General features: G+C 44.7%; 1 protein-coding gene, 1 non-coding gene and 1 pseudogene across 6 annotated transcripts; 2 read left to right on the top strand and 1 right to left on the bottom strand.

The window, feature by feature from the left end:
- Positions 1-19162: 19162 nt before the first annotated feature.
- On the top strand, positions 19163-19326 carry LOC115900231. Its single transcript, XR_004059896.1, has one exon. It is a non-coding gene; the product is annotated as a U1 spliceosomal RNA (small nuclear RNA).
- A 21383-nt stretch (positions 19327-40709) lies between these two features.
- LOC104673727 lies at positions 40710-41036 on the top strand (annotated as a pseudogene).
- Positions 41037-41804: 768 nt separating this feature from the next.
- On the bottom strand, positions 41805-70966 carry PYM1 (PYM homolog 1, exon junction complex associated factor). 5 transcript variants are annotated; one of them, XR_004059560.1, is made up of 5 exons: positions 68562-68658; positions 68302-68440; positions 54814-54904; positions 43518-43611; positions 41805-42765 (listed from the first exon to the last, which is right to left on the bottom strand). XR_004059560.1 is itself a non-coding variant. In XM_010377834.2 (3 exons), exons 1-3 carry the CDS (start codon positions 70685-70687, stop codon positions 42282-42284), a joined length of 615 nt encoding a protein of 204 aa, XP_010376136.1. In that variant the 5' UTR covers positions 70688-70939; the 3' UTR covers positions 41805-42281. The 5 variants fall into 5 exon arrangements, 2 of the variants coding, with proteins under 2 accessions (XP_010376136.1, XP_010376137.1); XR_004059561.1 differs by lacking the exons at positions 68302-68440; positions 68562-68658 and adding an exon at positions 70651-70966; XR_004059559.1 differs by lacking the exons at positions 68302-68440; positions 68562-68658 and adding an exon at positions 69991-70408.
- Positions 70967-71458: the final 492 nt, after the last annotated feature.

Genomic DNA, 71458 nt, shown 5'->3' with positions numbered 1-71458 from the left:
CTGGAAGAAAATATTTGCATATCTTAACCAGATATCTGATTTGTTTACCAGATATGTTTACTGATTAAATATTGCTGACTAACATGCAAAGATCATTTAAAACGCAATAAATATATAACCCAATTAAAATGTGGGCAAAAGATCTGCAGAGTCATCTCATCAAATAAGACATAAAGATCGCAGGTAAGCATATGAAAAGATGTTTGACATCATATGTCATTAGAGAACTGCAAATTAAAACAACAGTGAGATATCACTTACACCTATTAGAATAGCCAAAATCCAAAACACTGACAATACCAAATGCTGGCAAGGATGTGGAGCAACAAGAACTCTCATTCATTGCTGGTGGAAGTGCAAAATGGTACAGTTACGTTGAAAGACAGTTTGGCAGTTGCGTATGAAATTAAACATACTCTTACCATATGATCCAGCAGTTGTGCTCCTTCATATTTACCCACATGAACTGAAAAGTTATGTCCATAAAAAAACTTCCACATGGATGTTTACAGCAGCTTTATCCATAATTGCTGAAATGGAGAAGCAACCAAAATGTCCTTCAGTAAGTGAATGTATTAATAAACTGTAGTATATCCAGACAACAGAATATTATTTATTACTAAAAAGAAATGAATTATCAAGCTGTGAAAAGACACAGAGGAAACTTAAATGCGTATTACTAAGTAAAAGAAGCCAATCTGGGCCTGGCACAGTGGCTCATACCTATAATCCCAGCATTTTGGGAGGCCAAGGCAGGTGGATCACCTGGGGTCAGGAGTTTGACACCAGCCTGGCCAGCATGGTGAAACCCTGTCTCTACTAAATATACAAAAAAAAAAAAAATTATCCGGGTGTGGTGGCGGGTGTCTGTAATCCCAGCTACTCGGGAGGCTGAGGCAGGAGAGTCGCTTGAACCTGGGAGGTGGAGGTTACAGTGAGCCAAGATCACACCACTGCACTCCAGCCTGGGCGACAGAGTGAGACTCCATCTCAAAAAACAAAAAACAAAAAAATTAGCCTGATGTCGTGGCACACACTTGTGGTCCCAGATACTCAGAGGCTGAGGTGGGAGGATCGCTACACTCCAGGAGGAGGAGGTTGGAGTGAATTGAGATGGTGCCACTTCACTCCAGGCTAAGTGACAGAGTGAGACCCATTCTCAAAAATAAATGAATAAATAAATTAAATAAAATAAGCCAATCTGAAAAGGCTACATGCTATGATGTAGCTTGTATGTATGATTCTAACTATATGACATTCTGGGAAAGGCAAAATCATGGAAACAGTAAAAAGATCAGTGTCAGGTTGGGCGCGATGGACCATGCCTGTAATCCTACCATTTTAGGAGGCTAAGGCAGGAGGATCCCTTGAACCCAGGAGTGCAAGACCAGCCTGGGCAACATGGCAAAATCCCATGTCCACATAAAAACAAAAATGGCCGGGCCCGATGGCTCACGCCTGTAATCCCAGCACTTTGGGAGGCCAAGGCAGCAGATCACAATGTCAGGAGATCGAGACCAGCCCGGCCAACATGGCGAAACCCCGTCTCTACTAAAAATACAAAAATTAGCTGGACATGGTGGCAGGCGCCTGTAATCCCAGCTACTCGGGAGGTTGAGGCAGGAGAATCGCTTGAACCTGGGAAGTGGAGGTTGCAGTGAACCGAGATTGTGCCACTGCACTCCAGCCTGGGCAGGAGAGTGAGACTCTGTCTCAAAACAAAAACAAAAACAAAAATTAGCCGAGTATGGTGGTGTGCACCTGTGGTCCCAGCTACTCGGGAGGCTGAGGCAGGAGGATTGCTTGAGCCCAGGAGGTCAAGGCTATGAGGAGCTGTGGTCATACCCCTGCACTCCAGCCTGGGCGACAGAGTGAAATCCTGTTTCAAAAATAAATGAATTAGTTAATTAATTAAATAAATACATGAATTTATGTTCACTCTGTCCTCTAAAATGATAATAAAGGAATAAATCCACAAGGACCAGGAGAATAGAAGACTCAATGCATGGGAGACAACAACATATTTTTGGAAGAGGGAAATCAAATAGAGGAATGATAACATTTAGTTTGGAGAGAGTTGAAGCCTAAATGCCCATGGAAGGTGAAACAAACAGGAAGCAAGCCAATTTATGCCCCAACCCTGTCTCTTTTTTTTGAGACAGAGTTTCATTGTTGTCACCCAGGCTGGAGTGCAATGACATGATGTCAGCTCACTGCAACCTCTGCCTCCCGGGTTCAAGTGATTCTCCTGCTCAGCCTCCTGAGTAGCTGGGATTACAGGCACCTGCCACCACACCTGGCTAATTCTTTGTATTTTTAGTAGAGACGGGGTTTCACCATGTTGGCCAGGCTGGTCTCGAACTCCTGACCTCCAGTGATCCACCTGCCTTGGCCTCTCAAAGTATTGGGATTACAGGCGTGAACCACCATGCCTGGTTGACCCTGTCTCTTTTATTCCAGAAGTATCAGCAATTGAAGGCATCAGTCTCTCAGATGGCAGGGGTAAGGGATAATTTAAATAAGACATATAGTTTATATAAGATCTGCAGTAAAAAAAAGTTTGTGGGCCAGGCACAGTGGCTCGCGCTTGTAATCCCAGCATTTTGGGAGGCCGAGATGGATGGATCACGAGGTCAGGAGATCGAGACCATCCTGGCTAATATGGTGAAACCCCGTCTCTACTAAAAATACAAAAAAAAATTAGCCGGGCGCGGTGGCGGGCGCCTGTAGTCCCAGCTACACGGGAGGCTGAGGCAGGAAAATGGCGTGAACCCAGGAAGTGGAGCTTGCAGTGAGTGGAGATCGCGCCACTGCACTCCAGCCTGGGCGACAGAACAAGACTCCGTCTCAAAAAAAATAATAATAAAATGTATTGAGGCCCCATACTTGTGTTTCTCTCACCAGGCCCAGGCAAATTCCCAGCAGATGTGAGATTTGTTCTCCAGAGAAATTGAGCCTGGAGAGGCAGAGCGGGGCATGAGACCAGACTGAAAGCAGGGGTTTAAGTGAAAGTCACTGTATTCGTTTCCTATGGCTGCTAAATCAAAATACCATAAATTGGCTGGCTTTCAAACAACAGCTATGTATTCTGTCACAGTCCTGGAAGCCAGAAGTCTGAAATCAAGGCATCAGCAGGGTCACACACCCTGGAAAGGCCATGGAGAAAATCTATTCCTTGCCATTTCCAGCCCCTGGTGGCTCCAGGTGTTTTTTGGCTTATGTCCACGTTATTCCAATCTCTGCTTTCGTCTTCACATTATCTTCTCCTTTGTGAGTGTCTCCATCTAACCATCTAATTTCCCTCTGCCTCTCTCTTATAAAGGTGTGTGTAACAGTGTTTAGGGCCCATCTGGATAATCCAGAATAAAAATCTTTTTCTTAAAAATCCTTAATTTAATTACATCTTTTGCTATACAATTTTTTTTTTTTTTTTTTTTTTTAGACAGCATCTTGCTCTGTTACCAGGCTGGAGTGCAGTGGTGTGATCTTGGCTCACTGAAACCTCCACCTCCCAGGTTCAAGGGATTCTCCTGCCTCAGCCTCCCAAGTAGCTGGGACTACAGGCATCCGCCCCCACACCCAGCTAATTTTTTGTATTCTTAGTAGAGACGGGGTTTCACCACGTTGACCAGGATGGTCTCGATCTCCTGACGTCATGATCCGCTCACCTCAGCCTCCCAAAGTCCTGGGATTATGGGCCTGAACCACTGCACCTGGCCATATGTAAGGTACTTTTAACTCTTTCATCAAATCATGTAATAGTCACAGGTCCTGGGGAATGGGAAGAAAATATATCTCTGGAGGTGGGGGCATTCTTTCTGCCTATCAGAGTTACCACACCGAAGAATGAGACTCCTTTTCCTTCCCCACTGCCAGTGTACTAGCAGCCAAAATTTCACCCACCATACAGAAAGCTGGAGTATTCTTCTCTGGCAGGACTGAACAGCTCCAGAGGAAAACACAAACACTGATACTTGGGTGCCCCTTGACAAAAAGCCAACACACTGCCTGCCTCCCCACAGTGAATCTCATCAGCAGGTCACTGTGAAGCACACAGGGCTTGTAGCCAGGTTTTAGTTACACTCTCACATATAAATGAACAGGCACAGTTCACAAGACATCTGAGGAAAACTCCCACCATGGAAAACTGAGACCAGAACAAACAAGAAAAAACAAATAAATAAATAAAGACTTGGAAGAAGCAAAGGGAATAAACAACAGAAAAAGATTGCTTTTTAAATATATAATTTATATTTTTGGATAAGAGAAAACATCAATGCCATGAAATGAAAGACGCTATTTTTTTTCTGTTCTTTTTTTTTTTTTTTCGAGATGGAGTCTCACTCTGTCACCCAGGCTGGAGTGCAGTGGCGTGATCTTGGCTCATTGCAACCTCTGCCTCCTGGGTTCAAGCGATTCTCCTGCCTCGGCCTCCCAAGTAGTTGGGACTACAGGCGAGCACCACCACGCCTGGCTACTTTTTGTATTTTTAGTAGAGATGGGGTTTCACCATGTTGGCCAGGCTGGTCTCAAACTCCTGACCTCAGGTGATCCACCTGCCTTGGCCTATCAAAGTGAAAAGGTGTTATTTTTCATAATTCAAGGAAGAAGAAAAAAGTCATGGAAATTTGAAGTATGATAACCAACATAAAAACATTCCATTGGAAAAGCTGGAAGCTAAAGTCAAGGAAATCTCTAAGTAGAACCAAAAGACTGAACGAGTGACAATAGAAGTGAAAAGGGTAGAAAACTCAAATGTCAGTTGAGAAGATATAATATCAGAAAGGAACAACAGAGAGAGAAATAAGGAGGAAATTACCAAGGAAATAATGTGAAAATGCTTTCCAGGCCAGGTACAGAGGCTCAAGCCTGTGGTCCCAGCACTTTGGGAGGTCAAGGAAGGAAGAACTTGAACCCAGGAGTTTGAGACCAGCCTGGGCAACACAGGAAGACCCCATCTCTACAAAAAAATAAAAATAAACTAGCCAGGCATGGTGGCGAGCACCTGTAGTCCCAGCTATTCCAGAGGCTGAGGTGGGAAAATCTCTTGAGCCTGGGAGGTCAAGGGTACAGTGAGCTGTGTTTGTGCCACTGCACTCCAGTCTATGTGACAGAACAAGACCCTGTCTCAAAAAAAAAAATGCTTTCCAAACTGAAGATTAGTCTCAAAATTTAAAAAAGTGTCCTAAACATTCAGAAAGATAAAAATAAAGATAGAAATACACCAATCATATCATCAAGTTAAAGAGCAGATCCCAAAAACGTTCTTTTCTTTTTTTTTTTTTTTCTTTTTTGAGACAGAGTCTCACTCTGTTGCCCAGGCTGAAGTATGCAGTAGCACAATCTTCGCTCACTACAGCCTCTGCCTCCTGAATTCAAGCAATTCTCCTGCCTCAGGCTCCCGAGTAGCTGGGATTACAGGCGCCCACCACCACACCCAGCTAATTTAAAAAAAAAAAAAAAAAGGAATCTCGCTCTGTCGCCCAGGCTGGAGTGCAGTGCTGCAAGCGATCTCAGCTCACTGCAACCTCCACCTCCCGGATTCAAGCAATTCTCCTGCGTCGGCCTCCCGAGTAGCTGGGATTACAGGTGCACACCGCCAGGCCCAACTAATTTTTTTGTATTTTTAGTAGAGACGGGTTTCACCATGTTGCCCAGGATGGTCTTGATCTCCTGACATTGTGCGCCCGCCTCAGCCTCCCAAAGTGCTGGGATTACAGGCGTGAGCCACCTCTCCTGGCTTTTTTTTTTTTTTTTTTTTTTTTTTTTGAGACAGAGTCTCACTGTGTCGCCCAGGCTGGAGTGCGTTGGTGAGATCTCAGCTCACTGCAAGCTCCGCCTCCTGGGTTCACGCCATTCTCCTGCCTCAGCCTCCCTAGTAGTTGGGACTACAGGTGTCCACCACCATGCCCAGCTAGTTTTTCTTTCTTTTTTTTTTTTTTTTTTTTTTTGTATTTTTAGTAGAGATAGGGTTTCACCATGTTAGCCAGGATGGTCTCGATCTCCTCACCTCGTGATCCGCCCACCTCGGCCTCCCAAAGTGCTGGGATTACAGGCATGAGCCACCACGCGCAGCCCTTTATTTGTTTTTTTGTTTTTTTTTTAGTAGAGATGGGGTTTTACCATGTTGACCAGGCTGGCCTCAACCTCCTGACCTCAGGTGATCTGTTCACCTCGGCCTCCCAAAGTGCTGGGATTATAGGCATGAGCTACCGCACCCGGCTCCTAAAACTTTCAGAGAGAAAACACAAGTCGTATATTAGTTATCATGAATCAGATGACACCTGTTTTGTCAATGTAATATTGAAGGCTAACATTAAAAGAGCAATGCCTTTAAAATTCTGAAAGAAATTATTTTAACCTAGAATTAAATACCCAGCCAAACTATAAGTCAAACGTGAAAGGTGAATAAAGGCATCTTCAGAAATTCAAGCTCACAATTGATCTTTCTTGTACCTTTTCTCAGTAAGGTGTTGCAGGGGCCAAAGGAAGACTTCCCCTCTAACCTCTAAAGGTTCACCGAAAACTCAACTCACAAAAGGCAGATTGATTGGAGAAAAGGTGTACAAACTTATTAATGTGTCCAGGGGAGAGAGCTGTAGAATGATTATCCTATCCCCAGTGTGGTACAGAAGCTTATATACCATCTTGAGGTTACAGATAGAATGGGGCTCAGAGCGTGGCCAAAAACAGGTTACAGTGGTAAATCATGTTATAATGGCAAAACAGATAATGGGAAGGAGAGAAAAGGCCTGGCTAGCAAAGGTGGTCTTGTTTTGCAAATGAAACCTCTCAAGCAGCAGCCCTCAAAGAGGATTGATGGTACATGTTTCAGAGGTTTAAAGGTGTCAGACTCTCAGTGAATCTTCTCTGGATTTGGGCAAGGGAAGGCCAGGCTGTATCAATGCAGATTCTTACAGATGCAAATCTTCCCCACAAAATACAGATTTACAGAGCTACTATTTTCTGGCTCTCTGACAGCCATCTCAGAATATGTCAAATAAATATATTTTGGGGTAAAACATTTTTATTTCCTTCACTCCCCACTTTGAAACTTAAAAATGATTCAAATATTAAAAGTCAGGTTGATAGCTTTGGAGAGATTTGAGTTGAAGATTGTTAGACAGAGACAGAGAAAGGAGCTGACAAATTTGGATAAGCAGAAAAGAGCAAATTTAAATATATCATCCCATATCTTCATTAATCAGTCTTAGTTCTGAGAATAGATCGGTTTGGTTAAACAGCTGTGTCCCATTCCAGGAGGTGCCACTGCAGATGAGCTAGGCCTCTATATATGATGCAGACAAACAGATCTTTAGTAAGAGTCATTTCTATGGAAACGGAAGAAAAACAAAAGTTAATGTCTGGAGTAGTCTGTAAATTCATTTTTACAGAGTCTCTAAGGTATCTTCAGATTGCCAATGCAATCTGACAGATTTTTCTGAATTGTAATTCAAACAAGGTGTTCAGGTGAATGTTCTGAGTATTCTATACGTTAACAAGCACAAATGCTGTTTCTACATAAGTTGCTGTGGTGATTTCTCCTGGATTTTACATCAGACTATCTAGTTTCAGTATGCAGGGCTTCAATAAAGGCACAATTTTAATTTTTAGTGAGTCCAAGTCAGAAAAATTGTAGGAAAATTTGTTGAAAACGTTAGTTTGGAGACTTGTGTCTGGGAAAGAATTCAGATTCTGTCCAAATTGTAGGCAAATAATAAAGATTCAAAAACAATGGCCAGGGTTATAATCTAATATCATGTGTACTATATTTTTTCTGAAACATAATTTTTCTCTTTCCAGTTCCCCATTTCTACCAAAGACAAATAATAATAGGATAAATTTATTCGCAAAATACATTTTAGTTTTATCATACGTGGCCTGATTATCTGCATAAAGTGCAGCAAGAATAGTGATTGGTCATATAGGCTCTTTTAAAGTTGTCTTTGCTGAATTTTTTTTTTTTTTTTTTTTTTGAAATGAGGTTTCACTCTGTCTCCCAAGCTGTAGTGTGGTGGCACGATCTTGGCTCACTGCAATCTCTGCCTCCCAGATTCAAGCAATTCTCCTGCCTCAGCCTCCTGAGTAGTTGGGATTACAGGTGTGCACCACCATGCCCAGCTAATTTTTTCTATTTTTAGTAGATACGGGGTTTCACCATGATGGCCAAGCTGGTTTTGAATTCCTGACCTCAAGTGATCCTCCCGCCTCAGCCTCCCAAAGTGCTAGGATTACAGGCATGAGCCACCGTGCCTGGCCAGAATTTTTTAATAAGGAATTTTGTATTAGACTTTTAAAAGCCTGAAGGCTAGAAACTTACATCAAAGATTTATCATGAGATTGTGTTTGTAACACCTATATGAATCTGCTGAATTCTTTTCTTCTCAAGGTCTTCAAAATACCTTGAAATTCCTAGACCTGGGCTAAGTGCGGTTGCCCATGCCTGTAATCCCAGCAGTTTGGGAGGCTGAGACGTGTGAATCACTTGAGGCCAGGAGTTTGAGACCAGCCTGGTCAACACAGCAAAACCCCGTCTCTACTAAAAATACAAAAATTAGCCAGGCATGACGGTGGGCGCCTATAATCCCAGCTCTGGAGGCTGAGGCTTAAAAATCACTTGAGCCTAGGAGGCAGAGGTTGCAGTGAGCCGAGATGACGCCACTATACTCCAGCCTGGGTGATGAAGTGAATCACTGTCTTAAAATTAAAAATAAAAATAAAATAAAATAAATTCCTAGACCTATCAGAAAGTGACATTCTTTACTTATCACAAGTCAGAAACCTTGTAAGGGAACTATGTAGACAAGGTAGCAGGTCAGGCTTTATATCAGCTCTACAAAGTCTACTTCAATTCCTGAAAGCAATCTGGTCATATTTGAAAATATGCCAATCCAGTCACAGCCTTAGTAAAATAAGACTCCAATTGTGTCTCATTACAAAAGAAAACAGATTATTATTGAACTTATTCAAATAACCATATTGCCATAAACTAAGAATACTCACAAATAGTTTCTGAATTCTGGAGAAATCAGGCACAGAGAAAAGTAAATATTTTGATTTTACTCATAGAAGTATAATTTACCCAATTGTTATAAACTATAAATAGCTCAAGGCCAAGTGCAGTGGTTCGTGCCTATAATCCCAGCACTTTGGGAAGCCAAGGCTGGTAAATCACTTGAGTCTAGGAGTTCCAGACCAGGATGGGCAACATGGCAAAACCCCATCTCTACAAAAAATACAAAAATTATCCAGTGTCGGCCGGGCGCGGTGGCTCAAGCCTGTAATCCCAGCACTTTGGGAGGCCGAGACGGGCGGATCACGAGGTCAGGAGATCGAGACCATCCTGGCTAACACAGTGAAACCCCATCTCTACTAAAAAAAAAAAAATGCAAAAAACTGGCCGGGCGAGGTGGCGGGCGCCTGTAGTCCCAGCTACTTTGGAGGCTGAGGCGGGAGAATGGCATGAACCCGGGAGGCGGAGCTTGCAGTGAGCTGAGATCGGGCCACTGCACTCCAGCCTGGGCGACAGAGCGAGACTCCGTCTCAACAAAAAAAAAAAAAAAAAAAATTATCCAGTGGCATGCATCTGTAGTCCCAGCTACTCAGGAGACTGAGGAGGATTGATTGAGCCCATGAGCTCAACACTGCAGTGAGCCATGATTGTGCCACTACGCTACAGCCTGGGTGACAGAGAGAGACTTTGTCTCAAAAACAAGCATTAGGCCACACACAGTGGCTCATGCTGTAATCCCAGCACTTTGGGAGGCTGAGGCAGGTGTATCACTTGAGATCAGGAGTTCAAGACCAGCCTGGCCAACATGGTGAAATGCTGTCTCTACAAAAACTAGGAAAATTAGCTGGGTGTGGTGGCATGTGACTGTAATCCCAGCTACTCAGGAGGCTGAGGCACAGGAATCACTTGAACCTGGGAGACAGGGGTTGCAGTGAGCCAAGATTATGCCACTACATTCCAGGCTGGGTAACAGAGACTCTGTCTCAAAAATAATAATAATAAAAAATAATAATAATAAAAAGTTGGGTGCAGTGGCTCATGCCTGTAATCCCAACACTTTGGGAGGCCAAGGTGGGTGGATCACAAGATCAAGAGTTCAAGACCAGTCTGAGCAACATAGCAAGACCCTATCTCTGCAAAATCTTTTAAAAATAGGTAGGTGCCAGGCATGGTGGCATGGCCCAGTAGTCCTAGCTACTTGGGAAACTGAGGTGGGAGGATCACTTGAGCCCAGAAGTAGTTCCAGGCCTCAATGAGCAATGATCATGCCACTGTACCCTAGTCTGGGTGACAGATTGGGATCTTGTCTCTAAAAAACAAAACAAGGAGCCAGGTGCATTGGCTCACACCTGTAATCCTAGCATTTTGGGAGGCCGAGGTCAGAGGACTGTTTGAGCCCAGGAGTTCAAGACCAGTCTGGGCAACATAGTGAGACCACATCTCTACAAATATTGTTTAAATTAGCCAGGCTTTGTGACATTAGTCAGCTAGTCAGGAGGCCAAGTAGCTTTGGCAGTTTAATTAAAAAGTAAGCAAAAATTGACCAGGCATGGTGGCTCACGCTTGTAATCCCAGTAATTTGGGAGGCTGAGGCAGGTGGATCACGAGGTCAGGAGATCAAGACCATCCTGGCTAACACAGTGAAACCCTGTCTCTACTAAAAATGCAAACAATTGGCTGGTCATGGTGGCTCACGTCTGTAATCCCAGCACTTTGGGAGGCGGAGGCAGGCGGATCACGAGGTCAGGAGATCGAGACCATCCTGGCTAACACGGTGAAACCCTGTCTCTACTGAAAATACAAAAAAATTAGACGGGCATGGTGGCAGGCGCCTGTAGTCTCAGCTACTGAGGCAGGAGAATGGCATGAACCTGGGAGGCAGAGCTTGCAGTGAGCTGAGATCACACCACTGCATTGCAGCCTGGGTGACAAAGTGAGACTCTGTCTCAAAAATAAATAAATATATAAAAATACAAACAATTAGCCAGGCGTGGTGGCAGGCACCTGTAGTCCCAGCTACTTGGGAGGCTGAGGCAGGAGAATGGTGTAAACCTGGGAGGCGGAGCTTGCAGTGAGCTGAGATGGCACCACTGCACTGCAGTATGGGCGACAGAGCAAGACTCCGTCTCAAAAAAAAAAGTAAGCAAAAATCTTTTAATATCTCTTAGTAATACTGCACAAAAACCTTGTTTAAAAGAGAAAGCCAAATTATCTCTTTGCATGTTTATTATTAATGCCAAAGCTAATTTTAATAAAATCTCATAAAGAAATCCATCTAATTTCAACCAGTTTTGACCACACAAGGTAACATTTTCATAAACCTTTTATAACCTCTTAATAATGTTTCCATTCCCTTTTTTTCCAACTTTTTATACCCATTTCATTTTATCTATTATCATTCTTCAATTTAAAATAACTTTCTTTTTTTTTTTTTTTTTTGAGACGGAGTCTCGCTCTGTCACCCAGGCTGGAGTGCAGTGGCGCAATCTCTGCTCACTACAAGCTCCACCGCCTCCCAGGTTCACGCCATTCTCCTGCCTCAGCCTCCCGAGAAGCTGGGACTACAGGCACCCGCCACCAGGCCTGGCTAATTTTTTTTTTTTTTTTTTTTTTTTTTGTATTTTTAGTAGAGACGTGGTTTCACCGTGTTTGCCAGGATGGTCTCGATCTCCTGACCTTGTGATCCGCCCGCCTCGGCCTCCCAAAGTGCTGGGATTACAGGCGTGAGCCACCACGCCCGGCCTTTTCTTTTTTTTTTTTGACACGGAGTCTCACTCTGTCGCCCAGGCTGGAGTGCAGTGGCTCCATCTTGGCACACTGCAAGCTCCGACCCCTGGGTTCACACCATTCTCCTGCCTCAGCCTCCTGAGTAGCTGGGACTACAGGTGCCTGCCACCATGCCCAGCTAATTTTTTTTTTTTTTTTTTTTAGTAGAGATGGGGTTTCACCACATTGGCCAGGATGGCCTCGATCTCCTGACCTTGTGATCCACCCGCCTTGGCCTCCCAATGTGCTTGGATTACAGGCATGAGCCACCATGCCCGGACTTTTTTTTTTTTTTTTTTTGAGACAGAGTTTCGCTCTGTTGCCCTGGCTGCTGGAGTGAAGTGGAATGATCTTGGCTCACTGCAACCTCTGCCTCCTGGATTCAAGCAATTCTACTGCCTCAGCCTCCAGAGTAGCTGGGACTACAGGTGCCTGCCACCATGCCTGGCTAATTTTTTGTATTTTTAGTAGAGACAGGGTTTCACCATGTTAGCCAAGATGGTCTGGATCTCCTGACCTGGTGATCTGCTTGCCTCGGCCTCCCAAAGTGCTGGATTACAGGTGTGAGCCACAGCGCCCAGCACTAAAACAACTTTTTAAAAACTTCTAAAGTAGACAAAAAATCAGTTTTCCTTTAACAAAAACCACATTCTCATGTCTTCTTATAACATTTTTTTACTTTTATCAAAACCACATCCTACTTTTCTTATATACTTTGCATACAGAACTGTTTCTCTTGTATGTAGTAGTTTTTTGTTGTCTTTTTCCTTTTGTATCTAGTAGTTTTAATTACACATATTCATTACAGTATTAGCTCTTAGTAACCCTAATTTTTAGTGTAAAACCTACGAAGTAGGCAATTTTAATTATGTACCAGGTGCAGATCCCAGGGCAAAGGACAGATCTGTGAAGATGCCGCCTGGAGGATCCAGCCACTCCAGCATGGCCAGAAGGCACAGCTGGAATAGTGAGGATGGGGCTGGGTGCTGTCCCCGGGCCTCACCATGGCCACCTGTCTAGACCTGGAAATCTAAAGGCTCAAATTCAAAGACATAAGCTCACAGACAAAACAAGGAAGTATCAAAAATTATCATAGAAGCAATAATTTTATGACTTTAAAATATCTAGCAGAGATAACATAAACCTGGTAGACTGATAGACCCAGGCAAAACAATGTTTAAATTAAATTTTGAAGATGTTTCTGTTTGATTTTTACCAATTTTTGAACTGGTTTTATTTACCAAAGATTATTAAAGTCACTTGAACTTGAAAAGTATTTGGGTTTATTTACTTAATTTATGAGTATTCACTTATTTATAATCTAGTTTGATACCATATGGACAATATATAAACATAGACATGTACACATATAACACATATAAACCAACACAAATAAAGACTTTATATCTTTATTTTTTAAAATTTTAGCCGTGAGACTGGTAAAACTCACTAGTTTAAAAGGACAGTTGGATTAAAACTCTGCCTTTGTAAATGGAAAAGTTTAAAGTGTATTTTTTTCATTCCTGCTCCTTCTGTAAGGTTTGTTTCACATGGCTGAAGCCCTGAGTTTTAGAGAAAACAAAGTGGCAAATTTATATCTCAAAGCACAAAAAGAAAATTTAAGCTTTTTGAAAAAGGAGTTTGGGTGTGTTAGATAAAGATTAAAAATGAATGCCATTCATAGCTTGCCAGGAGTTTTTTTTTTTTTTTTTTTTTTAAAGCGCCAGACTCTGTGGCTCATGCCTGTAATCCCAGTACTTTGGGAGGCTGAAGTGGGTGGATTATGTGAGGTTGTGAGTTCAAGGCCAGCCTGGCCAACATGGTGAAACCCCATCTCTACTAAAAATACAAAAATTAACTGGGTGTGGTGGCAGGCACCTGTAATTCCAGTTACTTGAGAGGCTGAGGCAGGAGAATCACTTGAACCCAGGAGGCACACGTTGCAATGAGCCAAGATTGTGCCACTGCACTCCAGCCTGGGCAACAGAGCAAGACTCTGTCTCAAAAAAAAAAAAAAAAGGAAACACAAAATCACAAGAATTTACCATAGGATTTTACAAGGAAACATATAGATGAGCTAGAGGGAATTTAGAAATCTTATTAAAATAACCAGCTAAATCCCAGAAAGTTGTATTTTGGAGACTAACCTAGCTAGACAGTTTTTAATTTAGTCTGTTTTCTCACTGCATTGCTGAACTCAGGGAGGGCCCATTAATGAACATGGCCAACAAAGCATTTGCAGTTTGGGGGCGCCTAATAATTTAAATATGTGAAAGCAGGCACAGCTGGAAAACAAAGCACCCAGCTCTTTAAATATATATATATATATATTTTACACAGGGTCTTGCTCTGTTGCCCAGGCTGGAGTGCAGTGGCGTGATCTCAGCTCACTGCAACCTCCACCTCCCAGGTTCAAGTGATTCTTGTGCCTCAGCCTCCTGGATGAGTAGCTAGGATTACAGGCACGCACCACAATGCCCGGCTAATTTTTTGTATTTTTAGTAGAGATGGGGTTACACCATGTTAGCCACACTGGTCTCGAACTCCTGACCTCAGTTGATCCACCTGCCTCAGCCTCCCCAAGTGCTGGGATTACAGGTGTAAGCCACTGCTCCCAGCCTAAAAATCAAGAATTCTAATTTTACATTGAATCCTGGGTCCCCCCAAAAGAGGGAAATACCATGAGACAGCACCATGTTTCCACAGTGCACCTTGCTGCAAGGTCATTCCCCCAAAGCTGGTGGGTAACTCAACACCAACCAGCCCACTCTGTGATCAGCCCATCCCCCATAGAAGTTGTTTTTTTTTTTTTTTTTTTTGAGACGAAGTCTCACTCTGTCACCCAAGCTGGAGTGCAGTGGCACGATCTCAGCTCATGGCAACCTCCACCTCCCAGGTTCTAGTGATTCTCCCGCCTCAGCCTCCTGAGTAGCTGGGACTACAGGTATGCGCCACTATGTCTGGCTAATTTTCGTATTTTTAGTAGAGACGTAGTTTAAATTTCCCTCTAAGCCAAATGCAGTGGCCCACGCCTGTAATCCTAACACTTTGGGAGGCCAAGGCAGGCAGATCACTAGAGCCCAGGAGTTTGAGACCGGCCTGGGCAACATGGCAAAACTCCATCTCTACAAAAATACAAACGTTTGCTGAGGGTAGTGGCACATCACGTACCTGTAGTTCCATCTACTTGGGAGGCTCAGGTGGGAGGATCACTTGAGCCCAGAGGTCAAGACTGCAGTGAGACATTATTACGCCACTGTACTCCAGCCTGGGTGACAGAGGGAGACTCTGTCTCAAATACTAAATAAAATAAAATAAATGGCCGGGCGCGGTGGCTCAAGCCTGTAATCCCAGCACTTTGGGAGACTGAGATGGGCGGATCACAAGGTCAGGAGATCGAGACCATCCTGGCTAATACGGTGAAACCCCGTCTCTACTAAAGAATACGAAAAACTAGCCGGGCGACGAGGCGGGCGCCTGTAGTCCCAGCTACTTGGGAGGCGGAGGCAGGAGAATGGCGTGAACCTGGGAGGCGGAGCTTGCAGTGAGCTGAGATCCGGCCACTGCACTCCAGCCTGGGCGACAGAGCCAGACTCCGTCTCAAAAAAAAAAAAAAATAAAATAAAATAAAATAAATATTTAAATAATAAAAATAATAATAACAAAATAAATATTTATAAAAAGAAATAAAATAAAAGTCCCCTCTAGATCCTTTCTTGTGTTAATGAAGGGGAAAGAGAAGCCGGGAGAAGTAGAAGTAAATGGGAGAGCAATTCTTAAGAAAGTAAGAGAGGCCGGGCGCGGTGGCTCAAGCCTGTAATCCCAGTACTTTGGGAGGCCGAGACGGGCGGATCATGAGGTCAGGATGAGACCATCCTGGCTAACCTGGTGAAACCCTGTCTCTACTAAAAAAATACAAAAAACTAGCCAGGCGAGGTGGCGGGCGCCTGTAGTCCCAGCTACTCGGGAGGCTGAGACAGGAGAATGGCGTAAACCCGAAGGCGGAGCTTGCAGTGAGCTGAGATCCGGCCACTGCACTCCAGCCTGGGCGACAGAGCGAGACTCCATCTCAAAAAAAAAAAAAAAAAGAAAGAAAGTAAGAGAACAGAGATACCAAGCACATAATTTTCTCTTTTTTTTTTTTTTTTTTTTTTTGAGACAGAGTCTCACTCTGTTGCCCGGGCTGGAGTGCAGTGGCGCGATCTCAGCTCACTGCAACCTCCGCCTCCCCGGTTCAAGTGATTCTCCTGCCTCACCTCCCAAGTAGCTGGGATTACAGGCATCTGCCACTATGTGCGGCTAATATTTTGTATTTATTAATACTTAATAAACTGCTATATATATGTATATATTATTAGTTCTGTCCCTCTAGGAGAACCCTGACTAATACAGGGTTTTTTGTTTCTTTGAAGGCAGGGTCTCATTCTGATTGCCCAGGCTGGAGTGCAGTGGTGCAATCTTGACTCACTGGAGTCTCGAGTTCCCAGGCTCAGGTGATTCTCCCATCTCAGCTCCCCAAGTAGCTGGGACTACAAGTGTGTGCCCCCACACCTGGCTAATTTTATGTATTTCTTTTTTCAGTAGAGACAGGGTTTCGCTATGTTGCCTAGGTTGGTCTCAAACCCCTGGACTCAAGAAATCCGGCCTCTGCCGCTCAGAGTGCTGGGATTACAAGTGGGAGCCACTGTGCCTGGCCTCAGGTTTTAGTTTTTTGTTTTTTTTTTCTAAGACGGAGTCTCGCTCTGTCGTCCAGGCTTGGAGTGCAGTGGCGCAATCTCAGCTCACTGCAAGCTCTGCCTCCGGGGTTCCGGCCATTCTCCTGCCTCAGCCTCCTGAGTAGCTGGGACTACAGGCGCCCGCCACCTCGCCAGGCTAGTTTTTTGTATTTTTTAGTAGAGACGGGGTTTCACTGTGTTAGCCAGGATGGTCTCAATCTTCTGACCTCGTGATCCGCCTGTCTCGGCCTACCAAAGTGCTGGGATTACAGGCTTGAGCCACTGTGCCTGGCCAGGTTTTAGTTTTTTATCTTCTCTAGTTTTCGCTAAACTAGAAAAGGGCCAGCCCTTCATGTATTAGTTCTTTCTTTCCATTTTTTTTTTTTTCTTTTTCTTTCTTTCTTTTTTTTTTTTTTTTTTTTTTTTTTTGAGACAGAGTCTCACTCTGTTGCCCAGGCTGGAGTGCAGTGGCATGATCTTGGCTCACTGCAACCTCCACCTCCTGGGTTCGAGCGATTCTCCTGCCTCAGCCTGTCTAGTAGTTGGGACTACAGGCATGTGCCACCACGCCTGGCTAATTTTTGTATTTTTAGTAGAGATGGGATTTCACCATGTTGGCCAGGCTGGTCTCAAACTCCTGACCTCAGGTGATCCACCCACCTTGGCCTTCCAAAGTGCTGGGATTACAGGCATGAGCCACGAAGCCCAGCCAAGAGAATTTCTAAGACTAGCCATGACATGATTATGTGTCTGTCTTTTAATTTACTCTCATAAATACAAATAAACACAATTATTTAGAATGAGAATCTCTAGAATCTTTTTTTTTTTTTTTTTTTTTTAATTGAGGGGTCTTTCTGATTTCAGGAATCCATTTTTTGGCCACTGATTAGAATTGCCTATGTTGCATTTATTCCAATAGTGACTGAATCCAATAGTCTCTTCATGGAAAGCCCACGATGTAATTTTCCAGGTCTAGAAAAAGAGGTGTTTCCTAGAGAGCAGTAGAAAAGGCAATCCCAAAGATCTCCACCCAAACATTCACTCCAGGAGTAGCCTGAGATAACAAAGACTCTTGTTGCCACAGACACTTAAGAATGGCGTTTGTGCATACAGTTCCTTCACTAACCCACAAATTTGGGGGCAGGGGCTGGCAGTCACAGACTCATTAATCTATGACACTCCGTAGGCCCTCCTGGGACTGGATCTTCTCTGGATTAATTTGGCAACAGGGGTTGAAACAAAAAAAAAATCCCTTATGTGCCAGCCATGGTGGCTCATGCCTGTAATCCCAGCACTTTGGGAGGCCGAGGTGGGTGTATTACTTGAGACCAGGAGTTCAAGACCAGCCTGGCCAAAATGGTGAAACCCCATCTCTAGTAAAAATACAAAAATTAGCCAGATGCGGTCTCACGCACCTGTCGTCCCAGCTACTTGGGAGGTTGAGGTGGGAGAATCACTTGAACCCAGGAGGCGGAGGTTGTAGTGAGCCAAGATCAAGCCACTGCACTCCAGCCTGGGCAACTCTGTCTCAACAACAACAACAACAACAACAACCACAAAATTCCCTTATGAATGGAACTTATTATTATTATTATTATTATTATTATTATTATTATTTGAGACAGAGTCTTGCTCTGTCACCCAGGCTGGAGTGCAGTGGCACAATCTCAGCTCACTGCAAGCTCTGCCTCCCAGGTTCACTCCATTCTCCTGCCTCAGCCTCCTGAGTAACTGGGACTACAGGCGCCCGCCACCACGCCCGGCTAATTTTTTTTTTTTTTTTTTTTTTTTTTTTTTTTTGTATTTTTAGTAGAGACGGGGTTTCACCGTGTTAGCCAGGATGGTTTTGATCTCCTGACCTCGTGATCCGCCCCTCTCGGCCTTCCAAAGTGCTGGGATTGCAGGCGTGAGCCACCGCGCCCAGCCGGAACTTATTATTAAGACAAACTCTCCTGAGAGCTTGACACATTCAGAACAAAAAGTAGGTTGCTTAAAATCTTACATGTCTTGGGTTCCCAGCCATTTTCAGACAGGCAACCTGGCATGACCTGAAAATCACAACCCCTCAGATGGCAGAAACTACGAGAAAGTGCTCCCACTTGGTCATCCATCATGCTCTCAAGGACATACAACAAGCTGAGAGGGGAACTTCACTGGGCTTATATTTTGGGGACCCACAACGAAATGTATATGCCAGTGTGATCAGAACCACAGAACTGAGCAGTCTGCAGGGTTGTCTGGAATAATGCGCTTCTGTGGTACCTCTCTTTACGACAGAGCAACACAGAAAGACAAAGACAAAGGAAGAAACTATTTCTGGGAGGAAAGAGATCAAACAATATGAATAGTCATACCAAAAAGTACACCAGAGTGGCTATACTCAAGATTTAGTCACACAAATTGTTTTCTCCCATTAGACTTTGCAGAGGAGAAAGGGACAAACAGTGATTTTTTATCATCTGCCTGACCGAATTCCACAGAAAGAGAGGCTGGAAGCCTAACTGAGAAATTCTTAGCCTTCTTCTGGCTTGTCACGCACTGGGTTCCCTTCACTGTGGCTTCCAGAAGAGTGGAGCCTTGGTCTTCTGCTCACAGTGCCAAAAGTGTTAGGAGCCAATGGGAAACTTCCCCTTTGCCCACTGAAGTTTCACTGAAAAACCAACTCACAATACTTACCTGGCAGGGGAGATATCATGATCACAAAGGGGATTTTTCCAGGGCGAGGCTTCTCCTTTGCACTCCGGATGTGCTGACTCCTGCAATTTCCCCAAATGTGGGAAACTCAAGTAAACAATTTGTGGTAGTGGGGAACTGCGTTTGCACTCTTCCCTGATGTTTTTCATTCCAAAAAGCAGGTCACTTGCTTTTGCAAATATGTAATACATTTGTTTGTTTGTTTGTTCGAGATGGAGTCTCACTCTGTTGCCCAGGCTGGAGTGCAGTAGCGTGATCTCAGCTCACTGCAACCTCCGCCTCCTGGGTTCAAGCGATTCTCCTGCCTCAGCCCAAGTAGCTGGGATTGCATGCGCACGCCACCATGCCCAGCTAATTTTTGTATTTTTAGTAGAGACGGGGTATCACTATGTTGGCCAGGCTGGTCTCAAACTCCTGACCTCAGGTGATCCGCCTGCCTCAGCCTCCCAAAGTGCTGGGATTACAGGCGTGAGCCACCGCACCTGGATGGCCAGGTTTTTTTTTTTGTTTTTTTTTTTGTTTTTTTAAAGAAAAATAGTGCCGGGCGCGGTGGCTCAAGCCTGTAATCCCAGCACTTTGGGAGGCCGAGACGGGCGGATCACAAGGTCAGGAGATCAAGACCATCCTGGCTAACAGTGAAACCCCGTCTCTACTAAAAAATACAAAAAAACGAGCCGGGCGAGGTGGCGGGCGCCTGTAGTCCCAGCTACTCGGGAGGCTGAGGCAGGAGAATGGCATAAACCCGGGAGGCGGAGCTTGCAGTGAGCTGAGATCCGGCCACTGCACTCCAGCCTGGGCGACAGAGCGAGACTCCGCCTCAAAAAAAAAAAAAAAAATAGTATATAAAAAGAAGAAAAAGAAAAATTATCTCACAAAAGGCAGACTAATTGGGGTAAAGCATACATATTTATTAATGTGCACATGGGGGAAAACCACAGAATGATTACCCCACACCCCAGTGTGGTGCAGAAGCTTATATACCATCGTGAGGTTGCAGAAAGAATGGTGTCTTAGAGCATGGCCAAAAACGAACTATGGTGGTAAATCAGGTTATAGTGACAAAACAGGTTATGGGAGGGAGAGAAGAGGAGGCCTGGCTAGCAAGAGTGGTCTTGTTCTGCAAATGAAACCTCACAGGTAGCAGCCCTCAAAGAGGAATGGTGGTAAATGTTTCCTTCAGACCTTTAAAGATATCAAACTCTTGGTTAATCATCTCTGGATCTGGATAACACAAGAGATGGCTGCATCAATACAGATTCTCTGCAGATGCAAATCTCTCCAACAAAAGACAGCTTTGCAGAGCTACTTCTGTTTTCTGGCTGTCTGACAGCCGTCTCAACATATGTTAAATAAATATATTTTGGGGTAAAATATTTTTATTTCTTTCAGTGTTCTCTACCAAAAAGAATTAAGCCAAGAAAGAAAATATGAGGGCCAGAAAATGAGAGTCTACCCATGAGATGGGTGAAGATCATTGCTACGATGTGGCAAAGGGAAATTCCAGGATATCAACTATGTAGCAGGCCCAGTTCTGCTGCTGCACCAGCCAGTCCCAACTAAAAGGCATAGAGGTAGGTCCCAGAGGGATGTCACCAAGGAGAAACAACAGAATCAATAGATTATCTAGGCAGTCACTCCAAATCTATTCTAGAATCTTTGAGTTCTGGTGGGCTGCCTGTAAAAAGGAAATGAAAAGAAAGAAAAGAAAAAAATAGATTATCTACATTATCTAAGGATTCTAGGAAGATGGCAGAGTGGGAAGCACTGGGAATCTGTCTCTCCACCTACATGATAATTGCACTGGCAGAATCTGTCTGGTGTGAACTATTCTGAAACTCTAGAGTCTACTGAATGCTTGCAAATTCCAGGGCAGGGCTTGGACTGTAAATTGCAGCTACTTTCAGTCAATTTCAGCTCTTAGCACAGTAAATTTTTTCAGCCCTTAGCCACTCATTCCTCACACTTCAGCTGCAGGCAGCTATGCCTGTGTTCCTGGAGCGGCTTGCCACAGTTCGCAGAGCCAGGGTAGACAAAAAAGGACCTTATTTTCCAAATATTGGTTATCTATGCTCTCATAATTGATTGCTGCTTCTGGTCTCAGAACTGCAGAAAAAGGGTTGGGTGCCCTTGTTTTTTTACTCCCTTCCATCGTCACAAACCTCTCCCCTTTAAATCCTTTAAAGCCAACACCCTTTCCTCTTGCCACACTTCATTTTTCTCTTTTTCTCCTTTTGGAATCCAGACATTAAAGACTTGGACATTCAAAAGCAACTACATATGTGGGGCAAAATTAGAAAATGACCATGCATGTACAGCGAAAATCTCAGAAAAGACCTAAGAAGGAAGACTCTAAGTTCACATCTCAGGCCAATCCTCAGAATGGACACAGCCTACAATAATTAAAAAATAAAAAAGCAGGCCGGGCGCGGTGGCTCAGGCCTGTAATCCCAGCACTTTGGGAGGCCGAGGTGGGTGGATCACGAGGTCAGGAGTTCAAGACCAGCCTGGCCAAAATGGTGAAACCCTATCTCTACTAAAAATACAAAAAAATCAGCCTGGCATGGTGGCGGGCACCTGTAATCCCAGCTACTCAGGAGGCAGAGGCAGATAATTGCTTGAACCCAGGAGGTGGAGGTTGCAGTGAGCCGAGATCATGCCACTGCACTCCAGCCTGGGTGACAGAGCGAGACTCCCATCTCAAAAATAAAATAAAATAGACTGGGTGCGGTGGCTCACACCTGTAATCCCAGCACTTTGGGAGGCCGAGGTGGGCAGATCATGAGGTCAGGAGTTTGAGACCAACCTGACTGACCAATGTGGTGAAACCCCATCTCCACCAAAAATACAAAAAAAAAATTAGTTGGGCCTGGTGGCGCCCACCTGTAATCCCAGCTACTCAGGAGGGCTGAGGCTGGAGAATCGCTTGAACCTGGGAGGCGGAGGTTGCAGTAAGCTGAGATTGTAACATAGCACTCCAGCCTGGACGACAGAGCAAGACTCCATCTCAAAATAAATAAATAGTGGCCGGGCGCGGTGGCTCAAGCCTTTAATCCTAGCACTTTGGGAGGCCGAGTTGGGCGGATCACGAGGTCAGGAGATTGAGACCATCCTGGCTAACACGGTGAAACCCCGTCTCTACTAAAAATTCAAAAAAATTAGCTGGGCGTGGTGGCGGGCACCTGTAGTCCCAGCCACTCAGGAGGCTGAGGCAGGAGAATGGCATGAACCCGGGAGGTGGAGCTTGCAGTGAGTGGAGATCGTGCCACTGCATTCCAGCCTGGGGGACAGAGCAAGACTCCATCTAAAAAAAAAAAATGAAAGTAAAAATAAAAATAATTAATTAATTAATTAAAACAAAAAAGTGATCAATAAAAATAATATCTAAGAACAAAAATAATATCTAAGCACTCTCAGGGAAGGGAGAATTTCCAGAGTTACCACATTATTAGATTCAAATGTCTAGTTTTCAGTGAAAAGTCAGAAAATATACAAAGAAGAAAGGGCCCAAAGGAAAAACATAAATCAATAGAAGCTGTCCCAGAAAAAGACATGATGATGGATAGACTAGACAAAGACTTTAAAACAACTATCATAAAGATGCTTAAAGAACTAAAGGAAGAGGCCGGGCACGGTGGCTCAAGCCTATAATCCCAGCACTTTGGGAGGCCGAGACGGGCGGATCACGAGGTCAGGAGATCGAGACCATCCTGGCTAACACGGTGAAACCCCGTCTCTACTAAAAACTACAAAAAACTAGCCGGGCGAGGTGGCGGGTGCCTGTAGTCCCAGCTACTCGGGAGGCTGAGGCCGGAGAATGGCGTGAACCCGGGAGGCGGAGCTTGCAGTGAGCTGAGATCCGGCCACTGCACTCCAGCCCGGGCGACAGAGCGAGACTCCATCTCAAAAAAAAAAAAAAAAAACTAAAGGAAGATATGGACAAAGTGAAGAAAATGAGGCATAAACTAAATGGAAATATCAATAAAGAGATGGAAAATTTTTAAAGAAACCAAAAAGAAATTCTGGAGCTAAAATTACAATAACTGAAGTGAAAATTTAACTAAAAGGCAGTTTGAACAGGCAGAAAAAAGAATTAGGGAACTTGAATAAAAGACAAAGGAAATTATCAGGCCTGAGGAACAGAAAGGAAAAAGATTCAAGAAAAGTGAACAAAGCCTAAGGAACGTGTGGGACGCCATCAAGCAGACCAATATACACATTGTGGGAATCCCAGAGGAGAAGAGAAAGTGAAAGGGACAGAGAATATTTTTAAAAACAGTAGCTGAAAACTTTCTAAATTTGATTTAAAAAACATGAATTTGAACAGCCAAGAAGCTCAAAAAACTCTAAGTAAGATGAACTTGAAGAGATCTACACGACAAATATTATAATCAAACTGTCAAAAGACAGAGAGAAGCCAAAAGTAATAAGAGAGAAGTGACTCATGACACACAAGGGATCTTCAGTAAGATCATGAACAGATTTCTCATCAGAAACTTCAGAGTTTCTGAAATGCTAGATATATTCAAAGGGAAAAAAAGTTCAACCAATAATTCTATATCCTTCAAAAGTGAGGGAAAATTAAGATATTCTCAAATAACAAACCTGGAAAAGTGAGGGAGAAATTAAAACATTCTCAAAAAACAAAGCTGAGAGAGTTCATTACCATTAGACCTGCCCTGCAAGAAATGTCCAGGGGAGTCCTACAGGGTGAAATAAAAGAACACTAGACAGTCACTTGAAGCTGTATGAAGAAACACAGATCTCAGCAAAAGTAAATACATGGGGACAGACTCAGTAGCTCATGCCTATAATCCCAACACTTTGGGAGGCCACAGCGGGTGAATCACTTGAGGTCAGGAGTTTGAGACGAGCCTGGCCAATATGACAAAATCCCGTCTCTACTAAAAATACAAAAATTAGCAGGCTGTGGTGGCATGCACCTGTAATCCCAACTACTTGGGAGACTGAGACAGGAGAAACACTTGAACCTGGGAGGTGGAGGTTGCGATGAGCCGAGATTGCACCACTGTACTTGAGCCTGGGCAACAGAGTGAGGCTCCATCTCAAAAAAAAAAAAAAAAAAGGAAAATACATGGACAATTATAAAAGATAGCATTGTAACAATGGTTTGTAACTACTTTTTGCTTAATACATGATTTAAAAGACTAACACATTTTTCAAAAACAACTATTAGTCTAAAAGGTATTATTATTGTAACTTTGGTTTATAAATCCACATTCTGTTTTCTACATCATTTCAGAGAGTAATGCATTTTAAAGAAGTGTTAATTTATGTTGTAGGGCATATAATGTATAAAGATGTAATTCTGGCCAGGCATGGTGGCTCACGCCTGTAACCCCAGCATTTTGGGAGGCCAAGGAGAGAGGATCACTTGATGTCAGGAGTTCTAGAGCAGCCTTTGCCAATATAGTGAAACCCTGTCTTTAATTTAAAAATTAAAAAAAAAAAAAATGAACTGGGCATGGGGGTGAGCACCTGTGATCACAGCTACTCAGGAGGCTGAGGCAGGAGAGTCGCTTGAACCCAGGACCCGGAGGTTGTAGTAAGTCGAGATCGCACCACTGCAGCCTAGGCAACAGAGCAAGACTCTGTCTCAAAAACAAAAACAAAAACAAAAACAAAATTAGGCCGGGCACAGTGGCTCATACTTGTAATCTCAGCATTTTGGGAGGCCGAGGCAGGCGGATCACCTGAGGTCAAGAGTTTGAGACCAGCCTGACCAACATGACAAAACACCGTCTCTATTAAAAATACAAAAATTAGCTGAGTGTGGTGGCACGCACCTGTAATCTCAGCTATTCAATTGGCTAAGGCACAAGACTTTCTTGAACTGGGAGGCGGGGATTCCAATGAGCCGAAATTGTGCCACTGCACTCTAGCCTAGGCAACAGAGTGAGACTAGGTCTCCAAACAAATAAACAAACAAAAATTAGCCAGGTGTGGTGGTAATCCCAGCTACTCAGGAGGCTGAAGGAGGAGAATCGCTTGAACCTAGGAGGTGGAGACTGCAGTGAGTGGAGATTGTGCCACTGCACTCCAGCCTGGGTGACAGAGGGAGACTGGGTCTCAAAAAAAAAAAAAAAGTAAAAAAAAAGATATAATTCTGTGATATCAATAACTAAAAGGGGTGGGGATAGAGCTATAAAGGAGCAGCGTTGCCAGGCATTGTGGCTCACGCCTGTAATCCCAGCATTTTGGGAGGGGGTGGATCACCTGAGGTCAGGAGTTTGAGGCCAACCTGACCAACATGGTGAAACCCTGTCTCTACTAAAAGTACAAAAATTAGCCAGGCATGGTGGTGGGCTCCTGTAACCCCAGCTATTTGAGAGTCTGAGACTTGAGAATAGCTTGAACCCAGCAGGCAGAGGTTGCAATGAGCTGAGATCATGCCACTGTACTCCAGCCTGGGCAACAGAGTGAGACTCTGTCTCAAAAAAAAAAAAAGAAAAAGAAGCAAACACTGGTAGTGATCATTCAAGGATGGTATTTGGGAGAATAAATCTTGGCAATGGACTTGAGTATTCAGGACACTCGATTAGGCCATCCCAACTGTGGAAGTAAATGCATCACACAATGGTAGCCTGATGTCTTCAATCTTTCTAGCAGTATAACTCACTCCCTGTATTAGTCCATTTTGCATTGCTATAACGGAATACCTGAGAGTGGGTAATTTACAAAGAAAGAGGTTTATTTGACTCACGGCCCTGCAGGCAGTACAAGTATGGCACCAGTGAGGTCTCACGAAGCTTTTACTCATGGCGGAAGGTGACAGGGGAGCAGGCACATCACATGGCAAGAGAGGAAGCAAGAGAGATTCCAGGCTCTTTTAAATAACCATCTTTTATGTGAGCTAATAGAGTGAGAACTCACTCATTACCATGGGGAGGGCACCACGCCATTCATGAGGGATCTGCCCCCATGACCCAAACACCCACCTCCAACCTCCAACATTGAAGGTCACATTTCAACATGAGATTTGGAGGGACACACATCTAAACCAGGTCACTCCCCTAGTCCCAATGTCCATGCTGTGATAAGTTGAAAAATGTTCCCTGAAAAAAGATCTTAACTTCCTAATCCCTACAACCTGTAAACAATGCCTTATGTGGCAAAAAAAAAAAAAAAAAAAAAAAAAAGTGAGGCGGAGAGTGTCTTTGCAGATGTGATTGAGTTCAGGATCTTGAGATTATATTACTCTAGATTATGTGGGTGGGCCCTAAATACAATCACCAGTATCCGAGAGAGAGAGAGAGAGAGAGAGAGAGAGAGAGAGAGAGAGAGGTTTCACGCACGAAGAGCGGAGAAGACAATGTGAAGATAAAGGCAGGGATTGGAGTGATGCTGTCACAAGCCAAGGAATGCTGGCAACTACCAGAAGCTGGAAAAGACAAGGATTAGATTCTCCCCTACAGCCCCTGGGGAGGGAGAGTGCAGCCTTGTCAACACCTTGATTTTTCTTTCCTTTTTTTTCCTTTTTTTTTCCTTTCTCTGAGAATGGAGTTTTGCTCTTATTGCCCAGGCTGGAGTGCAATGGCACAAACTTGGCTCATTGCAACCTCTACCTCCTGGATTCAAATGATTCTCCTGCCTCAGCCTCCGAAGTAGCTGGGATTACAGGTGTGCACCACACACGCTGCTAATTTTGTATTTTTAGTAGAGATGGGATTTCACCATGTTGGTCAGGCTGGTCTCGAACTTCTGACCTCAGGTGATCCACCCGGCCTCCCAAAGTGCTGGGATTACAGGTGTGAGCCACCATGCCTGGTTTTTTCTCTTTTTTTTTTTTTTTTTTTTTTGAGACAGAGTCTCCCTCTGCCACCCAGGCTGCAGTGCTATGGTGCAATCATAGCTCACTGCAGCCTCCACCCACTGGGCTCAATCGATCCTCCTAACTCACCCTCCCTAGTACTAGTAGCTCCCTAGTAACTGGGACTATAGGCGTGTACCACTATGCCTGGCCGACACCTTTACTTTGATCCAGTGATACTGATTTTGGACTTCTAGCCTCTAGTACTTTCAGAGAATACATTTCTGCTACTTTAAGCCACCAAGTTTGGTAATTTGTTATAGCAGTCACAGGAAACTAATATGCATACTCACCAAGTAACCTTCTGAATATAACTTGGTGAACCAAGGAGCAATGTTTGTGGGCAGTGAGAGTGCTGGTTGTGCTGACTCAAATGTTCTATTCCTCATGGTAGGCTTGGTTTGTATAAATTGATAAACTAACATTCTAATTTATATGTTCTAGTTTATAAATCAGCCTTGTAAACTTGATTAATATGAGTCTATCCTCAAGAGTTGGATCTACTATCTGTGCTGACAAAACCAGATGTCTGTAGGGATGTTGGCAAGATCCAGACTATGGTAAACACATCAGGAAAAGAAATACTATTTTGTTGAGGTATCTTGGGAAGTACATACCTGGTTTCTCATCGTTTTCCATGATCTTTCCATCAGTTCTCTATTCCAAAACGTCATCAATAATAACTAACTTTAGGCTGGGCATGATGGCTCATGCCTGTAACTCCAACACTTTGGGAAGCCCAGGCAGGAGGACCACCTGAAGCCGGAAGTTCACAACCAGCCTGGGCAATATAGCAAGACCCTGTCTCTACAAATACAATTATAAAAGCAGCCAGGCATTTTGGTGCATGCCTGTAGTCCTAGCTATTTGGGAGGCTGAGGTGAGAGGATTGCTTGAGCCCAGTAGGTGGAAGTTGCAGTGAGCTGAGATCGCACCACGGCACTCCAGCCCGGGAGACAGAGCAAGACTCTGTCTCAAAAAGAAAAAAAAAAAAAAAAGAACTAAGATTTGAACCCAGTTATTCTGACACCAAACCCTAGGGACCAGATTTGTTCAAAAAACAAACATCTATATTATGTTTCATTATACACTAGGTACCAAGAATCAGGGATTTAGAAATGGATAAGACTAGTCATTTCTACGGCCACGCGGAGCTACCAATCTAGTAGGAATAAATAGGAATAATTCACGAATTTGCCTTTGTATTTTAGTATTTGAGGACTGTTACAGCCTGCATTTTATTATCTGAAACACTATTGTTAGATAAGGCATTGCTTTTACAACCCATTTAAAACAAGCTTGTCACTCAAGGAGAGGAACTCCAGGCAGAAGGAATTCATATCAGGTCGGGCACTGTGGCTCATGCTGGTAATCCCAGCACTTTGGGAGGCCAAGGCAGTGATTCACTCGAGGTCAGGAGTTCAAGACCAGCCTGGCCAACGTGGTGAAACCCCATCTCTACTAAAAACACAAAAAACAGGTTGGAGGTGGTGGCTTACGCCTGTAATCCCAGCACTTTGGGAGGGCGAGGCAGGCGGATCGCCTGAGGTAAGGAATTCGAAACCAGCCTGGTTAACATGGTAAAACCCTGTTTCTACTAAAAATGCAAAAAATTATTCGGGCGTGGTGGTGCCCGCCTGTAATTCCAGCTACTCGGGAGGATGAGGCAGGAGAATCTCTTGAACCCAGGAGGCAGAGGTTGCAGTGAGCTAAGTTCACGCCATTGCACTCCAGTTTGGGTAACAAGAGCGAAACTCCGTCTCAAAACAACAACAACAAAATTAGTCAGGCGTGGTGGTACTTGGCTGTAATACCAGCTACTTGGGAGGCTGAGGCAGGAGAATCATTTAAACCCAGGAGGAGGAGGTTGTAGTGAGCTGAGATCATGCCACTGCACTCCACCCTAGGTGACAAGAGCAAGATTCCATCTCAAAAAAAAAAAAAATTATTATTTTACAACATAGTTCTTTATTTTTTTTCTAATCTATCTTCAGATAGAATAGTGGGTTTTGGAGGCTGGGCATGGTGGCTCATGCCTGTAATCCCAACACTTTGGGAGGCCAAGGTGGGTGGATCACAAGGTCAGGAGATCGAGACCATCCTGGCTAACACGGTGAAACCCCGTCTCTACTAAAAATACAAAAAAAAAAAAAAAAAAAAAAAAAATTAGCTGGGCGTGGCTGTGGGCGCCTGTAGTTCCAGCTGCTCGGGAAACTGGGGCAGGAGAATGGCGTGAACCAGGACGTGGCGTTTGCAGTGAGCCGAGATTGCACCACTGCACTACAGCCTGGGGCATAAGAGTGAGACTCCGTCTCAAAAAAAAAAAAAAAAAAAAAAGAGAATAGTGGGTTTTGTGGTTTTTTTTTTTTTTGGTGCCTATATGGCATTTTATTGTATATCATAGTATATTTCACCAGTGGTTCTCTTTGGGGACATTAAAATTGAATTCTTTGTTTTTGTTTTGTTTTGTTTCATTTTGTTTTGTAAAACTACTCTTTAAAAATCCATGTGACTAAATATTTACACATCTCATTTTTTCCTTGGGAAAAATTCTTACAAGTATAATTACCATGTCAAAGAGAATGTACCATCTTAGCCCTCTCATTTTTAAATTTTTTCTTTTCTTTTTTTTTTTTTTTTTTTTTTGTTGAGACAGAGTCTCGCTCTGTCTCCCAGGCTGGAGTGCAGTGGTGCGATCTCTGTTCACTGCAAACTCCGTCGCCTCCTGGGTTCACGCCATTCTCCTGCCTCAGCCTCCCCAGTAGCTGGGACTACAGACACCCACCACCACGCCTGGCTAATTTTTTTGTATTTTTAGTAGAGATGGGGTTTCACCATGTTCGCCAGGGTGGTCTCAATCTCCTGACCTTGTGATCCACCCGCCTCGGCCTCCCAAAGTGCTGGAATTACAGGCGTGAACCACCACACCCGGCCGAAATTTTTCTTACTTTTTAATTGTGGTAAAATACACATAACATAAAATGTACTATTTTAACCATCTTTTTGTCTGTGTGTGAGACTGGGTCTTAGTCTGTCACCCAGGCTGGGTGCAGTGACATACTCGTAGCTCACTGCCGCCTCGATCTTCTGGTGTCAAGCATTCCTCTCACCCCAGCCTCCTGAGTAGCTGGAACTACAGGCATGCACCACCATGCCCAGCTAATTTTTTAATGTTTTTATAGAAATGGGTTCTTGCTATATTACCCAGGCTGGTCTCAAACTCCTGACCTCAAGCAATCCTCCTGCCTCAGCCTCCCAAAGTGCTGGGAAAACAGGCATGAGCCACCATACTTGGCCATTTTAACTGTATTTAAGTGTATAATGCAGTGGCATTAAGTACATTCACAATGTGTTATAACCATCACCACAACTTCTAGAACTTTTCAATCATCCCAGACAAAAACTCTATATCCATAAAACAATAACTCTCAATTCTCCCTCCTAGTCCCTGGCAACTGCTTTTCTACTTATCTCTATGAATATGCTTTTCTAAGTACCTCTTATAAGTAGAACCATACAATATTTTTCATTTTCTGTCTGGTTTATTTCACTTAGCATAGTATTTTCAAGGTTCATCCATGTTGAAGCAAGTTTCATAATTTTATTTCTTTCCATGGCTGAATAGTATTCCATTCTATGTATATACCACATTTTTGTTTATTCATCTGTTGTTGGATAATTAACAGAGGGTTAACCAACTTGGGTTGTTTCTGCTTTTTGGCTATCGGCCTCTAATACTTTTAACAAACTGTCCATACAGGAAATTTGCACCACCAGAAATATGTGAATGTACCCATTTCCCTGAGTCTTACCGACAGTGGACTCTTTTTATTTATTTAATTAATTTATTTATTTTTGAGACAGAGTCTCATTCTGTCACACAAACTGGAATGCAGTGGTATGACCTGGCTCACTGCAACCTCTGTCCCCTGGGCTCAAGTGATCCTCCTGCCTTAGCCTCCCAGGTAGCTGGGATTACAGGTGTGTGCCACCTCGCTCAGGCTAATTTTTTTGTATTTTTAGTAGAGATGGGGTTTTACCATGTTGGTCAGGCTGGTCTCCAACTCCTGACCTTAAGTGATCTGACTGCCTTGACCTCCAAAAGTGCTGCGATTACAGGTGTGAGCCACCGTGCCCAGCCTCTTTTTATTTAAACAACACAATAGTAAAGTATATCTTATTGCTGTTTTACTTTTCCTTTCTAACAAAGACGCATTACATATATGGGAACAAAGATAACAATGTAAGTCTAAAGACAATAGAATGACACCTTTGAAGTATTAATGAAAAAATGTCAACCTAAAATGTTATATCCAGTGAAAATGGAATTGTCTATTTATGACCATGACAAAGTAAATGGTATCTGACTAACCCATCTACCATTTTAAAAACTTAAACTATACAAAATTTGTGAAACAACATTTTTCAGATGTTAGACAAAGGCAGCATAGGATTATGATCCCTGAGAAAAGGAAAGAAAACAAATTGTGTAAGCCTTTAAATTATCCCAGCTATCTCCCCAGAGAAACTTTCCAGACTATAGCACAGGAATGGGAAACCCAAGCAGAGCACAGTAATTTTGCTGAGCTGAAAGGTCAAAGATCAGAGGTTGGGGAGACTGAGGAGGTAGATGTTATGGAAGAGAGTACAGGAAGGAAGGGAGCTATGCAAAGAAACAGCTCCGTGTTGGCCTCCCAAAGTACTGGGATTACAAGTGTGAGCCACCACATGCAGCTATGAAAATCAGTTATCACGGCTGGCCACAGTGGCTCACACCTGTAATTCCAGCACTTTGAGAGGCCAAGGCAGGTGGATCACAAGGTCAGGAATTCAAGACCAGCCTGGCCAAGATGGTGAAACCCCATCTCTCCCAAAAATACAAAAATTAGCTGGGGGTGGTGGTGTGCGCCTGTTGTCCCAGCTGCTTGGGAGGCTGAGGCAGGAGAATTGCTTGAACCCAGGAGGCAGAGGTTGCAGTGAGCCAAGATGGCGCCACTGCGCTCCAGTCTGGGTGACAGAGGGGTGCTATATCTCAAAAAATAAAATAAAATAAAATAAAAATAATAAAAAATTATCAAAAGGAAATCTGAAAAGAAGCCAGAGAAAAAGATAACTTACATATAGGGAAGCAAAAATAAGAATAATCACTGACTTATTGGAAATAATGCAGGCCAGAAGACAATAGAATAACATTTTTTTTTTTTTTTTTTTTTTTGAGAGGGAGTCTCGCTCTGTGGCCCAGGCTGGAGTGCAGTGGCCGGATCTCAGCTCACTGCAAGCTCTGCCTCCCGGGTTTACACCATTCTCCTGCCTCAGCCTCCCGAGTAGCTGGGACTACAGGCGCCCGCCACCTCGCCCGGCTAGTTTTTTGTATTTTTTAGTAGAGACGGGGTTTTACCGTGTTAGCCAGGATGGTCTCGATCTCCTGACCTCATGATTCGCCCGTCTCGGCCTCCCAAAGTGCTGGGATTACAGGCTTGAGCCACTGCGCCCGGCCTAGAATAACATATTTAAAATGCTAAAAGAAAAAGATGTCAAGCTAGAATTCTGTATCCAGTGGAAGTAACAGTATACCCATCAAACATGACAACATTTTTAGACAAACAAAAGTTGAAAATGTTATCATTTGCACTACAAGAAATTTTAAAGGAGGTTCTGCAGATTGAAGAAAAATGATATTAAATGGTAACTGAGGCCAGGTGCGGTGGCTAATGCCTGTAATCCCAGCACTTTGAGAGGCCGAAGCAGGTGGATCACAAGGTCAGGACATTGAGACCATCCTGGCTAACATGGTGAAACCCCATCTCTACTAAAAATACAAAAAAAAAAAAAAAAAAAAAAATTTAGCCGGGCATGGTGGCAGGCGCCTGTAGTCCCAGCTACTCGGGAGGCTAACACAGGAGAATGGCGTGAACCCGGGAGGCGGAGTTTGCAGTGAGTCAAGATCACACCACTGTACTCCACCCTGGGTGACAGAGCGAGACTCCATCTCAAAAAAAAAAAAAAAAAAAAAAAAAAGAATAGCCGGGCACGGTGGCTCAAGCCTGTAAACCCAGCACTTTGGGAGGCTGAGACGGGCGGATCACGAGGTCAGGAGATCGAGACCATCCTGGCTAACACGGTGAAACCCCCGTCTCTACTAAAAATACAAAAAACTAGCCGGGCGAGATGGCAGGCGCCTGTAGTCCCAGCTACTCGGGAGGCTGAGGCAGGAGAATGGCGTAAACCCGGGAGGCGGAGCTTGCAGTGAGCTGAGATCCGGCCACTGCACTCCAGCCCGGGAGACAGAGCAAGACTCCGTCTCAAAAAAAAAAAAAAAGAAAAAAAAAAATAAAAACGTAACTGAGATTTACACACACAATAAAAGGCTATGCAGGAGTTAGAGACCAGCCTGAGCAACATAACAAGATTCTGTCTCTAGAAAAAAAATTGTTTTAATTAGCCAAGTGTGGTCACATGTGCCTATAGTCCCAGCTGCTTAGAAGGCTGAGGTGGGAAGATTGCTTGAGTACAAGGTTGCAGTGAGCTGTGATTGCACCACTTGCACCCCAACCTGGGTGACAGAGTGAGACCCTCTCAAAAAAGAAAAAGAAGGAGGAAAGAAGAAGAGGAAGGAAGAAGAAAGGGCATGGGAAATAGTAAACATGTAAGTAAATATATTTTTTAATTTTTTTAATTATTTAAAAGAGCCAGGGCCAAACACAGTGGCTCATGCCTGCTATCCCAGAACTTTGGGAGGCCCAGGTGGGAGGATCACTTGAAGCCAGAAGTTTGAGACCAGGCTGGCCAACATGATGAAACCTCATCTCTATCAAAAAATACAAAAATTAGCTTGGCTTGGTGGCACATCCCTGTAATCCCAGCTACTTGGGAGGCTGAGGCAGGAGAATGACTTGAACCTGGGAGGCAGAGTTTGCAGCGAGCCAAGATCGCACCACTGCACTCCAACCTGGGTGAGAGAGCAAGACTCCGTCTCAAAATAATAATAATAACAATAATAATAGTGTATTGTGGGATATAATAAGGATATAATATATGTAGAAGTAAGTACAAAGTATGACAATAATAGCAAAAAGGATGGGAGAAGGGAAAACAGAAGTATGATTTTATAAAGTTTTTACATTACATATGAAGTGGTATAATACTATTTGGGGCCGGCATCGGTGGCTAACACCTGTAATCTCAACACTTTGGGAGGCTGAGGCGGGTGGCTCATTTGAGGTCAAGAGTTTGAGACCAGTCTGGCCGACATGGTGAAACCCCGTCTCTACTAAAAATTCAAAAAAAAATTAGCCAGGTGTGGTGGTGGGCGCCTATAATCCCAGATACTCAAGAGGCTGAGGCAGGAGAATCGCTTGAACCCAGGAGGCGGAGGTTGCAGTGAGCCAAGATCGTGCCATTGCACTCCAGCCTGGATGATAAGAGTGAAACTCCATCTCAAAAAAAAAAAAAAAGTATATATATATACACACACACACACACACACACATATATAAAATCACATAATATATAAATATGATTTATATATATTATTTGAATGTAGACTAATAAATTAAAGATACCTATGATAAACCTAAGAGTAACCACTGGAAAAAATAAGAAATATAAGGAGAGATAATGTGAAATATCAAAAATAATCCAAAGACAGCAGGAAAAGAGGAAGAAAACAAAAATAAACTGGGCACTGTGGCTCATGCCTGTAATCCTAACACTATGTGAGGCTGAGGTGGGCAGATTGCTTGAACCCATGGGTTCAAGACCAGTCTAGGTTACATGCAAAACCCCATCTTTACTGAAAATACAAAAAATTAGCCAAATGTGGTAGCATGTGCCTGTAGTCTCGGCTACTCAGGAGGCTGAGGGAGGCCCACTTGCGCCCAGGAGGTTGAGGCTGCAGTGAGCCATGATTGTGCCACTGCACTACAGCCTGGGCAACAGAGCAAGACTCTGTCAAAAAAAAAAAGCAAAAAGGATGGAACAAACAGAAAACAGCACTGTGGGAGATTATGGTAGACTTAAACCCAACCATCTCAATAGAAATTGTCTCTTTAGGCAGGGCGCGGTGGCTCAAGCCTGTAATCCTAGCACTTTGGGAGGCCGAGACGGGCGGATCGCGAGGTCAGGAGATCGAGACCATCCTGGCTAACACGGTGAAACCCCGTCTCTACTAAAAAATACAAAAAACTAGCCGGGCGAGGTGGCGGCGCCTGTAGTCCCAGCTACTCGGGAGGCTGAGGCAGGAGAATGGCGTGAACCCGGGAGGCGGAGCTTGCAGTGAGCTGAGATCCGGCCACTGCACTCCAGCCTGGGTGACAGAGCGAGACTCCGTCTCAAAAAAAAAAAAAAAAAAAAAAAAAAAAAGAAATTGTCTCTTTATATACTTTGCCTGTTTTTCTGTTGGAGTAGTTATCTTTTCTTGTCAATTTGCAAGAGCTCTTTATATATTAACATATAAATTCTCTGTTATATATAAATGTTATGCTTCAGAAACGTTTCCCTTTCCAAAAGAGTGTTGTGACAAGCAAGACAAAAGTAATAGCATAAACTTAGACCCTGAGGTAGAAAAGCATAAGCTATGTTCAGGAAGTAGTAAGTAGGTGAGTTTGTCTGTAAAAGGCACTTAAGGGAATTATACGGTATAAGACTGAAAGAGTAATTTAGGACCAGAACATAGTGTGCCTTGATTATTCAACGGACGAACTTCATCTTCACCAGGTAGAGCAAAGTGAACTACTAAAGGTGGTCATTCAATGAAATGTACCATCAACATTGGGCTTTAGGGAGGCAAATCTTGTTGAAAATCAAAATGTTTAGGACATACTGGGGAAGTGGGTGGTGGGGAGAGACCTAAGTTGAAGACCAGTTAGTGTGGACCACTGGTTTGTAGTAGTCCAGACGAGAAGTAACTAAGATATCCACCTGGGTAATAAAAATATGGATACAGATTATTATGATCACCATAAAAGCTCATGGCCTCAGGCTTCCTTCAGCCTTTGGTTTTTAGACAAGTTGAATTTGAAGCACCAACACCAAAATAGGAGATATCTGATGGTTTTAGAGAGGTGACTGGGCTAGAAAAAGATCGGGCATTATTAGCATAGAGGTAATTATTGAAATCACAGGAGTAAATGAAGTCACCAAGGAAGACTTGAATACAGTAGAAATGTGTGGATTTTCAGGATGTTAGAGAGTTCCTATTAATTTTTCCAGACTCAGCCTTGGCTTCCACATCATCTCCTCTGGGAAGCCTTCCCTGAGCAACACCTCCCCATCCCCATCTTCATAGATGACTTAAGAGTCCACTCTCAGCCAGGCGCGGGGGCTCACACCAGTAATCACAGCACTTTGGGAGGCCGAAGTGGGCAGACTACTTGAGGTCACGAGTTCGAGACCAGTCTAGACAACATGACGAAACCCCATCTCTACTAAAAGTACAAAAATTAGTTGGGCGTGGTGGTGCACACCTGTAATCCCAGCTACTCAGGAGGCTGAGGCAGGAGAATCCCAGCTACTCAGGAGGCTGAGCTTGGACCCGGGAGATGGAGGTTGTAGTGAGCTGAGATCACGCCACTGCACTCCAGCCTGGGCGACAAGAGCAAGACTCCATCTCAAAAAAAGAGTCCACTCCCTGCTTCCATGGTACCCTGTGTATGTCCCTATTAGTGTATTTATCACACTGTATTGTGGTTGGGTATTTACCTGTGTTTTCCTTTAGTTTCTAGAAAGGAAAATTTATTAAACTTTTTATGCTTCTGGCCTATAGAATGCTCTTGAAAAATGTTTTTATTTTCTTTTTTTTTTTTTTTTTTTTTTTTTTTTTTTTTTTTTTTTGAGACGGAGACTGGCTCTGTCGCCCAGGCTGGAGTGCAGTGGCCAGATCTCAGCTCACTGCAAGCTCCGCCTCCCAGGTTCACGCCATTCTCCTGCCTCCGCCTCCCAAGTAGCTGGGACTACAGGCGCCCGCCTCGTCGCCCGGCTAGTTTTTTGTGTTCTTTAGTAGAGACGGGGTTTCACCGTATTAGCCAGGATGGTCTCGATCTCCTGACCTTGTGATCCGCCCGTCTCGGCCTCCCAAAGTGCTGGGATTACAGGCTTGAGCCACCGCGCCCGGCCGAAAAATGTTTTTATTTTCAATATTTTCATTTATTCAAATTGTATGACTTGTTGCTTTCCCAAGGAAGAGATCCTTTAACATTTCCTTTTTCTCCTCTCAACCAATTACCCCACACAGCCAGTTGTTCATTTGGGGTATAACCCCTATCCCTTCCACTGCAATAGAGCATCTTCTTTAATCTCCAGTAGAGAATGGAATGCATTCCTGATCTTTAAGAGGTGGCAATATTGACCAAAAAATGTACCTTCTTCATCCTAGATTTTCTATCCTCCTCAATTTGTTCATCTAGGTTATATTTGGGAAGGAGAGGAAGATCTAGATACCCTTTCCTGAAATTCTTGGGAGCCTGGGGTGAAAAAGCTATCTAGCAAAATAAACCTGTCTGCTGCTCTGAAAAAAAGCTGGAGTCTAGGGTCAAGGTAACTTGCAAACGTTGGCTCCTCCTAGTACCACCTAGTGGACAATAATAAACCAACACACAGGTTCTGAGCCCATGAAAGTAAACGACTAGTCCTAAAATAACTCACTTCCAGATCCCTAGAGTCTTGCTATTTGCACATTATGACACAATCACATGCAAGGAGGAGAGCAGTATTAAATAAATAGCCTTAGAAATAGAAAAAAAGTCAGGCGATAATTTAATTTGCCATAAGCTACAAGGTCCCATTGGGGAAGTAATTAAAAGAATATCCTTCTACCTCACACATCCCAAATACAGGAACTAGAAAAAGGAAAGGATGTGTGATACCTCAGACCCTCACAATTGATTGTATCAGTGGCTTTCAAATTTATTATATATATATAGTATTATATACAGTTGTGTGTTGCTTAGCAACAGAGATGTGTTCTGAGAAACGCATCATTAGGCCTTTTCGTCACTGTACCAATATTATAGAGTGTACTTACACACTAGATGGTACAGCCTCCTACACACCTAGGTTATATAGTATGGCCTATTGCTCCTAGGCTACAAACCCCTATGGCGTGTACAAGCATCTACTGAATATTGTAGGCAAATGTAACACAATGGTATATTATTTGTGTATCTAACCATATGTAAACATAGAAAAGGTACAGAAAAATTAGGATATAAAAGGTAAAAAATGGTACACCATGAATGGAGCTTGCAGGACTAGAAGTTGCTCTGGGTGAGTCAGTGAGTGAATGTGAAGGCCTAGGACATTATTGTACACTACTGTAGACTTTATTAATGTATACTTAGGCTGCACTAAATTTATAAGAAAGTATTTTTCTTCAATAATAAATTAACCTTAGCTTACTGTAAGTGTTGTTGTTGTTGTTGTTATGGAGTCTCACTGTGTCACCCAGGCTGGAGTGCAGTGGTGCGATTTCAGCTCACTGCAACCTCCATCTCCCGGGTTCAAGTGATTCTCCTGCTTCAGCCTCCCGAGAAGCTGGGATTACAGGCATGCACCACCATGCCTGGCTAAGTTTTTGTCTTTTTAGTAGAGACAGGGTTTCACCATGATGACCAGGCATCAAGTGATAAACCCACCTCGGCCTTCCAAAGTGTTGGGATTATAGGCGTGAGCCACCGTGCCCAGCTGATATTTTTACTTTATAAACTTTTAAATTTTTTGTTAACTTTTTGGTTCTTTCATAAAAAACACTTAGCTTAAAACAGAAACATTTTGGACAGCTGTACAAAAATATTTATGTCCTTATTCTATAAACTTTTTTATTTATTTATTTTGAAATGGTGTCTTGCTCTGTTGCCCCGGCTGGAGTGCAATGGCGCGATCTCGGATCACTGCAACTTCTGCCTCCCAGGTTCAAGCAATTCTCCTGCCTCAGCCTCCTGAGTAGCCAGGATTACAGGCACATGCCACAGTGCCAGCTAATTTTTTTGTATTTTTAGTAGAGACGGGGTTTCACCATGTTGGCCAGGCTGGTCTTGAACTCCTGATCTCAAGTGATCTGCCTGCTTCAGCCTCCCAAAGTGCTGGGATTACAGGGCGTGAGCCACCGCACCTGGCTCTTTTTTCTATTTTTAAAATTTTTATTTTATTTTATTTGTATTGTATAAAATTTTGTTAAAAACTAAGATATAGGCCGGGCGCGGTGGCTCAAGCCTGTAATCCCAGCACTTTGGGAGGCCGAGACGGGCGGATCACGAGGTCAGGAGATCGAGACCATCCTGGCTAACACGGTGAAACCCCGTCTCTACTAAAAAATACAAAAAACTAGCCGGGCGAGGTGGCGGGCGCCTGTAGTCCCAGCTACTCGGGAGGCTGAGGCAGGAGAATGGTGTAAACCCGAGAGGCGGAGCTTGCAGTGAGCTGAGATCCGGCCACAGCACTCCAGCCTGGGCGACAGAGCGAGACTCCGTCTCAAAAAAAAAAAAAAAAAAAAAAAAAAACTAAGATATAGGACAGGGTGCAGTAACTTTTAGTAATGTTTTAGTAACTTTTAGTCTCTACTAAAAATACAAAAAAAAAAAAAAAATAGTCGGGCATGGTGGCACACGCCTGTAGTTCCAGCTACTCAGGGAGGCTGAGGGAGAATAATTGCTTGAACTCAGGAGACAGAGGTTGCAGTGAGCCAAGATCGCACCACTGCACTACAGCCTGGGTGACAGAGGGAGACTTCATTTCAACAAAACAAAACAAAACAAAACAGAACCTAAGACATGGGAACTGGGCGTAGTGGCTCACACCTGTAATCCCAGCACTTTGGGAAGCTGAGGTAGCCTGATTGCTTGAGCCTAGAAGTTTGAGACCAGCCTGAGCAACATAGTCAGAACCCATCTCTAGAAAAAATTTTAAAACTTAGCAGGGTGTGGTGGCACACGCCTGTACTCCCAGCTACTAAGGAGGCTGAGGTGGAAGGATCACTTGAGCCCAAGGATTTAAGGCTTCAGTAAGCCGTTAACATACCACTGCACTCCAGGCTGAGTGACAGAGATCCTGTCTCAAAAAGAAAGGCCGGGCCGGGCGCGGTGGCTCAAGCCTGTAATCCCAGCACTTTGGGAGGCCGAGACGGGTGGATCACGAGGTCAGGAGATCGAGACCATCCTGGCTAATACGGTGAAACCCCGTCTCTACTAAAAAAAAAAAAATACAAAAAACCAGCCGGGCGACGAGGCGGGCGCCTGTAGTCCCAGCTACTCGGGAGGCTGAGACAGGAGAATGGCGTCAACCCGGGAGGCGGAGCTTGTAGTGAGCTGAGATCCGGCCACTGCACTCCAGCCTGGGCGGCAGAGCAAGACTCCGTCTCAAAAAAAAAAAAAAAAAAAAAAAAAAAAAAAAAAAAAAAAAAAAGGCCGGGAGTGATGGCTCACACCTGTATCCCAGCACTTTGGGAGGCTGATACAGGCAGATCTCTTGAGGTCAGGAGTTGGAGACCAGCCTGGCCAACGTGGTGAAACCCAGTCTCTACTAAAAATACAAAAATTAGCCAGGCATGGTGGTGGGACCCTGTAATCCCAGCTACTGGGGAGGCTGAGGCAGGAGAATCATTTGAACCCGGGAAGCAGAGGTTGCAGAGAGCCGAGATTGCACCATTGCACTCCAGCCTGGGCAACAAGAGGGAAACTGTCTCAAAAAAAAAAAAAAAAAAATTGAATACCTCACCCTTACCTACACCAACTATGAGGTGGGCAAGCATGACTATGTGAAGGCACTCCCCGGGCAACTGAAGCCTTTTGAGACCCTGCCGTCCCAGAACCAGGGAGGCTAGGCCTTCATTGTGGGCGACCAGATCTCCTTTGCTTACTACAACCTGCTGGACTTGCTGCTGATGCACGAGGTCCTGGCCACCAGCTGCCTGGATGTGTTCCCAATGCACTCGGCCTATGTGGCACCAGGGCCCGGCCCAAGCTCAAGGCCTTCCTGGCCTCCCCTGAGCACCTCAACCACCCCCATCAACGGCAACGGGAAACAGTGAAGGCTGGGGGAACTCTCAGCGGGAGGCAGGGGCTGTCTGCCTCCCTTTGTCCAGGACCAATAAAGTATCTAAGAGGAAAAAAAAAATTGAAAGAAATATTGGGCCAGGGTGGGAGGCCTGAGGTGGATCACCTGAGGTCAGGAGTTTGAGACCAGCCTGGCCAACATGCTGAAACCCTGTCTCTACTAAAAATACAAAAATTAGGGAGTGTGGTGGTGGGCGCCTGTAATCCCGGCTACTCGGGAGGCTGAGGCAGAATTGCTTGAACCTGGGAGGTAGAGGTTGCAGTGAGCTGAAACCGCCCCACTACACTCCAGCCTGGGAGACAGAGATAGACTCTATCTCACAAAAAAGAAAAAGAAAAAAAAAGAAATATCGGCGGGGCACTGTAACTCACGCCCATAATCCCAGCACTTTAGGAGGCCAAGGTGGATTGATCACCTGAAATCAGGAGTTCGAGACCAGTCTGGCCAACATGGTGAAACCCCGTCTCTACTAAAAATACACAAATTAGCCAGGTGTGTGGGCGCCTGTAATCCCAGCTACTCGGGAGGGAGGCTGAGGCAGGAGAATTGCTTGAACTCAGGAGAGAGTTTGCAGTGAGCCCAGATTACGCCACTGCACTACAGCCTGGGCAACAGCACAAAACTCTCTCAAAAAAATAAAATAAAACGAAAAATAAGTATCACTCCCAATACTTGTCTTCCTGTGCCAAACTCTTAGGAGATACACCATCTACTAGGAGCTGAAAATAAGGAGGCAAAGTCAGACAGGTCTACTTGTGTTTATTCTCATTTTTGCTTTTTTTTAAAAAAAAAAAAAAAAAAAAAAAAAAAAAAAGATGAGGGATGGAGAGGGAAATAACCCATAAACACCGCGAACAGGAACCAAGACTCCAAGACTTGGGCATACTCCCTCTACCCTCAGCCCCAGTTCTCCACGAGATTCCCACCCACCTGATTTTCTTTTAAAACAAGACACCCAAATCAGCAGCAAAGGTACCTGGGGCAGTCACTGAGATTTTGAACACTGGGAATGGGAGGGGGAAAGTCCAAAAAGTAGAAGTTGGGAAGAAAAGGGAAGGATTGAGGGAAATGCTAGGCTCTGGAGGACAGAGCTGGGCCGCAAGAGGTGGAAGTAAGCCAGTATAGGGGAACCCCTCCTGACTGCTGTTGCCCATATTCCCCCGGACCCCAGAGAGCCCCATGGTTTGTTCTGCAGTCCATTCCCAATTCCCCAAAGGCCTCAGAGGCCTAACTCCAAGTCCTCTAACTCCTCTTCTAGCGCCCTTCTCCTTGCTAGCTTTTCCAGCTGCTCTTTGCTGGGCTGGCTGACTTCCCCAGCCTGGATCCGCTGCTGCAGCTCTTCCACCTGCCGGAGCTTCTTCTTTAGGTTCTTTATCTTCTTGGCTTTCTCAGTGGTGGCAGCTGAGTCAGGCTGGTCAGATGCAGCTGTGGGGGCTGCCCGGGAGCCCTGTGGAGCATTGGGGGGTTGGGCTGTCTCTTCCAGGGACACCTTATCAAGAGTCCTGCTCAAGGCCTCTGCCTCTCCTTTCTCTTGCTGCTGCCGCCTCTTCTCCTTTCGCTTCAGGTTGCGTTTGGCTGTCTTGGAGAGGCCTGGTTCACCACCTTCAGGCCTGGATGGGGTGACAGGAGCAGTGGCCTCAGGGCTTAACCCTGGGGGCAATTCTGGTTTACTCTTGAAAAACTTCACATACTTGTTTTCATATCTGCAGGAAACAAAGGATGTCAAGAGTTTCAGAGAATCACTAACTTTTTGATCCCTTTTCTTAAACTTCCAAACACTTCATCCTCATTACATTCTTGCTTCCTTTTTTTGTTGCTGTTTTTGTGGAGTTTTTTGTTTGTTTGTTTTTTGAGACGGAGTCTTGCTTAGTTGCCCAGGCTGGAGTGCAGTGGCGCAATCTGGGCTCACTGCAACCTCCCACTTCCCGGGTTCAAGAGATTCTCCTGCCTCAGCCTCCTGAGTAGCTGGGATTACAGGCTTGTGCCACCACACCTGGCTGATTTTTGTATTTTGTAATTTTGTATTTTCAGTAGAGATGGGGTTTCGCCATATTGGCAAGGCTGTTCTTGAACTACTGACCTCACGTAATCCACCTGCCTGTGCCTCCCAAAGTGCTCGGATTACAGATGTAGGCCATCGGAACCGACGGCCACGTTTTTCTCTTTATGGTCCCTCCCCAACTTTCCTCTGCTCTGCAGGAAAGGTGCAGCAAAGTCCCTAGAAGAGCTTTAGAGCTCTGGAGGTTCTAATGAACAGAGGTCAAAAGTATAGGACTAGTGATCTGTAACCCTCACTCATCCCTGAATCCCAGACCCTTCCTCTCCTTTCTGATAGTTGCCCCTCCTTCCATTTCCCTGGGACTTAGGAGAGTCCTCCCTGAACTTGAAGGCATGAAGATATTCTATCCTTCTGTAGGGACCCCATCAGAAAACTCCTTCAAGCCTAACCACGTACACTGGGACCTCCTCCTGGGGCACATATCCTTCTTTCACCCTCCGCTGCTTGCGCCAGGTCCCGTCAGGTCGCTGTGTTGAGGCGATATACTTGCCTAAAATACGAAAAATTAAGTTGAAAATTACTCTTATTTTCAAACATTTTACAAGATGAGACAAGAATGTATAAATGTACACACCATCTCTCAGCACCCATTCATCCAAATGCAACCATTAAGGCTCCTTTTCTCATACCAACACTCAACCCCTCTCTCATTATTTATTTACTGAGTGCCAATACACTGTACAACAAACTATCCTTGCCCTCAGGAAGATTCTATTTGTATAATTTAGTAGGTAAGACAGGATAGGCACAGAGGAAGAATTTTGTTAAAAAAACCAAGGCAGTCCGGGCGCGGTGGCTCAAGCCTGTAATCCCAGCACTTTGGGAGGCCGAGGTGGGCGGATCACGAGGTCAGGAGATCGAGACCATCCTGGCTAGCACAGTGAAACCCCATCTCTACTAAAAATACAAAAAAATTAGCCGGGCGTAGTGGCGGGCGCCTGTAGTCCCAGCTACTCGGGAGGCTGAGGCAGGAGAATGGCGTGAACCCGGGAGGCGGAGCTTGCAGTGAGCCGAGTCGGCGCCACTGCACTCCAGCCTGGGGGCAGAGCGAGACTCCGTCTCAAAAAAAAAAAAAAAAAAAAAAAAAAAAAAAAAAAAAAAAAACCAAGGCAATAGCATGGGAACATGGAAGGCGGTAAATGAACAAGAGGCTAAAAAGATGCAAAAACCATAGAGAGGAGAAATGACAAGAGCAGATGTTGTAAAGAAGGAGAAATTTTATTTATATGGACCTTAAAAAAATAGGTCAACTTTTAAGAATTCATACCATAGATATATACACACCAGTACACAAGGATATATTTAAACGGTATTTGGTTTTTGTTTTGTTCTGTTTTGAGATGAAGTTTCACACTCTCACCCAGGCTGGAGTGCAGTGGTGCAATCTCACCTCACCGCAACCTCCACCTCCCAGGTTCAATCGATTCTCCTGCCTCAGCCTCCTGAGTATCTGGGATTACAAGCCCCTGCCACCACATCCGGCTAATTTTTGTATTATTAGTAGAGATGGGTTTCGCCACATCAGCTAGGCTAATCTCGAACTCCTGACCTCAGGTGATCCACCCACCTTGGCCTCCCAAATTGCTGGGATTATAGGCATGAGCCACTGTGCCCGGCCTTTAAAGGGTATTCATTGATGCATGATTTAAATTAGCAAAAAGGTGGCCAGGTACGGTGGCTCACGCCTGTAATCCCAGCACTTTGGGAGGCCAAGCGGGGGGGCAGGGGGTGAATCACAATGTCAGGAGTTCGAGACCAGCCTGACCAACATAGTGAAACCCCGTCTCTACTAAAATACAAAAAAAATCAGCTGGGCGTGCTACAGCACGCCTGTAGTCCCAGCTACTCAGGAGGCTGAGGCAGGAGAATCACTGGAACCCAGGAGGCAGAGATTGCAGTGAGTCGAGATTGCGCCACTGCACTCCAGCCTGGGCAACAGAGCGAGACTCCATCTCAAAACAAGAAAAAAAGAAAAAAAATTAGCAAAAAGCTGAAAGCAATTTAAATGGCCATCAATAAATGAATAATTAGACAGCACTTTGGGAGACAGAGGCTGGCAGATCCCTTGAGGTCAGGAGTTCGAGACCAGCCTGGCCAACATGGTGAAACCCTGTCTACTAAAAATACAAAAATTAGCTGGGTGTGATGGCACATGTCTGTAATCCCAGCTACTGGGGAGGCTGAGGCACGAGAATCGCTTGAACCTGGGAGGCAGAGGTTGCAGTGAGTCTCAAAAAAAATAAAATAAATGTTCTGACATTGACTAGTGTTCATGATATGCTAAGTGAAAAAGCAAGCTGCAGGATAACATGTGGAGTAGTGGTCCTCTAACTTTTTTTTATTTTAGGACCCCCTTTACATTGTTATTTTGTAATATGTGTATCATCATACAATATTTATTTTTATTTTTATTTATTTATTTTTGAGATGGCATCTCACTCTGTCGCCCAGGCTTGAGTGCAGTGGCACAATCTTGGCTCACTGTAAGCTCTGCCTCCTGGGTTCATGCCATTCTCCTGCCTCAGCCTCCCGAGTAGCTGGGACTACAGGCGCCCGCCACCACGCCTGGCTTTTTTTTTTGTATTTTTAGTAGAGACGGGGTTTCACCATGTTAGCCAGGATGGTCTCGATCTCCTGACCTCGTGGTCCACCCGCCTCAGCCTCCAAAAGTGCTGGGATTACAGGTGTGAGCCACCGCGCCCGCCCATTATTTTATATATATATATATATATATATATATTTTTTTTTTTTTTTTTTTTTTTTTGAGATGGAGTCTTGCTCTGTCACCTAGGCTGGCGTTCAGTGGCGCGGTCTCAGCTCACTGCAAGCTCCGCCTCCCGGGTTCACGCCATTCCCCTGCCTCAGCCTCCCCAGCAGCTGGGACTACAGGCTCACGCCACCATGCCTGGCTAATTTTTTGTATTTTTAGTAGAGACGGGGTTTCACTGTGTTAGCCAGGATGGTCTCGATCTCCTGACCTCGTGATCTGCCCACCTCAGCCTCTCAAAATGCTGGGATTACAGGCGTGAGCCACCGCGCCCTGCCATTATACAATATTTAAAAGAGATCATATTCATTAATCTCATCACTACAGTATTTAAGTACATGGGAGCTATCAAGCTCAGAATGGGAGCTATAAGTTTTCCAAAAATTCTTGGCAGGGCACAGTAGCTCATGCCTGTAATCCCAACACTTTGAGAGGCTGAGGTGGGCGGATCACCTGAGGTCAGGAGTTCGAGAGCAGCCTGGCTTACATGACAAAACTCTGTCTCTACTAAAAGTACAAAAATTAGCTGGGCAGTGGTGGTGGGCGCCTGTAATCCCAGCTACTCAGGAGGCGGAGGCAGGAAGAACTGCTGGAACCCGGGAGGCGGAGGTTGCAGTCAGCAAAGATTGCGCCACAGCACTCCAGCCTGTGTGACAGAGCGAGACTTCATCTCAATTAAATATATATATATATGAAATATATATATAAAATAAATAAGTTTTCCAAAATTCTAATTTTCACTTAAGCTTTTGAATTTTATCACTGGTGAGAAAAACTACCAGTCGTTTTCCTTTATTTTCAGGAAAATGATCACTGGATAGTCAGGTCTGAATTACCACAGTTTGTCAGTGTTTTTTTTTTTCAAATAAAAAATACTGTTCCATGAGAAGAAAGTTTGCTCAGCTTGCAATTCAGACAACTATCCTACTTCGGTATGCAGCAGAGGTGTTTCATGCTTACATCCCATGAGTCACAGAGAACATCAAAAAATTATGTATTCAAGGGCTGGGCTTAATACGATTATTTTTATTGCATCATCAATGATATCCTTAGGTGAAACTGGCATTTACAGCAAGTGTGTGGCAGTGAAGAACACAATGATTAATATAGCTTGGTGCCACTGCCCTGACAAATGCATGCTTGCAGGGCCAGCAGTTTCACAAACCATGTATTTTGACCATTGGTACAAAGTCAAGCCCATGAAAAAGACAAAGAAATCTTAGCATGATTATGAGAATAGTTTTGCTTGCAGACCTTCCAAAAGAGTCTTAGGGACCCCCTCAAGGGTCCCAAATCACACTCTGAGAATCACTGGTATATATAGGGTACTATTTTATTTTTTTTGAGACGGAGTTTTGCTCTTGTTGCCCAGGCTGGAGTGCAATGGTGCAATCTCGGCTCACTGCAACCTCCTCCCAGGTTCAAGCGATTCTCCTGCCTCAGCCTCCTGAGTAGCTGGGATTACAGGCATGCACCACAACTCCTGGCTAATTTTGTATTTTTAGTAGAGACAGGGTTTCTCCGTGTTTGTCAGGCTGGTCTCCAACTCCCAACGGCAGGTGATCTGCCTGCCTCGGCCTCCCAAAGTCCTGAGATTACAGGTGTGAGCCACCACACCCAGCTAGTATGGTACTATTCTTGTTGGAGTAAGGGGCAACACTTAAAGACATGTAGCCTGTGTAGAGGGACAAAGAAAAAGGTGTGCAAGGACACATATCAAACTGTTAATGCTGGTTACCTTAAGAGAGAAATTTAACTTCTTTATATACATATGTTTTGTTGTAGCTCTCTTAAGTATTACTTTTGTAAAAATAAAGGAAAAAAGATTTTTAAGGCCAGGTGCGGCAGTTCACACCTGTAATCCCAGCAATTTGGGAGGCTGAAGTGGGCGGATCACACAGACCAGCCTGGCCAACATGGCAAAACCCCGCCTCTACTAAAAATACAAAGATTGGCAAGGCATGGTGGCTCACACCCATAATCCCAGCACTTTGGGAGGCCAAGGTAGGTGGATTGCCTGAACTCAGGAGTTCGAAACCAGCCTGGGCAACACGGTGAAACCCTGTCTCTACATACAAACAAAACTTGTCTCTACATAAATACAAAAAAAAATAATAATAATAATTAGCCGGGCATGGTGCCATGCACCTGTAATCCCAGCTACTCGGGAGGTGGAAGCAGGACAATCGCTTGAAACAGGGGGTCGGAGGTTGCAGTGAGCCGAGATCGCGCCACTGCACTCCAGCCTTGTGACAGAGACTCCATGTGAAAAAAAAAAAAAAAAAAATGAAACTAGAGGCCAGGCGTGGTGGTGCACACCTGTAATCCCAGCACTTTGGGAAGCTGAGGCGGGTGGATCACTTAAAATCAGGAGTTCGAGACCAGCCTGGCCAACATGGTGAAACCCCATCTCCATTAAAAACACAAAAATTAGCTGGGTGTGGTGGCAGGTGCCTGTAGTCTCAGCTACTCGGGAGGCTGAGGCAGGAGAATCGCTTGAACCTGGGAAGCAGGGTTGCAGTGAGTCGAGATCATGCCATTGCACTCTAGCCTGGGCGACAGAGCGAGACTCCGTCTCAAAAAAATAAAAAAATAAGGCTGGGCATGGTGGTTCATGCCTGTAATCCCAGCACTGTGGGAGGCCGAGGCGGGCGGATTACTTGAGATCAGGAGTTCGAGACCAGCCTGGCCAACATAGTGAAACCCCGTCTCTACAAAAATACAAAAAATAGCCAGGCATGGTGGCAGGTGCCTGTAATTCCAGCTACTTGGCAGGAGAATTGCTTGAACCCAGGAGGCGGAGGTTGCAGTAAGCCGAGATCGCACCGCTGCACTCCAACCTGGGTGACAGAGAAAGACTCCATCTCAAAAAGTAAAAACAAGTAAAATAAATAAAAATTAAAAAATTAGCTGGGTGTGGTGGCACATTTGTAATCCCAGCTACTGGGGATGCTGAAGCACAAGAACTGCTTGAGCCCAGGAGGTGGAGGCTGCAGTGAGCCGATATCGTGCCACTGCACTCCAACTTGGGCAACAGAGTGAGAATCTTTCTCAAAAGAAAAAGAAAAGAAAAGAAAAGAAAAAGAAAAAAAGACTTTTAAAATAAAAGTCTAGGGCCTCCTACATGAATTATATATTTTTACATGAATTGGTTTTTTGCTCAAAATGCAAATTTCATTAATATATTAAAACAAAAAAGTCTAGGCGCAGTGGCTCACTCCTGTACTCCCAGCACTTCAGGAGGCGGAGGCAGGCGATCACCTGAGGTCAGGAGCTTGAGACCAGCCTGGCCAACACTGTCTCTACTAAAATACAAAAAATAGCCAGGCATAGTGGCTGGGCATCAGTAATCCCAGCTACTCCAGAGGCTGAGGCAGGAGAATCACTTGAGCTGAGGAGGCGGAGGTTGCAGTGAGCCAAGATTGTACCATCGCACTCCAGCCTGGGTGACAGGGCAAGACTCCGTCTCCAAAAAAAAAAAAAAAAAAAAAGTTGTTAAAGGCAATGGGTGATTTGACTGGTGGAGGGGATGGAAGAAAGAAAAATCATGAGCAAAGGGGCTCAAACTTGAGCAAAGAGAGGCATGGATGTGGGAATGGGCGTGAGTAGGGAACAGAAAGTAGAGAGGTTCAGGTGAATGAGACAGTTCATGTAAGGGAATAGGAAGCCTGGAAATGAAAAATGGGGTAATCACAGAAAGCCTTAAAAACAAGGTCAAGAACTCTGGACTTTATTGGGTGAGTAAAAGAGAACTACTAAGGATATTTTTGCCCAGCTGTGACAAGAATAAAAACCAAAGAAAAAAAAAACTGGGAGGCTTCCTGGAGGGAGGACTGAGACTAGAGCTGGGCTTTGAAGGAAGAGTCAAACTAAACAAAAAGGGAGGCAGAGTAGATTAGAAACAGTTCGTTCTCAAACAAAAACTCACGCATGGGAGTGTAGATAGCATTTTCAGGCAACGACAAATAGACCAGTCAGGCTGAGTTGGAATGTTCAGACCTTGAATACCAGATAAAGAGTTTAATATCTGGCACATGGCATGCACTCAACAAATATTTGTCAAATGAACGAATCCTTTATGCGAAGTATTATCTTAGGGCTTTGAATAAATGAATGAATCCTTTATACAAAGCAGTGTTTTAGAGTATTTAATCTAGCATAATAAAAGGGTGATTTGGAAAAAAAAAAAACACTAGAGACTGTGGAAACTAGGTAGGGAAAAAATATCGCGATAATCCTGGCATGAAGGGACAGAATTGGCTGAAACAGGGGCAATGGAAAGTAAGAGACTAAGGGCAGATACATCATCAAAGAATCAACAACACTTGGTAATTCACTGACCAGGGAAGGAGTAAGAGGGTTAGAAATCAAAGATAATTCAATACACTTTTTATTTTAGTAATCTCAATGTCAATAATTTACCATAAATAGTTACAATAGGAAAAAATAAAAACAAAAACAAAAAAGAAAGGAAGAGATAATCATATGAGTATTATGGCATTATCAATAAATAGTGAAAGGTCAGGCACAGAGGCTCATGCCTGTAATCCCAGCACTTTGGGAGGCCAAGATGGGAGGATCCCTTGAGCCCAGGCATTCAAGACCAGCCTGAGCAACATAGGGAGACTCCCGTCTTTATGAACTATACAAAAATTAGATGGGCATGGTTGGTGGCATGTACCTGTGGTACCAGCTACTCAGGAGGCTGACCTGTGTTGAGGAAAGTAGTCAAACTCTGTAAAATATTTTTAGAGATTCTGAGCCAAATATGTACGAGTGACCATGGCCTGTGACACTGACCTCAGGAGGTCCTGAGAACACGTGCCCTAGGTGCTTGGGGTATAGCTTGGTCTTATATACATATAAACTTTTTTTTTTTTTTTTTTTTTGAGGCAGAATCTCACTTTGTCTCTCAGGCTGGAGTGCAGTGGCCCAATCTTGACTCACTGCAACCTCTGACTCCCGGGTTAAAGAGATTCTTTTGCCTCAGCCTAGCGAGTAGCTGGGACTACAGTGCATCACCACACCTGGCTAATTATTGTTTTTGTTTTTTGACACAGTCTCACCCTGTTGCCCAGGCTGGAGTATAGTGGCACGATCTTGGCTCACTGCAACCTCCGCCTCCCGGGTTCAAGCGATTCTCCTGCCTCAGTCTCCCGAGTAGCTGGACTACAGGCACCCACCACTGCGCCCGGCTAATTTTTTGTATTTTTAGTAGAGACAGGTTTTCGCCATGTTGGCCAGGCTGGTCTCAAACTCCTGACCTCAGGTGATCCACCCACCTCAGCCTCCCAAAGTGCTGGGATTACAGGCCTGAGCCACCGCGCCTGGTTTTATATATTTTAGGAAAGCATGAGACATCACTCAAATATATTTAAGAAATACATTGGGTTTGGTTCAGAAAGGTGGGACAACTCCAAGTGGGGGGCTTCCAGGCTACAGGTAAATTTAAACATTTCTGGTTGACAATTGGTTGAGTTTGTCTAAAGGCCTGGGATCAACAGAAAGGTTCAGATTCAGATAAAAGATTGTGGAGACCAAGGTTCTTTTGAAGTCTTATAGTGGCTACCCTTAGAGACAACAGATGACAAATGTTTCCTATTCAGTTCTTTAAAAGGTGCTAGACTTTTAATCTCTTCAGCATTGGGAGGGCCTTGAAGAAACAGATCTAGCTATGTTAATACAGAATTTTATTTTTTTGAGACGGAGCTTTGCTCTTGTAGCCCAGGCTGGAGTGCAGTGGCACCATCTCAGCTCACTGCAACCTCCACCTCCCAGGTTCAAGCGATTCTCCTGCCTCAGCCTCCCGAGTAGCTGGGATTACAGATGCGTGCCACCACGTCCAGCTAATTTTTATATTTTTTTAGTAGAGGGTTTCGCCATGTTGGCCAAGCTGGTCTTGAACTCCTGACCTCATGTGATCCACCCGCCTCGGCCTCCCAAAGTGCTGAGATTACAGGTGTGAGTGATGGAGTCTGGCCTATTAATAGAGATTTTTTACAGATGCCGTTTCCCCCACAAAGGTCAGCTTTGCAGGGCCATTTTAAGATATGGCAAGAAACATGTTTTGGGGTAAAATATTTGTATTTTCTTGTTACGTCAGAGTCAGATTGAAAAGTAAGTAACGAGGCCAGGTGCGGTGACTCACGCTTGTAATCACAGCACTTTGGGAGGCCCAGGTGGGTGGATCACCTGAGGTCAGGAGTTTAAAACCAGCCTGGTCAACATGGTGAAACCCCGTCTCCAGTAAAAATACAAAAATTAGTTGGGAGTGGTGGCAGGCGCCTGTAATCCCAGCTACTCCGGAGGCTGAGGCAGGAGAATCACTTGATCCCAGGAGGCAGAGATTGCAGTGAGCCGAGATCATGCCATTGCACTCCAGCCTGGTTGACAAGAGCGAAACCCCATCAAGAAAAGAGAAGGGGAGAGGAGAGAAGGGAAGGAGCGAGGAGGGAAGGGGAGGAAAGGGGAGGGGACGGGAGGGAAGGGAAGGGGAAGAAAGGGGAGGGGAGGGGAGGAAAGGGGAGGGGAGAGGAGGGGAGATACAAGGTTAAATAAAACGCATCTGATGAGAACTTATGGTTTGTAGGGCATGACTCCCTACACACCTTAGATAGGAATTTCGGCAAGACGAAAAAAATCAGAGCTTAGTCCTCATGTGGGAGGATCAATTGAGTCTTGGACAGCATATTGAGACCCCATCTCTATTTAAAAAACTTGTTTGAAAATAATGTGCAAGGCAGAGCACAGTGGCTCATGCCTGTGATGCCAACATTTTGGGAAGCCAAGGCAGGTGGGTCACCTAAGGTCAGGAATTTGAGACCAGCCCAGCCAACATGGTGAAACCCTGTCTCTATAAAAATACAAAAAAATTACCTGAGCATGGTGGCGCATGCCTGTAGTCCCAGCTACTCGGGAGGCTAAGGTGGGACAATCACTGGAGCCTGGGAAGTGGAGGTTGCAGTGAACCAAGATCACGCCACTGCACTCCAGCCTGAGTGAGAGAGCGAGACTCCATCTCAAAATAATTTAAAAAAGAAAAGAACATGCAATAATGAAAATTCTATTGGGGTGATAACTTTTCTGTTAAAAATTTCCGTTAGGCCAGGCGCACTGGCTCATGCCTGTAATCCCAGCTACTTGGGAAGCTAAGGCAGGAGAATTGCTTGAAGTTGGGAGGCAAAGGCTGCAGTGAGCCAAGATCGCGCCATTGCACTCCAGCCTGGGCAATAGGAGCGAAATTCCGCCTCAAGAAAAAAAAAAAAAAGGCCTTCTTGATTTACCTCTTGCTAGTTTTCAGTCTGTTAGCATAAATCCACTATGCTCTTTCCTCTAGAAACAAATATTTGGCTGGGCACAGTGGCTCCCATATGTAATCCCAGCACTTTGGGAGGTGGAGGTGGATCACCCGAGGTCAGGAATTCGAGACCAGCCTGGCCAACATGGAGAAACCCCATCTCTACTAAAAATACAAAAATTAGCAGGGCGTTGTGGCGAGCACCTGTAATCCCAGCTACTTGGGAGCCTGAGGCAGGAGAATCACTGGAACCCGGGAGGCGGAGGTTGCAGTGAGCCAAGATCACGCCATTGCACTCCAGCCTGGGCGACAAAAGCAAAACTCTGTCTCAAAAGAAAAAAAAAAAAAAAGAAACTGAAATATTAACAAATCTCAACCTGACCCATGTCTCTATTATCTGTGCCTTTTTGCTTTTGCTTCCTCTGGCCTGGAATAGACTATATTTGCTTATCTTAAGTTCATTCCTACTGGTCTTTAAGGTCAAATTCAAGTATCAACTCAAGGCAGCCTTCCTGATTTCCTTATGCCAAGCCAAGTTAAAACTTGCACTCACAGCACCTGTTTTAGCTTTTATCTTGCTCTGATGCTTGACATAATTATTTGCTTGTTGGAAAGCAGAAACTACCTTTAAACTTTGTAGCAAAGAGCCTGGCCCACAGAAGACAGTAAATACCGACTGAATTAATGAGTAAATTAATGTATCTCATTAGGGAAGCGCCAAGAATCCAGAATGTTCTGGGCAAAAAGCATATGTGAAAAGAGACTCAGGGTAAATTAGTGAAACTATGAAAGGTCTCCAACCTCCACTGGGTTTGGACTGAAGCCTTAAGCTGTAGAATACTGATGGCCAATAAGGGAGTACAGGTGATCTGTTCAAAGCAATGCTTTAAGATTAAACTGAAAAATGTGTACCATAAACTAAAGGTAGAGAAAATGAAAGCAACAGCTGCAATGTGAGAAGACTTGACTTCCATGGTTTCTACAGGTATTAAAAGGAAAATGAAAGAGAAATTCATTGTGAAGATTAAATCAACATGATCCAAAGACTTACCAAGATGTGAATTAGAGAGGAAACAATCAAAACAGTGACACCGTGGATTTAATCTCGTGCTTTTCACGTGTATTATTTTTCTCAATATACCATAGGGCACATGGTAATCACATTTATTCACACATGGATTTTAAATTTTTATTGAGCACTTACTCTTGTGCCACACACTGTAACAGAAACTAGGGATACAACAATGAATAAAGCAAGCAAGGTTCTTGCCTTTTTATAGTATACATTCTAGTGAAAAAGATAACAAACAAGAATACAACTATTTATAATATCACTCTTGAATTTGGAAAATTGGGAAAATAAAAACTACTGATATAAACAAAGTCCATAGAGGAAAACAACTTTGTGGAAACAACAATTCAATTCTAGACAAGTATTTTACATGGAATTTGGGAGAAAGGGACAATACTAGAAACATATATTTAAGTTGATTGCATAGAGATTATAGCTGAAGGTTTAGGAGGACAAAAGATAGACTGCAATGAAAGGCAGAGCAGAAGCTTCTTGAATGGCCATCCTGTGTGGAAGCCCTCAGAGATACAAATAACCCATTATCACAAAGGAGCACCTATTTTATGTTATCTTGGTTCCATCCTCTGGCCTTGATGGTATCCAAGGGTGAAGTCAAAAAGAAGGGAGAGGATTGGCAGTTCCCACCCCTAGAAATAAAAACCAAGGGCAGAATATCAGGACTTTCAGATAATATCTTGCAGAGAGTCAAAAACTAGAGATTGGGGATTGCTACTGTAAGAATCTTTTTAAGCTTTGTCATTTTCTCACATCTGCCATTTTTTAATTCTCAATCTGTTTTCTAAAGTCTGTCAGCAATAAAAACCCTTACACTGAAAGGGTCCTTGTTTCCAGGGGTTGCAGGTAGACAGTGAAAAGACAACATAGCAAGGCATGGAGGAACTCCAAGGAGGTAGGGACATGGTTGTTCAAGGTATAAGACTTGCTTCAAATAAGAAAAGAGATCTAAGTCACAGGTCTCAGCCTGCGGATGATCTCAGGGCCAAAATAAGACCTGGATGTGGTTTCCAACACAGAGAAAATATAACAAAGAGATTAGAGCTGGAGGAATGACCCTGAAATAATGGTCATAATCATTTCCCTCAAGGAGGAAAAGGTGACAGCAACAACAGGAAGTGATTCATAGGAAAAGAAGACCAGGACATGCTAAGCCATGGAGACCAAAAGTTTTAAGTAAAGGTAGGTGATGGCTGGCCGCGGTGGCTCACGCCTGTAATCCCAACACTTTGGGAGGCCGAGGCAGGTGAATCACGAGGTCAGGAGATGGAGACCTTCCTGGCTAACACGATGAAACCCCGTCTCTACTAAAAATAGAAAAAATTAGCCGGGCATGGAGGCATGCGCCTATAGTCCCAGCTACTTGGGAGGCTGAGGCAGGAGAATGGCGTGAACCCAGGAGGTGGAGGTTGCAGTGAGTCGAGATCGCGCCACTGCACTCCAGCCTGGGCGACAGACCGAGACTCCAACTAAAAAAAATAAATCAATCAATAAAAGTAAATGTAGGTGATTAACAGTATTAAATACTGCGGAGAAATCAAGGAAAGGAGAACTAAAAAAAAGGTTCTGTTTTGGCATTTTAGAAATCCCTGGTTATCTCCACAAATACAGCCTCAGAAAAGCATGGTGGTAAAGAGGCCAGACTACAAATTAAACACAATAAACACTAAAAGCCTCCTAGCCGGGCATGGTGGCACACACCTGTAATCCCAGCTACTCGGAAGGCTGAGACAGGAGAATCAGTTGATCCTGGGAGGCACAGGTTGCAGTGAGCCAAGATTGTGCCATTGCACTCTAGTCTGGGAGACAGAGCAAGACTTCATCTTTAAAAAAAAAAAAAGTCTCCTAGAAGAAAAGTACCATAAGGGCTAATAGGGTTATTAAGGTGAGTAGGATGGTCCCAATTTTCTTTTTTTTTTTTTTTTTTTTTTTTTTTTTTGAGACAGTCTGGCTCTGTCGCCCAGGCTGGAGTGCGGTGGCCAGATCTCAGCTCACTGCAAGCTCCGCCTCCCGGGTTTACACCATTCTCCTGCCTCAGCCTCCCAAGTAGCTGGGACCACAGGCGCCCGCCTCGTCGTCCGGCTAGTTTTTTGTATTCTTTAGTAGAGACGGGGTTTCACCGTATTAGCCAGGGTGGTCTCGATCTCCTGACCTTGTGATCCGCCCGTCTTGGCCTCCCAAAGTGCTGGGATTACAGGCTTGAGCCACCGCGCCCGGCCAGTCCCAATTTTCAAAAAATTTACAGACTAAGTAAGGAGGAGGTGGGCAAATTAGGCAAGCTAAGTCTAAGACAAAAGTAAGAGTGTCATAAGTATCCTAAGTGATGACAGAAGATAATCAGGAAAACCTCATTTGACACTAAAGACTAGAAAGTAGTAATAATTAATGATAACAACAAATCAGCAGCCAGTATTTCTGCAGGCAGAGAAAAGGGAAAGGGATAAGAGGAACAACAAAAGCAAAATCCTGGCAGTGGAAAACTCAGTATTTAAGAATGATTAGTAAAGAGTATTTATTAATAAGTAGCTACATTACAAGAGGAACTTTGTATACATTATCCTGTTAAATATAAACGATAGATAGATATTATCATTTACAGCCAAGGAAACAGTCTTCAAGAGGTTAAAGACATAGTCAAGGCTTGGTGCACTGGCTCACGCCTGTAATCCCAGCACTCTGAGAGGCCAAGGCGGGTGGATCACGTAAGGTCAGGAGTTCGAGACCAGCCTGGCCAGTATGGCAAAGCCCCATATCTACTAAAAATACAAAAATTAGCCAGACGTGGTGGCGAATGCTTGTAATACCAGCTACTGAGGAGGCTGAGGCAGGAGAATCGCTTGAAGTCAGGAGGCGGAGGTTGCAGTGAGCTGAAACCATGCCACTGGACTCCAGCCAAGGTGACAGAGTGAGACTCCATCTCAAAAAAAAAAGACATGGTCAAGATTCCAAAGGTAGCATATACCTGTAACCTGAACTCAAGTCTGATGCCAAAGCTTACACATCATTGCACTGCTGTTCCACATCAGTTATACAGCCCAGTTTCACTAGAGGGTATAGGCAAAAACATGGCATGTGATAATACCATATTTAAAAGTAGGCCGAGCGCGGTGGCTCACGCCTGTAATCCCAGCACTTTGGGAGGCCAAGGTGGGTGGATCACGAGCTCAGGAGATCGAGACTATCCTGGCTAACATGGTGAAACCCTGTCTCTACTAAAAATACAAAAAATTAGCTGCGCGTGGTGGTGGGCGCCTGTAGTCCCCGGGCGCCTGTAGTCCCAGTTACTTGGGAGACTGAGGCAGGAGAATAGCATGAACCTGGGAAGCAGAGCTTGCGGTGAGCCAAGATCATGCTACTGCACTCCAGCCTGGGCAACCGAGCGAGACTCAGTCTCAAAAAAAAAAAAAAAAAAAGTAGTCAGCCAGGCATGGTGTCTCATGCCTGTAATCCCAGCACTTTGGGAGGCCAAGGCGGGCAGATCACCTGAGGTCAGGAGTTCAAGACCAGCCTGACCAACATGGAGAAACCCCCATCTCTACTAAAAATACAAAACTTAGCCAGGTGTGGTGGCACACGCCTGTAATCCCAGCTACTCGGGAGGCTGAGGCAGAAGAATCGCTTGAACCTGGGAGATGGATGTTGCTGTTAGCCGAGGTCAGGCCATTGCACTCCACAGCCTGGGCAACAACAGCGAAAGTCGGTCTCAAAAAAAGAAAAAAAAAAGTAGTCTGAGGTTGGGCATAGTGGCTCATGCCTATAATCCCAACACTTTGGGAGGCTGAGGCAGGCAGATCGCTTGCATCCAGGAGTTTAAGACCAGCCTGGGCAACATGGCGAAATCTCTTCTTTACAAAAATTAGCTGGGCATGTTGGTGCACACCTGTAATCCCAGTTACCTGGGAGGCTAAGCTGGGAGAATCACTTGAACCCAGGAGGTCAAGGCTGCAGTAAACTGCAATCATACCACTGTACTCCAGCCTGGGCAACAGAGTGAGATACTGTCTCAAAAATAAAAAAAATTTAAAAAGTAGTTTGTCGGCCGGCCGTGCACAGTGGCTCACCACACCTGCAATCCCAGCACTTTGGGAGGCCAAGATGGGTGGATCACCTGAGGTCAGGAGCTCGAGACAGGCCTGGCCAACATGGTGAAAGCCCGTCTCCATTAAAAATTTAAAAAATTAGCCGGGCGTGGTGGCAGGCGCCTATAATCCCAGCTACTTGGGAGGCTGAGGCAGGAGAATCACTTAAACCCAGGAGGCGGAGGTTGCAGTGAGCTGAGATCGCACCACTGCACTCCAGCTTGGGCAACAAGAGCAAGACTGCAACTCAAAAAAAAAAAATTAATTAAATAAAAAGTAGTTTGTCACAGCCATAAAAAACAAAATCATGTCCTTTGTAGCAACATGGATGCAGCTGAAGTCCATTATCCTAAGCAAATTAACACAGGAACAGAAAACCAAATACTGCATGTTCTCACTTATAAGTAGGAGCTAAACACTGGGTACTCCCAGACATAAAGCTGGCAACAACGGACATTGGGGACTACTAGAGGCAGGCACGGGTTTAAAAACTATCTACTGGGGCCAGGCACAGTGGCTCACGCCTGTAATCCCAACACTTTGGGAGGCCAAGCTAGACAGATCACCTGAGGTCAGGAGTTGGAGACCATCCTGGCCAACACAGTGAAACCCCAACTCAACTAAATACAAAACAGCCAGTCGTGGTGGTGCGTGCCTGTAATCCCAGCTATTCAGGATGCTGAGGCAGGAGAATCACTTCAACCCAGGAGACAGAGGTTGTAGTGAGCCAAGATCACACCACTGAACTCCAGCCTGGGCAACAGAGCAAGACTCCATCTCAAAAAAAAAAAAACTAACTATTGGGTACTACGCTCATTATCTGGGTGATGGGATCACTTGTACCCCAAACCTCAGCATCACACAATTATACCCATGTAACAAACCTGCACATTTTCTAAATCTAAAATAAAAATTGAAATGAACAACAAATAGGCCAGGCATGGTGGCTCACGCCCGTAATCGCAGCACATTGGGAGGCAGAGGTAGGAGGATCATTTGAGCTGAGTTCAAGACCATCCTGGGTAAGATGGTTAAGATCTCCATCTCTATAAAAAATTTAAAAATTAGGTTGGGCATGGTGGTTTACACCTGTAATCCCAGCACTGGGAGGCCAAGGCGGGTGGATCACCTGAGGTCAGGAGTTTGAGACCAGCCTGGCCAACAAAGTGAAACCCCGTCTCTACCAAAAATACAAAAATTAGCTGGGCGTGGTGGCACGTGCCTGTAGTCCCAGCTACTTGGGAGGCTGAGGCAGGCAAATCGCTTGAACCCAGGAGGCAGAGGTTGCACTGAGCCGAGATTGTGCCACTGCACTCCAGCCTGGGCAACAGAGCAAGACTCCATCTCAAAAAAATAAAAATAGCCAGGCGCGGTGGCTCACACCTGTAATCCCAGCACTTTGGGAGGCTGACGCGGGCGGATCACAGGGTCAGTAGATCGAGACCATCCTGACTAACACGGTGAAACCCTGTCTCTATAAAAAAGATACAAAAAATTAGCCAGGCGTGGTGGCAGTCGCCTGTAGTCCCAACTGCTCAGTAGGCTGAGGTAGGAGAATGGCGTGATTCCGGGAGGCGGAGCTTGCAGTGAGCCGAGATTGCGCCACTGCACTCCAGCCTGGGCAACCAGCGAGACTGCATCTCAAAAATAAATAAATAAATAAATAAAAGTAAAAATAAAAAAGGTAGTCCTATCATTTCATCACATTTCCCAAAGCTTTTGCTATGTAAAATACTACTCCCATAAGATATTAAACAGGGATTATCCCTAAACATTGTTAAATAAGTTTGGGAAATTCTGGGTTAAACACAAAAAAAGATTTTGTGTTTTGTTTTTTTTTTTTTTTAACAGCAAGGCTTAAATGAGTTACTATGTTCTTATTCAGGTGAATATGCAAGATGGGAATATGGTTTACAGTGTTTCTCAAAATTTGTGCACAGAAACATTATTTGTATTTTATTTTATTTATCTTTGAGAGGTCACTGTCACCCAGGCTGGAGTGCAGTAGCCAGACCTTGACTCACTGCAGTCTCCACCTCCCAGGCTCAAGCAATTCCTCCCACCTCAGTCTCCCAAGTAGCTGGGACTACATGAGTGTGTGTGTCACCACACCCAGTTAATTTTTTGTATTTTTAGTAGAGACGAGGTTTTGCCATGTTGCCCAGGCTGGTCTTGAATTCCTGGGCTCAAGCAATCCACCCGCCTCGGCCTCCCAAAGTGTTGAGATCACAGGCGTGAGCCACCGCTCCCGGCTCTATTTTAGTTATTTATTTTGTGTCACATCTCAGAGGACTACTAGGTGTTTCAAGGATTCATATTTTGGAAAATAACAGCCAATCTTAACAGTATAATTCCAAATACATCATTTTACATTATGTTACATATGCATATGTGCTTAGAAAAACTAGGCTGGGGGCCAGGCATGGTGGCTCACGCCTGTAATCCCAGCACTTTGGGAGGCCAAGGGCAGATCACCTGAGGTCAGGAGTTCGAGACCAGCCTGGCCAACACAGTGAAACCCCGTCTCTAACTAAAAATACAAAAAAATAGCTGGGTATGGTGGTACGTGCCTGTAATCCCATCTATTTGGGAGGCTGAGGCAGGAGAATAGCTTGAGCCTGGTTGGCGGAGCAGAGATGGCGTCATTGCACTTCAGTCTGGGCAACTGGAGACAGAGCAAGAAGACTGTCTCAAAAAAAAAAAAAGAAAAAGGGCCGGGCGCAGTGGCTCAAGCCTGTAATCCCAGCACTTTGGGAGGCCGAGGCGGGTGGATCACGAGGTCAGGAGATCGAGACCATGCTGGCTAACATGGCGAAACCCCGTCTCTACTAAAAATACAAAAAAAAAACTAGCCCAGCGTGGTGGCGGGCGCCGGTAGTCCCAGCTACTTGGAGGCTGAGGCGGGAGAATGGCGTGAACCCGGGAGGCGGAGCTTGCAGTGAGCCGAGATCGCGCCACTGCGCTCCAGCCTGGGCAACACAGCGAGACTCTGTCTCAAAAAAAAAAAAAAGAAAAGAAAAAGAAAAAGAGAGATAAAAGAAAAACTAAGCTGGGTGGACTGGCTCATGCCTGTAATCCCACCGCTTTGGAAGGCCAAGGTGGGAGGACTGATTGTGAAAAGGAGTTTGAGAACAGTCTGGGCAGCACAGCTCTATAAAAAAATTCAAAAATTAGACAGGCATGGTGGCATATGCCTGTAGTACTAGTACTAGCTACTCAGGAGGCGGAGGCAAGAGAATTGCTTGACCCCAACAGTTGAGACTACAGCAAGGTATGACTGTGCCACTGCACTCTAACCTGGGCAACAGAGCAAGACCTTGTATCTTAAAAAAAAAAAAAAAAAAAAAAAAAAAAAGGAAAAGAAAAACTAGTTGCTCATGCCTATAATCCCAACACTTCAGAAGGCCGAGGCAAGAGGATCACTTGAGCCAGGAGTTGGAGACCATCCTGGGAAACACAGCCTGACCTCATCCTACAGATAATTTAAAAAAGTAGGCCGAGCACAGTGGCTCACGCCTGTAGTTCTAGCATTTTGGGAGGCTGAGGTGGGCGATCCTTTGAGGCCAGGAGTTCAAGATCAGCCTAGACAACATGGTAAAACCCCATCTCTACTAAAAATACAAAAATTAGCTGGGTGTGGGGGTGCACACCTGTAATTCCAGCTACTCAGGAGGCTGAGGCAAGAGAATTACTTGAACCCAGGAGGTGGAGATTGTAGTGAGCAGAGATCGCACCACTGCACTCCAGCCTGGTGACAGAGCAAGACTCCATCTCAAAAAAAAAAAAAAGAAAAGAAAAAGAAAATAACCCTAAGTGCAGACAAAGATGCATACACAAAAACATTCATAGTGTTCTTTTTTCTTTTTTTTTTTTTGAGACGGAGTCTCACTCTGTCTCCCAGGCTGGAGTGCAGTGGCGCTATCTCGGCTCACTGCAAGCTCCGCCTCCCAGGTTCACGCCATTCTCCTGCCTCAGCCTCCCGAGTAGCTGGGACTACAGGCGCCCACCACCACGCCTAGCTACTTTTTTGTATTTTTAGTAGAGACGGGGTTTCACCGTGTTAGTCAGGATGGTCTCCATCTACTGACCTCGTGATCAGCCCACCTCGGCCTCCCAAAGTGCTGGGATTACAGGCGTAAGCCACTGCACCCGGCCCATAGTGTTCTTATAATAAAAATTCTGGGCCGGGCGTGGTGGCTCACGCCTGTAATCCCAGCACTTTGGGAGGCCGAGGTGGGCGAATCACGAGGTCAGGAGATCAAGACCATCCTGGCTAACACGGTGAAACCCCATCTCTACTAAAAATACAAAAAATTAGCTGGGCGTGGTTGCGTGCACCTGTAGTACCAGTTACTCAGGAGGCTGAGGCAAGAGAATGGCGTGAACCCGGGAGGCGGAGCTTGCAGTGAGCTGAGATCTGGCCACTGCACTCCAGCCTGGGTGACAGAGCGAGACTCCGTCTCAAAAAAAAAAAAAAGGCCGGGCGCGGTGGCTCAAGCCTGTAATCCCAGCACTTTGGGAGGCCGAGACGGGCGGATCACAAGGTCAGAAGATCGAGACCATTCTGGCTAACACGGTGAAACCCCGTCTCTACTAAAAAATACAAAAAACTAGCCGGGCGAGGTGGTGAGCGCCTGTAGTCCCAGCTACTTGGGAGGCTGAGGCAAGAGAATGGCGTAAACCCAGGAGGCGGAGCTTGCAGTGAGCTGAGATCTGGCCACTGCACTCCAGCCTGGGTGACAGAGCGAGACTCCGTCTCAAAAAAAAAAAAAAAAAAAAAAAAAAATTCTGAAAACAATCTACAAGTCCAATAACAGAAGAAAGGTAAGATAAGGTACATGCCCAAACTATAAAACACTCTGCCAGGAGAATGGCGGGAACCCGGGAGGCGGAGCTTGCAGTGAGCCGAGATCGCGCCACTGCACTCCAGCCTGGGCGACAGAGCGAGACTCCGTCTCAAAAAAAAAAAAAAAAAAAAAAAAAAAAAAAAAACACTCTGCCAGTATTTTAAAAGATGTGTACAGAGTTTTTAATAGCAAGGAAAAACATTTACCTCATAAGGCTAAATGAAAAGGCAAGATATAAAAATGTATATACCATCTGATTCTGCTATGTTTAAAACAGTTTAGAAAGATATATGCCAAATATAACAGCAGACTCTGGGTTGATGAATTAATATTGAACAAAAATTACGTAACTAAATTTGTACTTAAGGAGCAGTAATCTGGTAGCAGTGTATCAGAAGAAATGAAACAAGAGAGAGACTGGAAATAGGATGACCTGTTTAGGAGGTCACAGTAATATTTGCAGGACAACAGAAACTAGAATTTTAGCAGGCACTTAGAATGGCCCAAGTACACTATGCCTGGTACTTGGCCATATATAGTAATTTCTTCTAACCCATACAATAACCCTTACATAATAGTAATAATTACAGAACAATGTGTTGGACACTTTTTATGTGCCAAACATGCAAATTATTTTATTTAAATTTTAATACTTATAATAATCCTGTGTTGCAAGAGTTATTCCAATTTCAATGATGAGAAAACTAAGAGTTAGATTCCCAAGGTTATATAGCTAACAAGTACTGAAGACGGGATAAGGGTAACAGCAGTAGGAATAAAAGAATGATATTTTGATAAATGATATACGTGAGGAGGGTAAGAGAGAAGTAAAAGATGATAATAAAAATAATCATAAAAAAATAAAACTCTAAATTAAAAAAAAAAATACTCCCATACAAATAAAAACACCTAGTGATCAGATCTTAGTTTCTAACATTATTCTTCAGTAAAAAGAACAAGGGCTTCTTAGAGAAATGGCAGACCACAGGACTGGAGCAGAGAACAAAATCATAACCTGCAATGATGGTGAATGTCAAAGGGAGATGGGCCAAGTAAAAAACTAAAAAGGGTTCCCAATGTTCAAAACTGAAACATTTGAGCAATAAAGCAAATAAAATAGTATTGGATTATAACCTACCATATAAAATAAACATCTATAAGTCCATATTGATATACATAAATTAATAAACAAACAAGGGGAAAGAAAAAAATCTGGGCAGAAGAATGCCAAATAATGTGTTTTTTTTTTATTGTTTTTTTGAGATAGGGTCTCACTGTCACCAAGGCTGGAGTACAGTGGAACAAGCACGGCTCAATGCAGCCTCAACCTCCCTGGCTCAAACAATCTTCCCCCCTCAGGCTCCCTGAGCAGCTGGGACCACAGAGGTGTGTGCCATCTTACTCAGCTCATTTTTTTTTTTTTTTAATCTTTTTGTAGATACGAGGTCTTGCTATGTTGCCTAGGATGGCCTCAAGTGATCCTCCTCCCTCAGCCTCCCAAAGTGCTGGGATTACAGGCATATGCCACCATGCCCAGCCCTTAATCTCTTTTTTTAAGGAGGCACAACTCCCTACTCCTCATGCATGGGTCCCTACTCCTCATGCATGGGCTCCTACTCCTCATGCATGGGCTAGGAATAGTGACTTCCCTACAGTATGGAAAGGAAGGGGGTAAAGCATAACTTTACAGTGACGCCTTACAAACAGTATCTCTGCCAGATGATCATGGTCAATACTAACAGGCTGGGCATAGTGGCTCATGCCTAGTTGTCCCAGAATTTTGGTAGGCCAAAGGGGGACAATACCTTGAGCTCAGGAGTTCAACACCAGCCCAGGCAACATAGTGAGACCCCATCTTTACCAAAAAAAAAAAAAAAAATTAGCCAGGCATGATGGCACACGCCTGTGATCCTAGATACTCAGGAAGCTGAGGTGGGAGAATCGATTGAGCCTGGGAGGTCAAGGCTTCAATGAGCCATGACGGTGTCACCGCATTCCACTCTGGGCAACAGAAGGAAGACTCTGTCTCAAGAAAACAAAAAAATTAACAGTAAAAAATCACTGTGATTCTATGTACCCTGATATGTGATGAAAATGTCACTTTAGGCCGGGCGAGGTGGCTCAAGCCTGTAATCCCAGCACTTTGGGAGGCCGAGACGGGCGGATCACGAGGTCAGGAGATCAAGACCATCCTGGCTAACACGGTGAAACCCCGTCTCTACTAAAAAATACAAAAAACTAGCCGGGCAAGGTAGCGGGCACCTGTAGTCCCAGCTACTCGGGAGGCTGAGGCAGGAGAATGGCGTAAACCTGGGAGGCGGAGCTTGCAGTGAGCTGAGATCCGGCCACTGCACTCCAGCCTGGGTGACAGAGCGAGACTCCATCTCAAAAAAAAAAAAAAAAAAAAAAGAAAATGTCACTTTACCTCTGTGGTCTTCCTCCCCAAAACATATATCCCACATCTAATCATGAGAAATACATCAGACAAATTCCAATAGAAGGACATCCTACAAAATACCTGACCAGTACTTCTCAAAACTCAAGGTCATTGAAAACAAGGAAAGCCTGAGAAAATGTCACAGCCAAGAGGAGCTTGAACTCTTAGAGAGACATGAGAACTAAATATTATGTAGTACCCTGGATAAGATCCTGGAACAACAACAACAAAATTAGGTAAAAAGTCCAGGCACGGTGGCTCACACCTGTAATCCCAGCACTTTGGGAGGCTGAGGTGGGCAGATTACCTGAGGTGGGGAGTTCGAGACCAGCCTGACCAACATGGAGAAACCCCGTCTCTACTAAAAATACAAAATTAGCTGGGCAGGGCGGCACATGCCTGTAATCCCAGCTACCTGGAAGGCTAAGGCAAGAGAATCACTTGAACTCGGGAGGTGGAGGTTACGGTGAGCCAAGATCTCGCCATTTCACTCCAGCCTAGGCAACAAGAGCAAAGCTCTGTCTCAAAAAAATAATAAATAAATAAATAAATAATAAATTAAGTAAAAACTAAGGAAATCAGCCAGGTGTGGTAGTTCACACCTGTAATCCCAGCACTTTGGGAGGCCAGGGCGTGAGGATCACTTGAGCCCAGGAATTTGAGATCAGACTGGGCAACAGAGCAAGACTGCATCTCTACAAAAAATACAAAAATGAGTCAGGAGTGGTGGTGTGTACCTGTAGTCCCAGCTACTCAGTAGGTTGAGGTGGGAGGATCACTTGAGCCCAGAAGTTAAGACTACAGTAAATGGTGACTGCACCAGTGCACCCCAGCCTGGGTGACACAGCAGACCCTAAGAAAAACTAATGAAATGATGTATGGATTCTAGTTAATAATAATATATCAATATTGCTTCATTAATTAAAAGCAAAGTACCATATTAACGTAAGATGACAGTAATAGGGGAAACCGAGTGTAGCGTATATGGGAAATCTCTGTAGCATCTTCTCAATTTTTCTATAAATCTAAGTGTTCTAAAAAATCAAGTATAGTTAGAATATTAAAAAAAGAAACAGTCGGGCGCAATGGCTCACACCTGTAATCCCAGCACTTTGGGAGGCCGAGGCAGGTGGATCACGAGGTCAGGAGTTCAAGACCAGCCTGACCAACATGATGAAACTCCATCTCTCCTAAAAATACAAAAATTAGTCAGGCGTGGTGATGCGCGCCTGTAATCCCAGCTACTCAGGAGGCTGAGGCAGAAGAATCGCTTGAACCAGGGAGGCAGAGGTTGCAGTGAGCCGAGATCGCGCTACTGGGAGACAGAGTGAGACTCCGTCTCAAAAAAAAAAAAAAAAAGAAACAACACAAAAGTTTATCTTGGGTTGGCTAGAACAATGGTGCATTTAACAGAAATAGTGATGGAAAAACTGATACTGTGATACTGGTTTTGGTCAGGTTGGATTTGAGGTATGACAGTACATCCAAGAGTGAAGATATTCACCAAACAATTAGAAAAAGGGATAGGCAACTCGAGAGAGGGTAGTGCTAGAAATAATGTCTGCAAAGAGTGAAGAAACAAATAGGCAGCAAGGAAACAGAAATATCAGGAGTAAATTTCTTCACATTCAAGAAATCTGGGGAGAGGTAAAGGCTCTTTACACCTGTAATTCCAACATTTTGGCAGACTGAGGTGGGAAGATGACTTGAGGCCAGGAGTTTAAAACCAGCCTGGGCAACATAGCAAGTCTGCGTCCCTACATTTAAAAAAAAGAAACAAACAAAATCTTGCTATGAAGAAAAAGGAAACAAAAATGATAGGCATTGATTTTTCAGTAAAATAAAAATGAAGTCATCTGCCAAAAGAAGGAAAATTAAAAGGGATGGTCACACAGAGCTGGAAAAGTTTGGGGAAAACAGCTATGGAAGAACATAAAAAATAAATTTAAATTTTTATTTATTTATTTATTTTTGAAACAGAGTCTCGCTCTATCGCCCAGAGTGGAGTGCAGTGGCGCGATCTCAGCTCACTGCAACCTCCGCCTCCTGGATTCAAGCGATTCTCCTGTCTCAACCTCCCGAGTAACTAAGATGACAGGCCCACACCACCACCCCACCACACCCAGCTAATTTTAGTAGTTATAGTAGAGACGGAGTTTCACCATACTGGTCAGGCCGGTTTTGAACTCCTGACCTCAGTTGATCCACCCACCTCAGCCTCCCAAAGTGCTGCGATTATAGGCGTGAGTCACAGTGCCTAGCAAAAAATTGTTTTAAAAAGAAAAGGATGATTAGAAGCCATGATCTTGGCAGAAGTTAATATTAAGTTATATTGAATCTGATAGCTTCTGTACTTTTTCTCTAGCAACATGCTGTGGCCTAGAAGCAGAAGCCAAGAAAACATCTCTAATCATAGCCATCATTAGAGATAACAGAAGTGCCTGCTTAGTATAGAAAATCAAAATGAATAAAGAAAGCAAGAGGATATTATCAAAGTGGCTGGTCACAGAGGTCTAGCTGGGCAGCACCAAAGGCCACAAGGTACTGACAAATTCAATGAAATGGAAAGGTCAAGAACCAGAGAACCTGAGGACACAAAGCTGATCCTGAGGGTTTAAGATAGTGAAATAGGTGACTGATAAGGAGGCTAAAGTGATGGGGAGCACCTGAAGAAAAAGCGGTGTCCTAGATGAGATCCAGGTTGTACTGATTCTGATGTGCAACTGGTTTGAAAATACAAAGCAAAGTCGACCGTCTCATGCTGAAGAACTATGAGATCAGAGTATTCCAATGGTGCTGGAGACACTGAAAATGACAGCAAGAAAAAGAGGAGAGAAAAAAATATGATGCAATAGGTCTGGGTCCTTGTGGGCAGTAAATGATGACTTTAACTAAAGTTGAAACTGCTATAATTGCATGGCAATACCTTCCATGAGGATTAGAGTGAGTGGTAGATCAATGATCTGGACATAGTAAAGGAAAATAAAAAGCAGTTTATTCCTTCTTCTCTTCCACATAGTCACTAAAAACAGAAAACAGCTTTTAGTGGCAAGGTAGGGTGAGATGTGATACCTGGATTTTCACGGAGTCAGAGTAAAGAAAATGATTAAGAGTAAAGAGAAATATACTGGATAAGTAGTATTTTCAAAGCACACATTAAAAATTGGTAATTCATGAAGGAGCTACTAGGTAGAGAACAGAAGGAAAGAGGTAGTACCACTTTTAAATTGTGAGGTTGGGAAGAAGTAGCAGCAACCTGGGTTGTCATCAGGTACCATAAGACAGGTGGAAGAGGTGTAAGGAACATGGAAAGCAGCAGAGCAAGAAGCAAAATGGCACATTTTAAAACAGACCGTGTGTACCAAGGCACAGGCACAGTGTTGCTTCTACAGACTACACATATGAGGGCTACAAAAACAGAAACACTTTGCACTTGCACAGCATTTTGTAAATTGCTTTCACATATATTATCTTATTTGATCATCATTGAGTAGTTACTACTACGCATATTTTTCTAAAGATGAGGCCATTAGGAAGGGACAAAACCATGATAAAAGCTGTGATTCTCCGTTTCCAACACATACACCTCACATACACAGCAGACACTTCAGCATCTCGACCAGCCAGGCTGGAAATTCTTCTCTAGTCAGAAGGAATCGTGGGTTTTATTCACTTGTCAAAGGGCTTCGGAGAAAAGCCACTAGACACTTTCCTGTTTGCCTTTTCCCACCTTAGACCCCTCAATTTCTATCACCATCACGGGAGAAGATAGCGAAGGGTGGCTCCATCAGGGAGAAAACTCAAGCTGAAAGTTGTATTAGGGTCCTCTTCCCTTCACACCTCTAAACCTCAGTGACCCAACAAATGAAGATAAGGGAGAGGAAAAAGTACTATGTAGAAACGAGAAGGTCTTCAGCAAATACCGCTTCGAGAAAAATAATGAAAACGGGACTGAGGTAGGGCAGAAAGCAAGTATAGCTGAGATGGGGGAGGGGAAAAGTAGGAGGGCAGGAATTGGAGGGAACTAAGAGTGTAGGAGTCCCCAAGGCTGAAGAATCTATAAGAGACATGAGTGCTCCAACTGCTGGAGAAAAGCTAAAGGCCCGTGAGGGTCCTAAAGCAGGGACTAGCACTGAAGGACCCCAGGGTTTGGGTGACCGGAAGCAGAGACCCCCAAACACGAGACCAGAAGGGGGCGCAGGAGACACCCCGCAGGAGAGAATGAATGGGGAAGGCGGTCCGGGGGGCGGGGCAAAGGAGGGGCCCCGGGATGGGCGGGGCACAGACCCCTTTCCAAGTCCGAACCCCTGCCCCGAGAGCCCGGGGAGAAGCGGCTCCGCGCCTCCCGCACTCACCGCCGGTCTCGTCAGTAACATAGGGAGTCGCCATCTTGAAAACGCAAACCACTTCCGGCGTGAGCGGGCTGGGGTCCCGCCCCCCTCCCCACCGGAAGTGGAGTCCCGATCGTAGCAAGCCACCATCTTAGTCTTAAAGGGAGAGTGCACCATTTCATGGGCGGAGGTGGAGGAGAAGGAGGAGGAGGAAGAGGGGAGAAGCTGAAATAGTTAATAAAATAAAGCCGTGGGCTCTTTTACTGCCACCGATACCATTATTGAGCGCTTGCTGCCTGTAAAACAGTCCTCGGGGAGCCAAGAGAAGTTCCGAGGCACAGTCCCTCTCATCCCAGGAACTCCTCGTATGTCCAGGACCTGCGAGGGAAAAGGGCGCAAGGCCCACCTGCACCCAAAAAGGAGGCCTTATAAATGAAGAAAAGACTATCCAGGTTTTGGCCTGCACCCAGACCTGAGAGCAGCTTGGTGACGTGGAGCAGACAAATTCCAGGAACGCACTGGGGTGCACAAGTGTTTCTGGGGACGGTTGTAAGACCCCATGTAACCCTCTCTAAGAAGGTGGGGAGGTCGAATTCGCGTGCCGATTGCTGTCGGCCGCCCCAGTCAACCTCCAGAGACCCGCGGGAGGGGCGTGCAAGGCGGAGAGCGCCACGGGTCGGTCACCTGTCTCCGTAGCCGCAGAGTTGCCGGCAGCTTCCATGGCCGAAGAGGCAGCTGGCCAGGTTGGGCGGGCGGCCCTGGCCTGGCTCTGCCCCGCTGGGCGGCGCCGGAGATTCGGCGGCGAAGTGATGAGGGCCCTACTTGCTTCTCGCCCAGACCTAACCCTGATGCCTCCTTGGGTTGGGCCCTAGGGTCAGAGGGCAGGGTAAAGGCTTCTGGGCGGACCTACTTAGTATTCTAATTAAACTCGTCCAACCGCTGAGGATCTAAAGCGGGGCAGCTCGCCAATAATCCGGTCCCGTAGGATCACTCCATTTGTAGTCCTCCCCTGTCCCTTACCTCCCTATTCTTCAGATGAACCCAAAAGCTCTTCCCTCCGCTGCCCACTTCAGCAACTGTTGTTCCTTCAGGGCTAAGTTCTGTTAAACTTGTTTCCCTCACAGCCTGGGAGGGGCCCGGCTGCAGGTTCTTCTCCTCAGGTGTCAACTCTGCCCTGCTCCACCCTCATATAGCTTTTTCCTTATCAATCCTTTTACCTTCCTCCATATGTCCCCACTTTGGCTTAGTTTAATGTCCAGCAGTACCCCTGGAACCAGGAAGGAGGGAGGAGGTAAATATTGGTGATTACCTCTTACACTAGGCAGCATGTCCCATTTAAAAAACAAAACTAAAGCCGGGCGCAGTAGCTCAGGCCTGTAATCCCAGCACTTTGGGAGGCCAAGGCGGGTGGATCACGAGGTCAGGAGTTCAAGACCAACCTGGCCAAGATGGTGAAACCCCGTCTCTACTAAAAATACAAAAAAATTAGCCG

This window comes from Rhinopithecus roxellana, chromosome 10 (assembly GCF_007565055.1).
Source record: "Rhinopithecus roxellana isolate Shanxi Qingling chromosome 10, ASM756505v1, whole genome shotgun sequence".
Taxonomy (NCBI): Eukaryota; Metazoa; Chordata; class Mammalia; order Primates; family Cercopithecidae; genus Rhinopithecus; species Rhinopithecus roxellana.
This window is presented reverse-complemented; position numbering and strand designations above follow the sequence as displayed.

Excerpts from the sequence above, each read along its gene's own strand:
- PYM1 (XM_010377834.2), bottom strand. The coding sequence starts at position 70,687 with ATGGAAGCTGCCGGCAACTCTGCGGCTACGGAGACAG. Across the intron at positions 43,612-70,650 it reads CTCTGCGGCTACGGAGACAG|GCAAGTATATCGCCTCAACA; the intron begins GTGACCGACCCG and ends TTCGTATTTTAG. Across the intron at positions 42,766-43,517 it reads CCCCAGGAGGAGGTCCCAGT|ATATGAAAACAAGTATGTGA; the intron begins GTACGTGGTTAG and ends TGTTTCCTGCAG.